At 37.1% G+C, this 72,089-nt stretch overlaps 1 protein-coding gene across 1 annotated transcript; it reads right to left on the reverse strand.

Annotated features, from left to right (window-relative positions):
* Window positions 1-14,839: 14,839 nt before the first annotated feature.
* LOC149182435 (mitochondrial outer membrane protein porin of 36 kDa-like) lies at window positions 14,840-55,660 on the reverse strand. Its single transcript, XM_089416841.1, has 7 exons — window positions 55,602-55,660; window positions 55,292-55,370; window positions 19,007-19,074; window positions 18,737-18,847; window positions 18,336-18,422; window positions 15,592-15,800; window positions 14,840-15,476 (listed from the first exon to the last, which is right to left on the reverse strand). The coding sequence occupies exons 2-7, from the start codon at window positions 55,338-55,340 to the stop codon at window positions 15,176-15,178; spliced, it is 825 nt and encodes a 274-aa protein (XP_089272967.1). The 5' UTR covers window positions 55,341-55,370; window positions 55,602-55,660; the 3' UTR covers window positions 14,840-15,175.
* Between the last annotated feature and the right edge of the window lie 16,429 nt (window positions 55,661-72,089).

Here is a 72,089-nt window from a genome sequence, read left to right on the forward strand (position 1 = left end):
TAAAAAAGATCTAAAAGGTTTAGAATCGCAAAACTTTTTAATCTATTTTAATATTTTAAAGACGTTTTATATAAAGACAAATTATAAGTGGTAAGGTTTAAAATGGCAAAACTTTTTAATCCGTTTCAATATTTTAAAAACAAAGACCAACTATTTTAAGTGGTAAGGTTTTTTTTAATAATAATTATAAATTATCATGTATTTACTAACAATAATAAATAATAACCATATCAACAATAATAAATGAGAATTATCTTTACTAATAACTGAAAATTGAATTGTAATAAAATTTACCACCACTTATTTTATTTATATTTATATTATTTATATATATATATATATATGAAAATATGATTATATAAAATATTTTTATTTTCAAATATTTAAAAAAAATCTCATAAAACATTTTTATTTTCTACTCTCATCAAATCAAGTAAATGGCATGAGATTTGTTTGATGTAGTTGGAAGCCATGTTTGCTTGTAAAATTTGAGGTATTCCCTACATTAACACAAGTTGTTTTTTTTTAAGGTAAGATTTGCACTAACATGACCTTTTTCATAAATTAAACTAATGTTTACATTAACATAAGCTTTTCGAGACTAGAATTAAAACTTGCAAGAACATGAAATTTTTCAATCTTAAATTAAAACTTTTTTGAGTGTTTGAATTAGTGCCTATATTAATTTGAGTTTTTCCTGGGACTTTAAAGATGTGCATTAAACTCCCATTGAGGGTGCCCTGGAGCGGGACCCCTTGCCTTGATTTAATGACAGCCTTCATGAAGACATAAAGGTAACCTAGCACCCTGCATATTTGCAAATCATCTCATCACATTACACAGGTTTTTGACGCAAGCATAAATGTTGGTGGATGAAAAAGGAAAATACCATGTCACACAAGCAGTGTTCATTACCAAGGGTGGCGGTTGGTAAATCTCTTCAAGACCTGATAGTTCTTGTGAACTCCTTGGTTCTCCCTACTTGCAATTCATGGGAAATAGTCATAATGGGGACTCCTCCCCTCACGCGTGGTAGTACTCGATGTAATTATTAGACTGAGTTGGGGTGGGACTCTTATATCTCTTATATTGGCAGGCTCCTAATTTCAATTAATATGAATCTCTTCAAATTTGGAAAATTTGAACATTTCAAGGAAAGCAATTCTCGTTATGACGTGCTTCACTGGTTTTATTTGGTTCTTTGCCAGCAAATTCCCATCATCTTTTCTCAATTTCCATGGATCCGACCTAGATAGATGTTTCACCTCACTCAAGGTAAGCCCTTTTGTCATCTACCTCTTCATTTTCCTATTTTTTATGTGTATCGACCGATAAAATTGCTTCATGTTTGGATATTGGACTCGCCTTTCTTTTCTGAGTACCACAATCAAAATCAGTCTCATGTGCCCTGTGTATCCCTAACTCTCTTTCCATCTTTATTCAATCTTCTCTTTGGATTTGATTTTTCATCCCACATCTCTAATTCATTCTAGCCTTTTTGTGTTTCATCCATTCTCAACCCCTCCCAACCCTTTGTTATTCACTCTACTTTGTGTCGCTCCCGCATCTTGTTGTTGTGTCAACCTTTGTCAGGTCTTTGTGGATCGTCCCCTGGTTAACTATGCCGCGTGGTCGTTCTATTGGTGTTCTATTGCCACTTGTCGTGGGCGAGGTAAGGGGCACTCCTCTGCCTCAAATCTTATTGTTAGCAACATTGATGCCACCTCGCAGTTGTGTGCCCAAGCAGAAGCACGAGAATTCTTGGCTCACTATGAGGAAATTATTCCTGAATTGGTTCATTGAGAAATCAAGAGTTGAAGATGAGGCTCGTCATGAGAGGCATTGTACTCCTAAGCATTATGTCAATGTAGACACCAAGGATTGGATTCCCAACATTGGCACTTCCACCCACTCATGTTTCTCAGAGCTATATGTACACTATCAATATTTACTAGCATATTAAGTACTTATGGGTTGTGTCCTCGCCAATAGCCACACGACACAAAAAACAACATTACATTTGAAGAATTGGAGGAGAAACTTGAAGGAATTGATCATAAGTTAGACATCCTTATCAGTAGAACAATCAACCACCCTCACTCCTTCAAGGGGAATGGCTCTCAGCACACTTTGAAACCAGCTAACTTAGATTAGTAATCTTTATGCATCACTAGCTTTTGGATAGTATATTTTATAATGATCTCTACTCATCCAGACTATGGCATGCTAGTTCTTGTTACTTTCACTTTATGTATAATTTTTTTTGTCTATCAAATGGCTCTAATTAGAAGGGGTTTCCATAACCTCAAGAGTCTAAATCTTAGCTTCTAGTCTATCTTCCCACTAGGCAGACCATAAGCAAACTTTTTTTAGACAATGTAACTCTTTGACATGATAATGTCCAAAGGCAAAGAGTTGTGCATTAAACTCAATTCACAACATTGAGCCATGAGGCTCATTCTACAGCCTAGTATGAGAGAGATGTGTAAGTATGTTTGTGTTCAATTTAGAGTTAACATGTGTCACTTTTAAAATTTTAAATATATATATATAATAATAATAAACGCCAGATATAATAAAAAACAAAAATGAATATGTGTTTAGTTCGTTTAATTAAAAGTAATATAAAACATTACTAATCTCACTACCACACTCTAGAGAAGTTAAAAAAATTATTTCTCACTCTCAACCATAAAATGAAGTAGTTAAAGTTTCAAAAAAAAAAAACTATATATACATTATATAAAGCAATTGGAAAAAAAATGATTTTACAATTAAAACATTTTAAGCGTTATATTATGCCCAAGTAAATTTTGATCCATTTTATCCATTCAGAAATGTAACATAAACAATGAAAAATTATATTTATATATATATATATATATATATATATATATATATATATATATATATGGAGTCGTCCAGGGAGGAATTGCCAATTGCCCAAACGGCCAAGAATTTGGGCAAAAAAATTTCAAAAAATCTTGTAGAGGCAGTGTTTGAATAATGTTTTTGATGGTGGAAATAGATTCAGCACCATCAAAAACTTCTAAAGCACCTAAAATTATAAATTTTGACAGCGTTTACTTGGATTTACAAAAATCCCTACCATATTTTTTCAAAATATAATCGGAATTTCCATAACTTTCCAGGCAAAAAAGCATAATTGCTAGACTACAGCTATATATATATATATATATATATATATATATATATATATATATTCACTTAATTAAATATATCGAGGTGTAAACATTTTATTCAAATTTTACACTTTAAAAGAATTTTTCACCTCAAACCATTTAATCTCTCTCAAGTGTGTAGTTAAGATGGATTTATACTAGTATATAAAATTTTAAAAATTAACCAAACACATTTATTTAAAAATTTAAAAAAAAATATTAACAAAACTAAAAATATATTTCTTATTCATTTATTTTGAAATTATAATAAATAAATATATTCCTTTTATATATTTTCAAATTTTAGTTATATAATTAAATTTAAATTTTGTATTTACATTGAAAAAAAAAATCAAAAGATTATCCATCAAAGTTTTGTATTTTAAAAATATATTAACAAAACTAAAAATATTTTTCTTATTCATTTATTTTGAAATTATAATTGTTCTTAAATCTCTTAAACTATAATTAAAATAAAATAAATATATTTCTTTTAAATATTTTCAAATTTTAATTATATAATTAAATTTAGATTTTGTATTTACACATAAAAAATCAAAAGATTTTCGTCAAAATTTTGTTTTTTTATATTTTTAAATTAATTTTATTTTAATGTAAATTCATTTTTTTAATAAATACAACCATTATTGTTACCCGTATACCATATATGGGACTTGTAATAATCAGCTACATAATACTTTAGTTATCTAATTTGTTAAAAAAAAGGGTGAAGAAAAAAGGTGTAGGTATGTATTTAAATAAACCTAAATTATATTATAGGAAGAAAGTAATATGAATATAAATTGTATTATGAGGTAATAGGTTAAGAGAGAAATTAGAAAAATAAGAGTTACATGGTGGCAATGTCACTGTCTTTATCTTTATTGGACATTACAACCACCTGATTTTTGAACGATTTATACTCTCTTTTAAAAACACATAAAATTCAAACTATAACTTCAATGATTTAAAATATTTCTTTTTTATTTGAAATAATTAAAACCATCATTTTTAGAGGACCAGATAAACCAATTCATAATATATCTACATTAAATAACCAGCCGCCATAAATATCCATCAATAATTTTAAAAATATAATTAAAAATTGTTCTCATTGATCAGTAAAACTAAAAAAAAAATGAAGTTTGTATTCATCAAAGTCATACCTCTTCAATTCAAAAGAAAGATTATAAATAATATGTTTCTCATTCTTTATTTAGATAGTAAGAATATTAAATAAAATATCATAGCACATCATTTATATTTTCCACATTATCTTTATTATCCTTGTCATCAGGTCTAGAATTTAACCTCTCACAGGACATATTTTGGATTTCAGAACGTGACGTTTTATAGGACATATTTTGCAATTTCACAACGTGAGACATATTTTGGATTTTAGAACGTGACGTCTCACATGACGTATTTTGGATTTCAGAACGTATTTGACAGTTTGGATTTTAGAACGTGACGTCTCACATGACGTATTTTGGATTTCAGAACGTATTTGACAGTTGCTCAAAATTTTTCACCGTCAAATTTGGCGTGTGCTATAATAGGTCAACTGTTAAAATGACTTTCAATTTCAAAGTTAAACCGATTTTGGATTTCAGAACGTGACGTCTCACAGGACGTATTTTGGATTTCAGAACATATTTGACAGTTGCTCAAACCGTCAAATTTGACATGCGCTATATTAGGTAAACTTTCAAAATGACTTTCAATTTCAAAGTTAAACCATCAAAATCTATAATACCTTAAGTGACAGTGAAGGTAGCCTACAGTAAAATATTATGATACCTCATTCTGAACTTTTGGGGTCCAAGAGCTTGTTTAGTTATCATCAACCAATATTGGGTTTCAATTTGATCTGGAATGTGCACAGAAATAGTAAGTTCACAGTTCCATCCTTCTATGCATCCTTGCCACCTTGCTCAGGAAATGTGCTGTTGAAGAAAGCTTATGAGCTCTCTGTGCTCTACAATGCTAAAGTGGGACTTCTAATTTTCTCCTCAATAGGAAAGTTATACGAATTCAATAATCCCAGGTTTGTGCTCGATGAGTATTTTCCCTAACTATTAGATTTTCATCATGCATAATTCTTTGGAATGTTTGACTTTTATTCGCTAAACTATTCATGTGTATTTCCTTAGACTGAATGTTTGATTTCTCTTTATTATTTCTCAGCCTCTATTTACATAAAGTAATGAAAGCGTTTTAGGGATAACTGTAAAGGGATATACTCTTAGAAAGTCTCGGCCATTATTTTGGATATAACATGAATGCGCAGTTAGATACATGTTTGATTATCGTTAGATATATTTTTTATTATCGTTTCACAGTTCCGCATAAACGATTCATTGTTCTTTCACGTTCAACTGGAGAGAAAATTTTGGGCTTACATAAATGATTCATTGTTCTTTCACGTTCAACTGGAGAGAAAATTTTGGGCTTAATTGTTTAGTGTTGACAGGTTAAAGGTCAAAGGCATTAGCTTTAATTATGGACTTGTAAAGCTTTAAATTGATGATACTTCAAAACTGAAATAAACATTTGGCAATTTATAATTATGTAGTCATTGGGCCAAGTTCCAATGGTTTCTATGCCGATGAAGGCTTTCCTTGCCCTATAACTCGAATAGATTTACACTCGGGTTTCAAAGCAATAGAAATTGATAACTCCTTTGTATCCATTTATTTAATTTCTTGATTAACAATGTGTGTAGGGAAAATATTCAATGCGCTCAACATTTGTGAAAACGAGGAGGCCGCAGGTTTTAGTTGGCATCTTTCACTTTATGAAAGAGTGTGGAAAGTGGTTGCCTAATTAAGGAGGTTAACATTTCCAAATTTACTTAAAACGTAAAATGAAGGGCATAGAAAATGTAAAAACGTGAACATAGAAAATGTAAAAACGTCATAAAATTTGTATTCTACAAGCAAAAAGGTTTTGAAATTCTAGGCCTGCTTGTCATGGGTATTTTTCTTCAATTTGATTGGTTATTAAATTAAACATGTTATTGGTTGGAGATCTGTATTATGTATTTAAAACTTTTATGTTGAGTTGTCAGCCTATTATGTTACTCATTACATGTCGTCGTCAATTCTTTATTTTTGTGGCATGGACGTTTCAATTCATGTGCTTTATTTACATCTTGAAATGTTATATTGCAAGTTACATAAATGAGGAGCCATCAATAGTTAAGCGAGGTTGTCTAAAGTCAAATGCAGCGTGCACTGAAGATTGTATAATGAATTAATTAAAAAAGTCTGCCAACTCTTTGCGAAAGGCCGAACGAATTTAATGTTAACATTTAATGCTAAATCATCATCTCATCTTCTCTCCCCTTCACATTTAATGGGAGACGCTAATCGTCGTTTTATGCCCCTTCACATTTAATGGGAGACGCTAATCGTCGTTTTATGATTTGTTACCATAGCGTTAAAAGAGCGAATTCGGTCTATAGTCAAATATTTTATTTTATTTTCCCTTTGACTTGTGACGTGCGCGCACCTTGATTCGTCAGTGTGTTCTTTCCCCGTGGTAAAAAGAAATGCAATGTTTAAACTTTGCATCGGCTTTAAATCTACTAAAAAAAATATTTATATATAATTAGTGTTTATATTATAATTTCTTTTACAGAGATGTATTTCTGAGATTCAAATTTTATATTATTCTATAAAAGTATCAATTAATTTTTTATTTAAATTACATATTAAAATTTATAAAATAATTATGTTTAATTATATAAAAACTAATTATTTATTATTTTATAATTAGAATATTTGCATATGGATGGCATTTAATAATGAGTTAAAGTAGCCATTAACTGGTTTCTTATAATAGTGATGGAAATAAATCTGGTTTTACAACTTTCTTTTGTTTTAATTAATAAAAACTTTATGAAAAGTTATTCATATTTTTTAATGGTAAAAATATTTGAACATGAATGCTTTAAAAAAGAAATTAAGATTTATTTTTTATTTTTTATTAAATATAATATTATTTTAATTTTTATAAAGGTTATCTATTATTTTTTTTAAATATTTATTTGGTTTTGAAGCTTTTTTTTAATTTAACAATTTTTTTTAAATGTAACTTTTTCATATTGACAATAAATTAGAATTTTATGGATTACATTAAATAATAAGTTAAAGTAAGAGTTATTTGTCACGTTTAAAAATATATATTTATATGTAATTTTAACTTTTAAATTTAACAATTATATTAAAGTAAAATTAAAATAGTCTTTTCATTTATTTTTAAACATTGTTACTTTTTAATTATTTTTGGCTCAATGTACTTTAATTTGATTGGCCATTTATATTTATTATTATTAAATTAATAATTTTTGTATAATAATAATAATAAAATCTTAACATCAACCAAAAATTAATGATTATGAATTTTCTTTATCGGTAAAATAAAAAACCTAATTTATTAACTATATATTTCGCTTCTTTAAATTTAAACTTAACCTTTAAAAAAACCACCTATCCCTATATTTTATTATATTATATAAATTATTAAAAAACACCTGCATATCATAATGGAGCTATTATTGTTCCATAAACAGTAATACTTTACTACCTGAGTTCAAATGCTCAAGTCAAAATGAGAACTTTATCATTTTGTGCTATGCAATGAAAAAAAAGGTCAAAATAGGAAGTCTCTAGGTTAATGGGCCTTTTCCGTTCCGTAGAAAGATTCGGTGTTATTCGTTTTCAGGATCAATAGTGGACGAACGGAGAGAGAGGCATTTGAACCCTCGGTACGGATGATCCGTACTATGGATTAGCAATCCGCCACTTTGGTCCGCTCAGCGATCTCTCCAAGATGGAAGAGTTCATGTGTAACAAAATGAATGGTGGAGTAAAGGTGTATATCATAGTATGTACAGATTGTATCGGCAATATTCATTAAATATATTTCCAAACAACATTTTACATAAATTTAAACCCATGCTCAAAATTCAATTTTTGTCATATTTAATAAGATAACATTCATTTTTGGGCAATACTTTACTTAATCACATAACAGTGGCCACAAGGTACAACCCATGCTCAAAGCTCATTTTTTGTCATATTTAATAAGATAACATTTGTTTTTCGGTCAATGACAATACATCTCAATTTTTGTCATATTTAATAAGATAACATTCGTTTTTCGATCAGTGACAATACATCAATACACGTCTATGATATTCTCTAAGACACCATGTAGAGCTTTTAAGGCATTGATCTTGAGAATTATATATATTAATATTTTTCTTTAATATAATCTCATTGGGTAGAAGATAAAAAGGGCCAATTTCACACTACAATAGTCAATCTACTTGGTTTACTCTTACTCAATAAATTCAATGGTATAGTGGGTCAATTTCACAGTACCCTAGTCAATCTACTTGGTTTAAATCAATAAATTCAATGGTATAGTGGACTACATGACAGATTCTTTGGGTAAAATAATCCAATTTTGCACACAATAGTTAATCACTTTGTTCCGATATAACATTATTTAGCTATATTTAAATTAAGTGGCAAGCATTAACTACTATATAACATTGGTTTATTTCAGTCATGAACACATCAACCTCACAAAAATAACCCTCCAATAGTACTATTTTGCCACTATTTTGTAAACTGCCATATTTACGCCAAAAAGCATTTTCTATATAGAGTTGGTTGGGCCAACACTGTTCAACCCAGCCAATCTCCTCGCTTCATTTTCGTTGTTCTATCCAGCCAATCTCCTCGCTTCATTTTCGTTGTTCTATCTAATCAAAAATCAACACGTGGAACCTTTTTATCAACGTTTTTGTTTGTCGTCTTTGTTCCTCGTTCTATGTAATTTCGAAACGTCGCATAAAAAGAAACTCCTGAGCTCTTCGGATAAAAGGAAACTCGGATTTTCTAAGCTCCTATGCTGAATAGAAACCCCTGCAGGCCGAAGAGCTTCAAAAATTAATGTTCTGATAGCCTATCACTGGAACCCCAAAAACTCTGACATTCAAGGCAATTTTCTGCTCCCTCTGAAATCCCCGTTTTCAAACCTCCCGAATTGCTCCCCTACAACAACTAGCAGTGTGAAATCCGTTCCAAGTGTGAAATTCGTGGAACGCCAGTGTAACATGTCTGTGAGTTTTTCCAATTGTATGCAGAAGTCAATAACAATGAACATACAAGATTTTTTGGTGACTTTAGTTTCGGGTTAGGTTTAAAGAAAAATGGGGGATTATAGGGATATAGAACAAAAAAAGCACTTGCAATGTTTTGAATTGCATAGAGATATTGTCATGGTTCGACTCTAAACCTTGTGCAGATTTCGCAGTGTTTGCCAGAAATGGGATGCCCTAATTTCCTCAACCAAATTCATAACAAGCAAATGGGCAAAGAAACATCCCAATAGAAAACCATGGTTGGTTGTGCAGTCGTGGGTTTTGCAAGAAAGAAGAGGACTGAGATTGGGAGGTTTTGCAAGTGAATCTAAAATTCCCAGTTCTCTGGTTCACTGCTTCTTCACACAGACCTGGAAGAAAGCCTCCTAAGAAAACCTCCTCTATCTCCCTTTCATTTTTCTTACAGTGAGAATTAAAGGGAATTTCATTTTTCTTACAGTGAGAATTAAAGGGAATTTTTCCCATTCATTGTAATGGATCAAGCACAGGGATCTTCTTGGTGGGGACTACTTTGCATTTGGTGTTTCCAATCCTCTCACAAGAGTCCTTGCAACTTCCCCCATTGTCATCCATTCGGCACATATTTGCCATAGGCATAGTTGGTGGGGATGGTGACAATGGAGATACATACAAAGTCGTGGCGGTAGGAAAGTCAAGTTCTGGGAATGCACATGTAGTCGAAATCTACAACTCCACTGAGAAATCATGGAGAATTGCAGGACACCTGCCAGAAGATGTGCAGGCATTGGGAACGGGGATGGGGAAGGAGATGCGTGTGGTTTTCTGTCTAGGGTCCTTATAGTATTTGACAATCATTAATGAGCAATGGGACATCATATATAGGAAGAACCTTTTGCAGGATGTCATTATATGGGAGTTTGAAAAGGCGAAGGTGGAATCCTCTAGAATGTCTCCATCCCTGTGAGCGTGTTAATAGGTGTTTGGATGGTAAGGGTTGTCCATTTATTTGCTGCGTAGGAATAGGGGATTGCACATGTTTTATAATCAATGGAAGCATGCGTACGATAGAAGTGGTTGTTTACAGTGAAAGTGAAAATACATTGAGTTGGCTTCCTGGTTGTTCTTTAGATGATGACATTACTAACGATATATGGATGAGTTATTTCATGACATTTGAACCAATGCCTGACATGAAGTTTGGGTGAAGATGTGGTATGCACACAGCATGCCTTTGCCTTTTACATTGCTATGTTAAACATTTTAAACATTCTGAGTATCGTTTTCAAATTTATGTTTTTTTTTTTTCTCTCCGGCAGTTCCTTTATCTTGTAATGTCCTTTGATTCTAATTGGAAATCTATCTTTAGTACAAACTACATGTGATCATAGTTTTGAATAAACATAGTAATCGACCTTGTAAGCTCAGTTTATAGTTTTCCACATTAAAAAAAAAAGATAAGAATTTAGCACTTGCCCATTTTTGGTAACAAGTTATTGATAAGCTTTTCAAAAGTGATTAAAACTAGCAACGCCCGAAAAAAAAAAACAAAGCAAAAAATTATCTCTTTGTGCATTTTTTTTAATATATTTTGTTCATAATTTCATAGAAATTAATCAAATTAAGGAAATTTTTAAGAATTTCAATACTCTGCATCATACTAGCCTGTACAGAGGCCTTGTAAATTTATTACGCCATTTATTGCCTCGGTTTGGGGTTATGTGGTTTATGACCAATATAAATTTTCCCTGTACAATTTTACTTTCAAAATAGTATATAAATTATTAAAAACAATTAAAATATTAAATATTAAAAAAATACCAAATATTTTATAATTTGTACATTAAAAAATAAATAATTTTACGACACCTATCAACTATTACTTCTACAACACTATAGTGTGCTAGAGAAAGATATCTCAAGTCACAGTCATCCTTAATACATGGTATCCTTGCCAAGGATAGCACTTCCAATTTGTGCATTTTCTTTAATGCAGACAAAATTTTGAAGGTCAAAACGCAATTCCTTAATCAATGGAGCCAAAGTGTCAGCTAGAGTACTAATGCTAGCTAGAGATAGTTTCTTTCCACATTCCAGGTTCGGAAATAGTTTCTTTCCACATTCCTTTTTCGCCGTTCCTTTGCACCTCTTTTGATATTTGAAATCGATTTGCAAGTGAAATCGATTCTCTTTTGATAAGTGAAATCGATTTGTAAGTGAAATCGATTGGTAAGTGGTACCACTCATGTTCTCTCGATGCAATTGCTAGTTTATTGTTTACACATGTCCCTGGAAAAAGATTCCTCGGTGTGCTTATGAGAATCAGATGCATTGTGGTTGGTATTTGGCTTTGGAATTAAATTAACAATGGTTTATAATATAAATAAACAGGAATTTGGGGTCAATCCCACTAGCTTCCAGCAAGATTGGCATGAGTTCGGAACCCTCGCGGCTCTTTGGAAGGCACAGAATTCCCATTATCTAAGGATGATCCAACAACTTCCCCAAGGTTTCGAAGCATAGAAACATCGAATCTCAAGGCCTCACTACGATCGATGTCGACCGACAGGGATATCTCGACCGCGGATTTAATGGCAGATGCCTGTGCTTAGGCCAAGAAATTATCTCTATAGCATTTCGAGCCATATTCATGATGGCTGAGCTGCCAAAGAACCCACACTTCGTGTTACATAGAACCGGGCCGTCCGGGCTTTTCGACTTTACAAACAAAAATGAAACAAATATAGCATTTCTAAACTTTGACACAAAACCGCTTTATAGTAAATCCATACCTCGAGTTGGCGGAGACTTTCTGACATCGGCTACCCAAAAATAAAATCAGCTCCCAGCCATCTTTGGAACACTGCGTGTATCGAACTTGGAACCTGCAGGAGACCATTTCTGCAAAATTTGCAGCCCCTTCAACGCTAATAATGTCGGAGGGATTGATTTAATTACAATGGTTATGCCACTAATTCGAAGAAATCTTGATCAACAGAGTTTTTATATCATCTAGTGCATTGATCAGAGCTTCCTTTCATTCTGAGTCGTCAAAACACAAGGGAAATTGCAATCTGAACAATCGTTTGGGGTATCCCCGCTTCCCAATGCGCTCTCAAATTCAAAGCGAACTACCACTCTGGAACGTGTGAAGATTGAGCTACTCGACTCTCACCTTTTCTGGGCGCCATCTGTATTTGCTATGTCTTGAGTGTTTCATCTGATTGCTTTAATGTGGCTGGCAATTGTGCAGAGATCTCTGGTGAGACCGGAACGTGTGAAGATTGAGCCACTGGACTCTCACCTTTTCTGGGCACCATCTGTATCCGCTAGTGCGCAGTCTAATGCAGTCTAATGAGGCGGAGGAATTGCCCGGAAAGTTATGGAAATTCCAGTAATATTTAGAGAAAATCCAGCAAGGATTTTTGTAAATCCAAGTTATAGTTGTTAAACTTCGAAATTTTAGGTGTACTGGACGTTTTTGATGGTGCTGAATCCATTTCCACCATCAACAACACGATTCAAATACTGCCTCTACAAGATTTTTTGAAATTTTTTTGCCCGGATTCCAGCCACTTTTGGCCGTCCAGGCAATTCCTCTGCCTTGTTAGACAACTCCATTTGCTAGCCGTAGTCTAACGATCATGCTTTTTTGCCCCAAAAGTTATGGGAAAAAAAAAATGTCTTCAAAGTTATGGAAATTCCGGCTATATTTTGAAAAAATCCAGCAGGGAATTTTGTGGAATTTTGTAAATCCAGGTAAAAGTTGTCAAACTTCATAATTTTAAGTGCCCGAGAAATTTTTGATAGTGCGGAATCCATTTACACCATCAAAAACAGATTCAAACACCTTTGAAGTTTTTAACCCAACCACTTCTAGCCGTCCAGTCAATTCCTCGGGGCAATTCCTCCTCCGCCTCTGTAAAGGACTCCTATTTGCTATGTCTCAAGGGTTTTATCTGATTGCTCTCCTGTCAAGGGTTTTATCGGATTGCTCTAATGTGGCTGGCAATCGTGCAGAGATCTCTGGTGAGACCGTGACACCTTTCGCAGCCTGAAAACATGTTTGACGAACCTTGGACATATATTTTCACCGTCAGCAAACTTTAATTGAGCAGAGTGCACAATCGGCCAGCATGTGGGTGCAGATACACATTGAAGACAGAACAGTACACAGGTAAACCTCATACCTTCCGGAATAATACGATTGAACAGTGCTGACGATAGGATTTGGGAAACAGAGCCCTGGTGGCGGCGTGCCAACGTCACCATTTTGGGAAAACCAAAACCCAATGTTAAACTATGAGGAAAAAAAAAATTTGAAAATTTTGTTTGATTAATACCAAAATGCGATCACTAAATGTCACTAGCAGTGACATAACAATTCTGAACAAAATCTCAAAATTGGACAAAACTAATTCTCGGTACTAGTCCCCACACAGAAGCTTCTGAGCTGCACTGCTTCATGCAGCGACCTTGAAGACGCAAAGGATATCTTAAAAAAAATTACAAAGAATTACAGTTAGCGATAAATCCACTAGGTTCCAAATCTACTGATTGCGTTCTGAAAATGATTCCGAACGTAAACGATGAACTTAATCAGTGGGGGGTGGGGGACAGACCGTCCTAAAACGCCTCCATTTTACTCCAATACTCAACAGGAATTCAGCGATAGCAACTTTCTGACTTCTCGCATTCAGCTTCAATATTTCCGGGATTTAATTGAAATCAGAGGGTTCATTATACTAAAAATGCTGTTTTGTTTATGACGAAACTTTTTTCATCTCTAACATCCAAGATAAGAAACCCTAAGGTAACGCTTCTAGCTGCTAAGCATCAACGTGGGAATAAAACTTCAAACATTCCTTTTAGACGTTCACACACTCAAGGATATAGTGCTATCTGTAAAATCCTACAACTGAGGGTCCAATACCAACGAAAGCTTTACCTCAATCAACAGCGGGATATAAAACGCAGGGTGGATTTGTGCAAGGGGTTTCGATTGGATTTTCCACTTAGTTGTACAGAGTACCCATCGAAAATAAATTCTGGGATGAGAAATTGCACACAGTACACAACCCAGTGTTCAGGATCCTTCACAATGTCCGCCTATAATTCAATCGCATAGTTTATTAGCCAAAGCACTCATAAGACAAAAAACTCCAGGTACCACTGAACATGCTGGGAGCAGAATCTTGAACTATGGGATAGTCATTGTATCCTCCAAATGCATAATATGGAAAAAAAATCTAACCTTATCAAAGAAGGCTGGCCAAAATATCTATATAAAATGGGATAGTGTCATTGTACCCTCCAAATGCATAATATGACAAACATCTAGTATCAGATTGAAGCCTTCTTAAGACATGGAAAACACCCCATATCCTACTATTCTTGATCAGTCAAAGGAGTACACTAGTGCATGAAACATAATTATAACATTTACACAGTCCGAGCTTTTCAAGAAAATAAAACTTCAATCATGTCAAAACAACGTTCAACAATAAGCAGGACAAAAAAATTAGGAAATTGCCCCTTCTCTTTCTTTTGGTAGTTGAAACATCAGATTTTTTTACTTCTGCTGACTTCACTGCACATAGCAGTCATATGTTATTAACCTGCCATAATATTCTCCAACGGACATCTTCAAACCTCACCAGTCTCAAACTTGTAAGATAATTACGGGAATCTATAAGTGCAAACTACCAAGCACTGAACAATGTCGCTACAGTGCCAGCCTACAACACAAAATGTGGGCACTAAATAGGATGCAGTCTCAAATGGACCACAGAGCATAGTAAAGTCCGTAGTCCATGGTTTATGAAAAACAATTATGAAGTAATTTTCAAGACTCCTTTCATGGTTTCAAAACCAGAGATAGACCCATCTTAGAACTGTTATCAAGAGCCTTGCTGTCTACTTCCCCGGAAAGAGTTATCAAAGACTTTGGCCTCCATTCATGCTGGACAAGGGCAGCAATTTTTCCGTGGTTATTCAAGCGTGCCTTTACAGTTGTAAAGGGATCCAAAGCATGTTGAGTACCCATGGTGAAAATATTCTCATTCCTTGAAATACTGTGGGCAATCTCGGCTCCAACTGCAGTCTTTGTGCTCACAATGTGCAAGTAAGATGCCTTCAATGTATCACCTCTGTCCGTTCTGCATAGTTTATACAAGATTCAGTATATAGTAATTACATATTGTATATGAAACTCTAGTTGAACTCCCTATCTAAAGAAAAAGAGGGAGTCAAAGACTAGAGAAGTGCACATACAAATTCAAAGAAGAAATGAAATCTGGCTGCACAAAGTTTAAGCCTGCATTGTATTTCGTAAAGTTGCTTGATGCAGTATCAAAAGCAAACTCGCCCCCAAGAGCAACACTTTCATTCCCGATGACTACAGAAGTCTCCACAACAGGAGTTGCTGTTAAGCCTATACTTGTACTGATCCCGGCATAATCATGAAAGTATTGAAGCTCAACCTGACACATAGCAACAGAAACAAGAATGAGGCTCAACTTTCATATCAATCAGGTGCAATCAAGGTCCTTTAGGTTATTCTCCCAAAGGATGTATTCTTATGCAACAAAAGAGCAATAATGTTGTGATCCAAGTAAGTCATTACCAAATTTGGTTTATTTTTTCTGGATTATTCTTTCTAATGAACTACTTAATGGCACTCGTCTTTGAACATTTAGCAGTAAAAGTAGAAAAATAGAGAGTAGTCTATCTCTATCAGTGAAGCACGGAAGACATTTGGGTGTGGGATTCTTCTGTCTTATTGTTATAATTTTTTCTGGAGTAAGCTAAACTCATAGCAATCAGACTCCATTTTCAGTGATAAATTTAAGATGAATCCAGCCAAATTTGTGGGAACAGGCAGAGTTCCACAAAGATCCAGGTTTAATGCATGTTGGAATTTTGCCCCAAGGGGTTATTCCCCATTCTAAACCAACTCAGATGCTCAAAAAATCAATCAGAATTCCGGATTAATCAGAATAGTAACTTCGCAGGGGATCACCAGATTACAGCAGGGGGAGGGAAGATTACTCCATGATTAAACTGCTCCATTTTTTCTTACAAAACCCCTTCATCGTGTACTACACAATAGAGCCACGGAAAAACAACATAGCCATTACACTAAATAAATAATCACCAACTACACTGCAAAAAAATTATAATATCTGGGTTGAGACTGTCTCTTTATATTTGAAACAAACAACTGCAATTATGCTGACGAGAGTGCACCAATGCTTGGGTGTAGGATTATTTTATGTTTACCCTATTATTTTTATAAAGCTCTCCTCATAAACCCCTTCATTCTGTGTACTACACAAGATAGCAACGAAAAAACAGCATACCTATTAATCCTAAGATCTAGTTAGCAATTATACTGCAAGCATTTTCCTAAGATTTCTGTTGAAACAAGGTGTCCTTGTGTTTGAAACAAACAGCTGCAATTATAAAAGAATGCATCAAAGCTCATATAACATTCAACTTGTGCTTAAAAAATGTCCCTCAATGGAAAACAAGAAGCACAATTAGCCAGGATACAAAAAGAGTGCATCGATGTACATATGACAATAAGATTGTGCTTAAACCAGAAGAGACCCAAATGCCTTTTCATTTGAAACTAACTCCAACTGTACCAATACAAAAGAGTACAGCAAAACACATGTAACTATTGGATCATACTCGGAAAATTTTAGGGGCTAATATTTGCTGGTGGGCTAAATTTCCATGCCTTTTCCAAAAAAAGATTCGCCGATTTCTATTTTTTTCTAAATTGATTCGCCCAAATTTTATAGTGCACCATTACTTTACATTAAAAATCGCCAAAATATTATATCAACTAATATAAAATCATAGGAAATCTAAATATTTCTACAAAAATATCACCAAAATTTTACAATTTGCATATTAGGGACTAGTAAGATTCGCCAAGGTTTCTAAACTTTAAGATAAACTCCCATCCTCAAAATTTTCCTTAAAATTCATACTTAAACACAAGGAGCATCTTCAATTAAGTATTCTCTCTGAGTTCCATCTATGTGAAATCACTATTTATTAAGCTGACCGATAAACCCACCACCAACACTACCAGTAATCCTTGGACCTAAACAATTAGTCAGCATCAATATAATATTGATTCGCTCAAGAGAAACTATCAAAATAATTTAGGTTAAACCAAGCAACCTTTACAGTGCTGTGAAACAAATGTGGAATCAAGAATACTTCCAGGGGAATCATCCAAGATCCACAATCCCAGAAACCTAAGGCCATCACCCAAAGGTAGGACGCCATTCGTGGGTTTTACCCTAAAGGGCTGTGAGACCACTTGACCCATGATGGTTCTACTGCCTTTGGTGACCCTTGTGGGGGTCAAGCAGCAACTTTTGTGAACCCTGGTGGAGGATAAGATATTCCCTCCTTTCACCCAACCAGTTAACCTCTCATTGGCTACAGTCAAACAAATATAATCAAGCTTACGTCAAATAAGATGTCATGCACAACTAAAACCAAACGTTGTGTCTAATGCATGTTTTCTATCCACAATGAACCAAAACCACATGGTAAGGACCTGCCCCCTCCTCAAACCCCACCGAGGTGTGATAATAAGCTGTTACTGTAGTCCGTTTCACCCTCTCCTGACGAAGCTCAGATACAATCTTAAAGAGTGCATTTGAACTTTGAAGCATGTCCTAGATCACCTGGACCATATACAGATTCCTGGCCCAAGCTGCAGTGAGAACATGGATTCCCAAAGAGCATATTTACACTTACATTCGAGCCCTCAGCTGCAACATCTCCCAAATAAAGTTTTTAAACCAACAAAAACAAAGCAAAAAAACATCCAAACAAACAGCAGAATATCACCATATATAGGAATAAAATAAATATAATCGCAGTACCCCTGCCACTCGTACACTATATCACAGATAAAATTTGAAGAACAAATTAAAATTCCCAAATAATTTCAGAGGTTGAGAGTTAGTTGGGAAGCGGGGGACTCGTACCTTGCCAGATCTCTGATCTGGGACAGTGAAGCTAAGAATAGCTTTCAATCCTGGTGTGGGTTCATCGATTGTCACAGTTGCAAATAACTATTCAGAAAAAGATTAATCATGTTAACACATATCATTTTCTTCCCAATTGAGTAAAGAAAACAAATAAAGTTACTTAAGACTCCAAAATGAACTGTAAATTAGCTACTTCAAGTTCAAATCCATGCAATGACATATAGGATAAAAGATTGAATAGCACCCTATCAGCAACCACGTATGTTTCATCAAGCACAACATCATAATAGAAATGTAAGACCGAAAAAAACAAAGTTAATGGCACTCTGACTTAAAAAGACATTCAAAAGCAATTTTGCATAAATCTTAGTGAATCAATTACTGTAGCAATTCCATACATTGGAGCTTGTGTCCACTTTAATATCAGTTGTAACATTTTTATTCTTCAACTGTGTCGTGAGATCCCCAAGAAAAAGCTCCCCTTTCTTGGTACCAGTGGATGTAAAGACCTGCTTGTCACAGCCATGCAAGCAACCAACTCTCAGTACTATGTGGCAAAAAAAATGGAATTGTGCACTAGGGCACTGGCACTCACTACTGCAAAGTTGGATCTTTGTTCAATCAACAGATTAATCAAAATTCAAATAAGAAAATAGAAAACAGCTTACCAATCCGGTGGGAGTGTAGGTGGTTAGACTAAACTTTTGGTCAACCAGGAAATCCTTATAAAGGAGATCTGCATATCACAAAATCTTTACTTTTAAAAATAGTAAATATAGACGTTATCAAAAAATGCTTAAAAATACTGAGACTGACTGAAATAATTATAAAGCCATTTCATATCATTTTAACTTCTGCAATACAGCATTATCTTTTCTTACACATGATGAATTAAAATCAGAAAAGCATTGATTGACATTTTTACATTGTTAAACTTGGGCTGTCACCCAAAGGAAGAAACTGATTGAATTGATTATAAATCCTGGGGGAAGAATTGCCACTAGAACATTAGGAGCTTAGGGTATAAGTTACCAATTTAACATGCCTATCCTTGAAAAAGGAGATTAGAGAAAATCCACAGGCATTTTTCCTTAGTAATAAAGAATCAAGATATAATCATCACAAGTAAGACCTCCTTGGTAAGGAAGTTGATGTCTGCTGCTGTTGGGACCAGGACCAATGGCTTACTGAATTTAGAATATTAGAGGCATGGTGGGAAGGTTATTTCCTGTGTTCCACCGGGACTCCTCCCCCCAAAAACCCAGCATACCCACCATTTCCACATTTTGTGGTCACCCAAAGACATTAATAAATTATAAAATTATCTTATCTTACGGACCCTTACAAAATGTCCCCAGACTGCTAGGGACTTAATAGAGACTTGGGGGCTTGCTGGGCATCCCCAAGATATTCCAAGCAGGTTTCAGGAACGTTCCAAACAAATTTCAGAGATATTTTTGGCAGATTACACGGATTTTTTGGGCAGATTTTAAGAATATCCTAGGCAATATCTTCAGTTTTCACAATCATGGACATTGATGATTGGACAATATGACCATTTTTCTTATTTTTGCATTGCACTGAATCTAAATCTATTGTACAAACTGCAACCCAAAACATTGGTTTCGTATGATGGGTTTCGATTTGTACTTCTGGTAACTTTAATATTATATATTCAACAACAATTTACAAGGAAGGTCTCCATGTCCATAAAAAAGGAAATGCAAAATTCCAAAGGGCTAATTTTTTTTGTTATTGCCCTTGTTCTTCTCATTTTTTGGGTCATCACAGCTTTTACATATTGTACATAGGTTTAAAAGATGTTGATTTTTCATGATCTTCTAATCTGATAATTACTTCCAATGATTTCTTCATGAATTCATCTAATGTCACGTACATCATTAAGAAATTATACATAGAAAATCTCAACAATAACAACAATAATGACGTAGGATCATGAAGAGAGCCAAACACAAGACACAAATTTTTACCCTGGGAAATCCTTAACTAGGAAAAAACCCAGCAACCTTTTCTTAGAGAAATTTTGTCCAATACAAGATATACAATCTGATTTTTCCAATCAAAATATGTCAGACTGACCACAAAACTTAATAGGTCAAACCTGGTCAAACAGACCACTTTTTCCGCCTCCTGCAACTCTTCTGAAATTCAGTCAACTCTGGTCAACAGGGCCAAATTTCAGCCTCTTGCAACTGTCCCAGAAATTCGGTCAACTCTGGTCAACAGGGCCAAATTTCAGCCTCCTGCAACTGCCTCAGAAATTCGGTCAACTCTGGTGGAAACAGACTTGGTCAAATGGCCTCAGAATCTCCTCCTTAAATCACACGTGTGAACAGATAATCAGAATATGGCGTGTGAACAGATAATCAGAAGATGTTGTGATGGTCGAATTGGTCTCCGAGTGATGAGGTCGAGTGCCTTCATATAGTGATTGAGGGTGCCCGAATAGGTGTCTTTATGGCTGAGCCAAACTGAACTTTTGGGGCCGACTTGAGCATTTTGGAGGTAAATTAATTCCAAATTTAAATTATAAATTTCTTCCTTTTAATTCGTCTTGAGGACCGACTTGAATACCAACCGTAGCCACCAAAAATCAACACTACCTCTTGGCTAGGGAGGTATTCAACTTTGACTTTCTCAAATGTCTTCTTTGTTGAACAATTTCTCCATCCAAAGAAAAGATCGAATGAGATTACTATGTTAATGTATCCATCCACTTCACGTGGAAAGCATCCTACATCAACATCATGCAAAGGGATCTCATTACCTACCAGTCAACTCTCCTTTGCAAATGGATCTAGTAACCCATTGGCCAAAGGCCTTCTAGTGTCCCACTGCCCTTTTGGCCTTTTGGGGTTTATAAGACTAGTCCTAGGTCACCAATTATCCAAATCATCACCTGGAACTTGGTCAACACCTACGACGTATGGTGAAACCCTAGGCAATTATCATACCTGCATGCCAATTGAATGGTAATATGTTTGCTCAATGCTAAAGGCGCTCACTCTACCCATTAACCAAGTACTTCTTGGCAAATCTAGGGGAGCATTCTGGACCTTGATGCTCTCGAGGCCATTCTCCCTAGCCACATTACATTGCCCCTAGTCAATAACTTTGACCTATCAATATCCTGACCTAGGGAGAATGTTTGCCCCTTGATGCTACAACATCAACACTCCCTCTAACTGAGGGAAGCATTCTCAACTACTCTAAGCTTGTCCCTGAAGTATACAAACTTCACCCTAGGACAGAGGCTTTGTGAGAATGTTAGCATCCTACTCATCTGTAGAAATGCATTGGAGCCTTACTGCTCCCTTCTATACCATATCTCGAATATACTGGTACTAGATCTCAATGTGCTTCGATTTATCATCATGGTCGTCTCCTACACCTATTCCAAGAAATCCTGGGAGTAGCTTTTGATGCTACACTGCTTCACAACTCGCTAAACTAGTTGCAATATGCTTGGTTTCTGCAGCGTTGAGTGCAACATATGTCTACTTCTTGCTCATCTAGAATATCATAACAGAACCCAAAACTGAAGCATCATCTTGATGTACTCTTCCTGTCTCCTGCACTCTCTACCCAAACTGAAATTGTTTATCCCTGCAGTCGTACTTCATTATTTCAATTCATATCCAATTGTATCCTGTTAGTACCTCAACACACGTGTTGCATGCCTCAACTCAACCATAAATTGACTGGCTTCTTTCACTAGATCCATCACCACAGCTGCTTTTAGGTCACCTTGACAGATCTTGTTGTGGCAATCCTGGCTTCTCCCTCTGCCACTTAACTTCTTCAGATTGGTAACCATGGGAATGGACATGGACTTGTTGTTCATCATCCCAAATCTCTGAAGAATCAGAACAATGTACTTCCTTTTGACAAAGGAAGATCTTACCCGGCTTTTGCTATACTTCTAGTCCAAGAAATAATGTATCTAACCAAGATCCTTCATCTTGAACTCAAAGGTTAACTCCCTCTGACACTAAAGCAGTCCATGATTGCTCCCTCTATCACACAGGCAAATCTTCCTTCCATTGTTGCTTTCTTTGTCACGTGAGTCCTTCTACTTCCATCAGAAATAAGTCAAATAACAAGATCCACCAAGACTCATCAGATAATCATCAATATGAGAAATGCTCAAGGTTCATACAAAGCCTTCTTTAGTCTGCAAACATGAGATTCCCTCTCATGTACCTCAAAGCCTTGAAGTACCTCTATGTACACTTCCTCCTCAATTACTCCATTGAGGAAAGGGGTCTTCACATCCACCCATAATAGAAGCAACAGAAATAATAGTTCTAACACAAATGTGCCTAACAACTAAAGCAAATGTATCCTCATAGTCCTCTCCCTCTTTCTGGGAGAATCCTTGTGAATCTTGCTTTGTACTTCTCTTTGTTGCCATCTACTGCGTACTTCATCTTGTAGATCCACTTGGAAGTCACCATTGACTTCTTTTCGACACAAGTTTCTCCATCATGGCATTCTTCAAACTTGTTGGCCCGCCTACTCTCTCTGAACTAGGAGCTCTTCCAATCATCAATACAATTTCTCCCTCTTGAACACGAGTCACTCAATCCTAGGAAAATCCTCTTGTCACAAATGTTTCTCCGTTCTTCCCGATGCTTCCATCTGTTGCAAGAGCTTTCGTTGTCTTCACGATGCACCTGCAACCCTCATTAGGAGGTCATGGAAGAAACGATTATAACCAAGCAAAAGATACAAAGACAAGAGGTTGACCAAAAAAAAATAAGAACAATAATCATGAAAGAAAGATAAAAGTGCTTATCATTTGATCTAAGGATAGTGGGGAATTTTGTCAACTCCCTCTCGATCCTTACCTTCTTGCAGAAATCATTGGAATCCATTTGCAAACTCATCATCCTTATTCTCTTCATCAACTACTAATGCATGTTGCTTTCCTTTTCTTCCTTGCATGAGCTAGGGTTCTTCATCCACAAATCAGCTACAAGCTAATGACATTAGCATACTTGGCCATGTTCTAGGATTTTGCAAACCGTTATCATAACCTTCAGACCTTCTAGAGTTTACAAACCCTAAGCCCAAAAATTTATTAAACCTGACATGCACAAATTATCCTATTGTAGTCAATGTAGAACATAACCAATTTGTCCAAAGCCATAAGTGAAAAGAATGTGCCATAGAGTCCTCATGTCTCTACATATAAGATGAAAGTGTGATTGCCCTATTCCATCATATTATCAATCAATCAAGGATGTTCCATCTTGGTCAAACCACCAATATCAATCCAAGCAAATATAGTTTGTATTCTGCTTCTTTACCAACTTCTATGTCAACAAAAACAAATATTCAATAAAGAATGCTCCATGAAAGTAAGATGTCCCTTTCAAAAGGGAATATGGCATTCCAATGTCTAAACCCTGATCAATAAGAGCAGACGCTCAGCATTCTCTTCTCATTGCATATAAGACTATCCTCCAATGCTTATGCAAGGGCTCCTTTCAACTATTCATTGTGGGATAACTTTACACTATCATGACTCTTGTTGTTGAGCTTTTCTTCCTCTAACAGATTTCACAAACAAGTCATTTTAGCGAATATTTGTTTACCCAATCTAAATTGGTCCTTCCTTTGTTTCATAAACTTTTGAGGCCTCTCAACTTCTTTTGTTCACCCTTCTGAGTTCTCTCGGCCTCCTTCTGCCTACGACCTTCCTCAAATAAGTTGCGGCCTTGTCCTGAAGCTTTTCGGCCTTGTTGAATTAGCCCTAAGGCCCTTGACTTACTTAATCATCTTGCAACCCTAAACTTAGGGCAAGGGCAGCCTACAGCCCACCCTAATCTTCACTCTTGATCACAAATAGCCATGAACAGGCCTGATACCAACCTCCGCATGTCCTATTCTTTAACTTGTTTTACTCAGAACTCCGTGCTTAGGGATTCAGTGTTCTTAATAACAAAACTCGGATGAGGAGTTTCATCCGTAATTATAAACAATTTTCAGACTCTCAAAAATAGAATAACAAGACTTCAAATGAGAGCCTCCTTTTAGTCACAACCAGAGTTAGGACTAGGGCTTCAGCCCTCCATCCCTGGTCCACACACAACTACAAGTAGAGCTTGACCCTCATAGGATAGAGATACTTATTAGACATAGATACAAACATGGCAGCTTCTCCTTCTCATTTAGCCTCTTTCAAGCAAGTCACTTGCCTTTCTTCAAGTCTCTTTAGTGGTTGCTCTTTAACCTCGCTCTGAAACCATGTTGATTTTTCACGATCTTCTAATCTGATAATTACTTCCAATGACTTCTTCACTAATTACATCATTAAGCAATTACACATAAAAAATCTCAACAATGATTAAAATAATGACAGTAGGGTCATGAAGAGACAAACAAACACAAGACACAAATTTTAACCCTGGGAAAACCCTAACTAGGGAAAAACCAAGCAACCTTTTCTTAAAGAAATATTGTCCAATTCAACAAGAGATACAATATGATTTTTCCAATCAAAATATGTCAGATTGACCACAAAACTTAATACGTCAAACCTGGTCAAACAAACCACTTTTTTCGGCCTCCTGCAACTCCTCTGAAATTCGATCAACTCTGGTCAACAAGACCGAATTTCAGCCTCTTGCAACTACCTCAGAAATTCGCTCGACTCTGGTGAAAACAGACTTGGTCAAACTGCCTCAAAATCTTCTCCTAAACTTGCACGTGTGAACAGAAAATTAGGTGTTGTGATGGTCGAATTGGTCTCCAAGTGATGAGGTCAAGTGCCTTTATATAGTGATTGAGGGTGCTCGAATAGACGTGTCTTTATGGTTGAGTCGACCTGAACTTTTGGGGCTGACTTGAGCATTTTAGAGGTAAATTAAATCCAAATTTAAATTATAAATTTCTTCCTTTTAATTCCTTTTGAGAGTCAACTTGAATACCGACTGTAGCCACCAAAATTCAACACGAGTCATTCAGATCCAATGCTTCCACCATCCCAATCTCAAGCATTGTGAAAACAGGCAGATAGTAGTCACTTAGATCAGGTACTAAATGTTTGAATAAATTCCTATTCTCAGTCATAGGACACATCCCTTAGGGTCTCATGTCATGTATTCCACGTGTCAGACATGACACGATGTATAAAACCTGTCGAATACAATTTTTATTGTGTCCTAAAATCATGACACGTATTTGCATCGTGGCGAAAACGTGTCGTAGCGTATTTCAATTTTAGGACATGTCCCACGGAAATCCCTTCTTTAAAGCACACAACTTGATTTTTTTTCAGTTTTTTCATCTTTGTTCGTGAGGTATTCCACCAGAGTTGAATTTGCTTTGTGTTTTCACTGTTCAATGTTCACATCTTGCTGGAGTTGCCTTGTGTTTTCAGTGTTTGGACATCAACAAAGTTGGACCATGTTGAGCGTGCAACTAAGGGATTCGTAGGGCTAAGCATGCGACTAAGAGATTTTAGACAGGGCTGAGCGTGCGACTAAGGGATTCATAAGCAGACTAGAGGTACCTTTTGGCTTGCATACCTCACCAAGTAAGCACCAATCTGAAAACTTATTATTCAAACCTCATCTATGCGTCTTCGCATCATTCCTCTTGACTCATAATTAAAGAGCTCCCACTCAAGTTTTGAAATAAGACAATGATTTTGGTGCATCTCTCTAAAGTGCAATTAACATCCAAGGTCCACCTTTGCCATGGTATGGTAGTTTCTTCATCCCCGCCAATAGTAAAGGCATAACATGGTTAGAAAACTCCAACCAGTCAAACATATTTAAATTTGCCAGTAAACCGGGGCTTGTTTAAACCAACTGCATTGCAGTCACTAGGTTTTAATTATTGATATGATATGTGTCATGTTTCCAGGTTTGTTGTGTCTTATGTCGAATACTCGTATTTACATGTCCTGTGTCCTCGTGTCATGTGACTTAGTTCCTATTCAATCACCTTCTTAATCTGAAATATGAATCTAATATGTTTACAGAACCAAAGTGTTTTATATTGGTTTTCAACACAGTTATTAAAATAAGCTATTGCGAAGGGAACGCCTTCTATGTTTTAACATAATCATCATTAACAAGAAAAGCTGCCATAGAGACAGTTCTGTCTAATAGACCCTTTGTGGACCTTATTGCAAATTGCAAACAGTTACACTTGAGTTTCCTAAAGCTAAACTACATGTTACTCATGTCTAGCAGTGCCAATAATGGAATGTCATGCAGGCCTTTTTTAACTTGCTCGATCTTTTTCAGAATTGGCAACTGTAGGGGCTGTGCATAACTCTATATAATATAGCTTGTTATTGCTTACAAGCTTGAAGCAACTATAAATGTTTAAACTTTACAGTGAAGTATAAATTATTATTATTATTATAGTTCCTGTCCCCAACCTCCCCTGAAAAATTTGGGGGTGCGCTCTAGCCATCCTAGGGATCTGTTCCCGCCATCCCGAAAACCAGTGCAACATAGGTTATTTCCATCTTTACTGAGTTCCACATTCAAGTCCTCCTCTGTACCTTAGACCAGCTTAATATAGGCACAAGACAGTTTACCTTCCACTTCATTTCACCTTCTTTTGGCACCACATGGGTTAAAACTTGGTCCTGCCATTGCAACCAAGTGTTGATCCTCCTCACTCTTGTCACAGCATCTTCTAAGCTTGCATAATGACCAATCATTTGCCAACCTCCTACCTTCAATCTGATATACTAAAACTGCCAAATCTGAAATTCAACTAATAGACTCTTACCGTGTCCACATTCTGATAAGATAAGATAATTGAATTAATGTCTAAAAAATTACATTGTTTCAATGAGACTCAAAGTTACATCCAGTATCAGTAATAGTGGGAGTGTGAGAGCAGCTCCTCATGCTTCTCTATGAAAAGCAGAAAAAGATCTAGGTACAAAGCTAACAGAGGAAATTTTAGCTTTGTACAAAGTTCTGAGTTGTCACGGCCAGGTGTGTTGCCTTGGTATCCTCTGTGCCACTAGCTTTTTGGTCAGCAGGAGTTTTTCTTCCTGCTCCACAAATTCATTCCGCAATACAAAACCCTGTCAAATCTTTTATATTTCTTGTTCTTTTGTTCATAAGCCTAATTGGAGTTATCCAAGGTTCCAATTTCTTTCTCAAATCTGGCCTCGTACTCCATGTTTAAGTTTTTTATCTCTTCTTCCCTTCAAGAAAATATCTCTTTTCACAGTTGGGCAGACCCTTACAAAAATTAACTTGACAAGAGAATGTAGTGTGCTCTAGCAGCAAGGCAATCAAGCTTGTATTACAACCCCCTAAGTGGGTGCAGATGAGGACAGATGCAAGTGCTGGGTGACTTTGATGGAATAGATATGCCCTTCATACTGCTGTGGTCTAGCAAAAGAGACTCTACAACATGTATTTCTCAAAACAATAAACTAACAAAAAGAAAAACTTGATAAAATTCGCCAAGTCATTTAAGATCCTTGACTTTGACAAATACTTGAAAACTTCATGTACATCTTGCAAAGCAAACTACATCTGCACTTCATTTTCTCCACGTCCTTTAAGGCCTCCTATGTTCTCTTAATGACATGCTAAAGCTCCAACCTATTAGACATCTTTGCGCTAAGGGTATCACACCAACCACAAAACTTGGAGTTGAGTTGCTCCCAAGTCCCTTGTACACCTTTGTGCCCAATGTCCTGGGCAGAACCTGGAAATTTGGGAATTTGGTGATAGTTACACAATCAAGTGTGTTCAAGAACTCAGAGGGCAAGAATTTTTCTACTAGGACTATCCATCTGATTGTTCCAACTCTTACTAGTCAACCAGTTATGCGTTTGTTTCCCCCACTCTGACTTTTGCTTGAAGTCATTACTGGTGGAGCTGATATTTTGCTTTCAATGGGGTTGCATCCTCTCTGACTTTTGCTTGAAGTCATTACTGGTGGAGCTGATATTTTGCTTTCAATGGGGTTGCATCCTCTCTGACTTTTGCTTGAAGTCATTACTGGTGGAGCTGATATTTTGCTTTCAATGGGGTTGCATCCACTCCCTTGGCATCGGTCCCTTTTTTCTTATCTTCTTGTTTCTATTAAGATTCAGTTAAGGCTGCCACCTGACCTTTAGATGACATAAAGTCTTGTCTTTATCTTGTTCAAGGTTATCTCCACCAACCTCACACTAACTAGTCAACTTCTGGTCATTGTCAGCCCTCCAGTTACATCCACCCAAGACACTATCAAACTTATCTCTAATTGGATAGGTTTAGGGCTTGCCTCTATTGCTTAAGGTTGTCGGTTGGTTGTGATTGTTGGAGAGGTATAGGGTGTTAAAACCCTAGTTTTAAAAACTAGTCAAACCGGCCAGTTAGCTTCCTAAGATATCAAACCGGCCTAACAAATCTGATTGGTTGGCTGGTTGGTCAGGACCAATTGGGTAACTGACCGGCCGAATTTTGTAAAAAAACGGTCGGTTAGGAAGCCACATGGTTGGGCATTTTGATGGGACTCCCAGGTGGTTTTTGGAGGTGGTTTTTAGCAAACCATGGTAGGTTCTCTTCTAAATATGGCCCCCTGAGCTTATAAAAGAATGCCTAAGCTCCTATTTGCCTCACACATTTGATTTCTAGTGTTTGTATGCATATGAGAGCTTGGACAGTTCTGCACCAACATTGACTTTTGGAGCAACAACAAGAAGGTTGGAGGTTCTTTGTCATCTTGGAGCTAGTTTGGAGTTGTCTAGTGGAGTTGGGGTCGTTGATCCCAATGCAAATCTGGTAGTTGAACAAAGAGCTAAAGAAAGTGAACCAACGAGACCAAGCATGGCACATGGTGACTCGTGAGGGAAGCTATAGTCATGCAACTCAGTGAACTCGTGCTTTTAATTTTGTTTGGCCTAGTGTTGTTGCTCATGCTACTACTAGCACTGCTATTGAGGGTGGAGAGGAGTTTGAAGAGTCCTCAAACTCGAGCTAGATGATGTTTATATAGCTCCTGGTGATGATCCCATGTGTAGTAGTAGTGATGAGTTTGATGAGTGATCATGTCAATTAGTGATTTGTAGTAGGCTAGTGGCCTAATAGCTTGAGTTGTAGCATTGTTTTTCGACTCAAGAGGCCATTTATAGCCTCGTTGTAGCATTGTTTTTTCACTATAAAGGCCATTTAGAGCCTCATTGGTTATATATTTACTATTTTGTCAATGATATCATTGATATGTATTGCACTCGATGCCATTTTGATATATGCACCCTTACATGGTACATAGATGAGAATACTTTTCATATTTTGTCTCTAATGGTTTGGAATCATGGTTTGTAATCTTAAAAATATTTTTTTTTCATTAAAATTTAATTAATTTGTGCATTTTTTCCAATTCCAGTTTATTGAATCCGATTCGATCTAATTCTGATTCAATCACGGTTAGGTAGGTAGCTAATTCGTAACCCGGTTCCAGTTTAAAAACCTCTGGTTAAAAGTTAAAACCTTTTAACGAGCTTTTGCCCATTGTATTTTGTTATATTAGATTTTTAGTTTCTAAATAGTTTATGACATCACAACTTTGGGTGTTATGGCCTAAGCCATCCCATATTATTTTGTTGGCTTTTAGTTCATGGGTGCTTTGGATTAAGCCAACCTATTTAATTTGTTTTTTGAGATATGATTGTGGAGATTATATATGCAGGCCACCTATTTTGTGTTAAAGCCTTGAACAAAGAATATTTTTTTAACAAACGTTTTTTGTATTAAAGCTTTTTGAGCTATGCTTATAAAGGCTGCATAAGCGAGCCACATTTTTTTGAACTAAAGGAAGCTTTGTTCAAAAAGATCATTCTTTTTGCATAATTTGACAAGCAAAAAGATTTATGATGTGTTTCCAGTTTCCACATACATGTAAAATGGCAAAGCTTTCCTATCTTTGTTTGATGTTTTTGGAGAACATGGGGTCTTTTTGCTTTGAAGTTAATTCAACATGTCATACAAGCAAAACTTCCTAATCAACCACCTTCTAAGAGCTTTATAATGAAAAGTGTTGAATAATAATTAGAAAGGTAACTAAAATGGTTCCCTTCAAAGATACCAAGAGCATCCATATGGGTGACACAACCACTCCAAATCTGCACTCCCAATCAAAGCACCGAGGGAGCATGCTAATAATCCCCAATACAACACCGCAAGTGCAAATAAGCACCACATACAGTCTGCCAAGAAACCATGCAAGTCCAAAATTCACTCTAGTGTACCAGAACCAGCTCACCAATGCTTACACAACAAATGAGCTCTGTCGGAAGATTACCCATCGCAACCATTTTAGAAGATAGAGCACACGTGACATACCCTGACCAAGGGGGGAAAAATACATCCACCACCCTTCAGAGCATAACAAAGGAGGATGCAACATGAACCATTTGCTCCCCCACCTTTTTTATTCATTCCCCACATGTCAAGCCCTCCACTTTAGTGCCATTTGGCAATTGCACATTATTTGAGTTTTGTATATAGTTTTAATTGCCATAAGATTATGGGATGGGGCAATGCTTCTCAATGTTACTAACTTTGACCACTCATAATTATAAAGAGCAAACACTATTAGCCAATAGTCAGAATATTTATTATACTACCTCAAAATATGATGTGTCTAAAGGAAGTAAAAAATTTTAGAGTCCCCCATATTTTTGTTAATATGGCTTTTAGATTCATGTCTTTAGGAAGATTCTTCTTGACCAAATTTTGAATTATAAATCTGGAGTCTCCAAGAACTGAAACGCTAGTGATATTTCATTCCTGAGTGAGCAATAAGCCTGGAAGGAGAGCATATACTTCTGCATGGTTGTTTGATCAAGTTCCTGAGCCCTAGGCAAAGGTTAAATCTATTGTTTTATTGGGGCAAAGAATGACCAACCCTCCACCCGGTCCTACCACCCCTCAATGAGTTCAAGGTTTGCTCAAACTTCTTGTGCAACATAAACACTAATCCAAAACTAAATAATGTTTATTGAGATAAGAATACATTTCCTATTTTTTTATTTGAATATAGGAGTATATGATGATCCCAAAATTGTCGAGTACTATTAGAATGGCCTACTCACATATCATTTGTTTGAAAACTTTTATGGGAGAAAAAACTTTTTCATTAATCATTCTTCTCATATTGCTTCTCTTCTTCATTAAATTAAAACGAATCACAAACCATCCTTAGAATTGAAGAAAGCTTCTAGGGAAACTCAAGCATGTATAAGTTGTTGCATAGATGCTCAATCACCTTTGACCTACAACAACCTTTTTAAGTACACACTCACTTAGGCATCATTCTTAAGTAGGAAGGACATCAAGTTGCATAACATTGTAATACATTTTTCAAGTTAATTTTATATACAACATGTGAAATGGAATTTTTGCCTTTCTAATTAAATTGATTAATTTAAAAAAACATCATATGAAGTGAGTTATGGTTTTTTGGGCAAGTGGTATTAATAAGCCACGATATTGGTCCACGGCGTTGTAACAAATCCTATTGTGAGATGTATTATGAATAAGTGTTTAGTTAGTTTTTATGATTTTTTTTAATTTTATTTTAGCATCGTGAGATGTATAATGGACTAAGTGTTTTGATGCTTATTATGGATTGATGCCTATCAACATTTATGATTTTAATTATATGGTTGTGCTAGTATATAGCTTTCTTGTCTTTAGTGTATGCTACACAAGTCACTTCTCTCGACTTCACAACAACCTAGAATGGGTGACCAATGGCCTTTCTTGGATTATCATCTCACATGGATTGTTATTTACGCGAAAACAATTATGTGTTCCAACATGCGCTACACATAATCAACTTCTTCAAGAGGCACACCATTGCCTACTATGAGGGATATTGTCATATTTATAAAAAAAAACTTTAGCATTTTAGATTATATTTTATTAAATAGTCATGAGAAGAAAAAAAGTTGAAGACTATATTTAACATTGTGCACTTTGTACCCAGTTGAAGCCTTCTCACCAAATGTTTGAGTCGTATCAACGTCTTCTAATGCCTTTGATACCTTCAATGGATTACTTTTGATATAGACATCATTGATTCCTATGGATTCCATTAATGAATTATCTTTCATGTAGATAGCATTAATGTTAAAATTGGCAACTAGGGCCAAATTCCACCTTGGGACAACTCATTTGATGGAGATGATGATTGCATTGGATTCCTCTTTTCGAGAGGTCCAAGATTGATATAAAGATCATCTCATTCGGACAAGCAGAAGTGTGATTTTGAATTTATGCCCTCACAAGTGCAAATTGTTCAGGTCGACCTCATCATCATGTAGGCTCAAGAAGCCCAATGGATGTGTCTCTTATGTTGCCATTATGATACAAGTGTTGTCCTTGATGGAAACTCACTCACAGGTCAAATCAGATTTGATAAAAGGAAACTCACATTGTAACAGGTCAATTCAGAGGTAACTGGACATTGGTACAGAAGAACAAGAAGTTGGAACAAGGGTCTACTGATCAAAATCAAGAAGTTGAAGGAAAGAAATGTTGTAAGCTGTATACGCAGGTTCACTTTGACAAAGAAGCATATACACGCGGGTTAACAAAACAAAAAGAGCGTATACGTATGCATGCACTTTCACAAGAGGAAAAACGCATATAGGTTGGAAAATCAAGGAAATTCTACATTAAAATACCAAGGGTCAATACCATGGTATTAGCCCACAATATTGTGCGAGTAACAACTATTTAATCCCGGCCAAGAATACCACAGGTTCTAAGTGTTGTTTTGGTCTGAGGTATTGAGAAAAGCCAAAAACTATAGAATGAGGAGAAGATCAAAGGGCCAAGTGGTGCAAGTGAAAGGGTTTCTAAGGAATACTTCTATCTGAAGTATATTTTATGTTGCAGGGGCTATGATTATGATATGATCTAAAATATTTTGTGCACCTTGGATACAATGTTGGATCAGGATCATGAGACCTGAAATGACTTATCATTGTATGATCTGATATTGGTTGGGCTAGATCTGATTGCTTACGCATGTTTTATTCTTTAAATGTCATGATCTGGGTATGTTTGAAGTCTGGAATAGCAGCAAAGTTGTAAGTTAATATTTGCAGATCTATACGTTGGTTCGCCTTGGTAAAGGCACATATACACACAAGTTCGACTCTTCCAAGTAGCATATGCAAAAGAAAAGCCTATTGTTCAGAAATGACTGATCTATCTGATCAGTGCTGCTGTTTTACTGTTGTCTGTCAATGAAGTCTTCTTAGATCTGAAAGTAAAACTGAATGCATAAGGAGTTTGTGTCTGATTGATTGATTGATTAAGTGAGAAGGGTTATCTTTGCTGCTGACTGTCTGGATCTCTGTAAATTGACAGTAGATGTTCAGAATATTACTGGTTGGTACAGATTTGATTTAGAAGTTTGTATGATTCAATAGTTTGGAGGTATACACAGGTTTTGTTACAGGAAGTAGCGTATACACGCAGGTTGGGTTCATTAAAGTAGCATATACATTCTGATGTATGATTTTTGAGGTTGCAGCTGGTTCTGAATGATGATGCAGGTTTCTGGGTTCAACACAGTGTTCTGGTGACAGTGATCTGATTGTTCAGATTGATTGGTTGTTAGTTGATGTAGTTATTATTATAGAGTTTGAGCTTCAAAGTTTATGATGGGTCCAATGTGAAAATTTGATGAAACGAGGCCTTCATATTGTGTTGTTGTGTACTAGGAGTATCCAGTCTGAAAATTAATGAAACGTGGTCCCTGGAGGAAGAGAGAAGGTCGTAGCCTTCTGTAGGCCGGCGCCTACGTACTAGTAAACATATCGGCTAGTACAAGAGCTAGGGGGTTGTAGCTCCCTTCCAGTAGAAGCTGGAAAACGAGAGAAGGTTGTAGCCTTCTACAGGTGGGTGCTTGCGTACTGGTATGAGTCTACACCAGTACAAGATTGTAAACCGATTTTCTTTATATTAAGAAGACAAAGACGACAGCAGCAGGTAGTTTTTCTCCCACATTGGGTTTCCACCTTAAATCTTGGTGTTCATGTGTGTTGCTTATGTGTGATGGTTTATTACTGCATATAATCACTGTATAATAAGATACTGATGCACTGATTAAAGATCAACAGGTGATAAACTAACTAAATCATAAGTTCTCTGGGTATATGCCGGTTTCTTTAATCACAGAAGCGTACACATGCAAGTTCACTTCATTGAAGTAGCATATATAAATCTGATTGGGAAATGAAATATTATTGAATTGTAAATATTGATTCACCCCCCCTCTCAGTGTTATTTCCAACATCTTCACCCACAACGAATTGTATAAATACAAGAGACCTCACACCTCATTGGCACATTCATCACTCACACATTTTTCTCTCTCTTCATCTGATTGGTTCGTACAACATTGGGCAGCTTCTCTCTCTTATGCGTGTGGCAAGGAGGATGAGTTTCTGGGCAGAATTATAGGCCGAAATTTTAGAGTTCTAGGACAGGTTCGACCAGCGTTGACCAAGGACTTGTTGACCGAGTTTGATTATGTTTTTGGGGTCAAAGGTTCAATTTTTTCTAGGTCGCATCTCTGGGCACAAAAACTTAGTAATTCTGGGTTGTTTAAATTGCGTTGACATCAGGGTTAACTATTGTTGACCACAAAAAATTACAGCGATTTTCTCTCTCCTTTGAATGAGTTTGACCGACCTCTTTTGGGCTGAATTTATCCTCCTGATCAAGCCGAGTTTGACCAAGGAAGACCGAGTTGCTTTGAGGACGATTTTTTGTTGTTTTGACCAACATTGACTTTCTGGTTAGGGCTGAAGTTTGACTGCAGAAATTTACAGGGTTGTTTTGACTTTTTTTGGGCCAGTCAATTTGACTTTTGTACTCTCTCTCTCTCTCTATTGAACTTTTGATTTAATAATAAGAAGAATTGGTCAAAGGGTTTTCCCCACATTGGAGTTTTTCCCTGGCATCCGCAAAATTTGGTGTCCTCTTGTCTTGGCTTGTCTTCTGCACTTTGTTTCATGTTCTATCTACTTTTACTGTCAATGTGATGATTGCGATTGCTATTGGAAATTGGAAATTATTATTAGGTTGCTAAGGAACATTGAAGTAAATTGTGCTAGGCATAGAACATGCCATTGTTAACTAAAATTAACATGGTATCAGAGCTCAAACGAAGACAAAGCCCAAACAAGAGTGAGAAAAGCAATCACTAAGGAAAGTTGTTGGACAAGAATATTGGTCTAGCTTCAATGACGACTACATCATACTTCAAATCCAAGGGTAAGCTCAAGGACAAATCCAACTATCATGCATGGAAGATGGCTTTGGAAGAGAATGTGCTATGCACTATGTACAAGGAAGAGTGGTGGAGCCTCCTTCAAATGCACCTACTGCTGCAAAAACAAAGTACAATAAAGGTGAGGTCAAAGCTAAAAAAAAATATTGTAGACTCTATTCAAAAGCATTTGGTTGCCTATATCTCTGATTTGGAAACATCCAAGGAGATGTATGATAAATTGGTTAGGATGTTCAAAGTAAACAATGCAAATCAAGTAAACTTTCTCAAGAACGAGTTGAAAGACATCAAGATGGATAGAGGAGAGTCCATTCAATCCTACTTCATGAGGATTACCGAAATCAAGAATGGTCTTCTATCTATTGGAGAAGTTGTTGGTGATAGGGAGCTCACTCTTATTGCACTTGGAGGTCTTACAAGAGCATGGGATGTGTTTAACACCACCATCCTCAACAATGACAGGATTCTGGGTTTTGATGAATTATTGGCTAGATGCACTCAAGAAGAAATAAGGATGATGGAGAGAGATAAGCCCTCAAATGGAAATGATCCTACTACTTTCTCCGCTCATGCTAAAAGGAAGAACAATGTTGGTCCAAGGAGACAAAGTCAAGGATTTAAGTCGGGGATTCAAAGAAGGAAGAAAAGGCAGATGCTACAATTGTAACAGGTTTGGCCACTATGCTAGAGAGTGTCCTCACAAGAAGGATACTCCAAAGGATGATGACAACAACAACTACAAAAGCAATGGTAATCAAAGGAACAACGTGTTCAACAACAAGGGAAAGAGGAATGCTCCCGCTGCTCGATATGCAAATGGTCGTCCTCCCAAAAGATTAAGAAATTCCAATTATGAAGAAAGTAATGTTGTAGAAAAACAAAATGAATTTTATCTTATTTCCACTTTATCTACTGCCTCTCCTCCGGATACATTGGATCATTTCCTGATGGATGGTGGATCCTCAAGGCACTTCACTGGGTACAAAGAGGCCCTCTCAAATTTGGTTGAAAAGAAGACTAACTTGCAAATCATACTTAGAGATAATGCCACCTATCTCGTGAAAGGAATAGGTATCGTCACTCTTCACTTGAATCAAGGTCAAACCATTCATCGACAAGAAGTATTGTATGTGCCCGATTTGAAGAAGAACTTGGTATCTATTTCTATGATGGAAGATAAAGGCTTCAAGATAGCATTCATTGATGGAAAGGTACGTCTTTGGCAAAGAAACCCTAAAGATGCATTTACACTTATTTAAGGTTGATGGTCTTTATCAAGTTGGAGGAAGTCCTCTGGGAGCCATGTCTTGCGACACTTCTCTTCTCCGAATTATGGCACCGGAGATTTGCCCACCTTCATTACAAAGCCTTACCTAGGGTATGCCCGATTTCAACATGAATCATGAAGGTGCTTGTCAGGATTGTGCAGCGAGGAAACTTACAAGGGGGTTCCCCTCAAGCGAAAGAAAAACTTATGATATTCTTCAACTGGTCCATTTTGACCTATCTAGTATGTTGCCCGTACCATCATTAGGAGGATACTTATATCATGTTATCTTTGTGGATGACTTCTCTCGCAAAACATGGATATATTTCTTGAAGAAGAAGGATGAAGTTTTCAAATGGTTTTGTGATTTCAAAGCCTTGGTGGAGAATCAAACAGGAAAGAAGATCAAAATATTGAGGACTGATAATGGGACCAAATATGAATCAAATGAATTCAATGACTATTGTAAAGATGGGATTAAGAGGGAGACAATAGTTGCATACACCCCTGAACAAAATGGAGGTGTTGAATGAAAGAATCGAACGATCATGGAAGCCACCCATGCCATGCTTCATGATCTAGGTCTACCAAAATTCTTACGGGGAGAAGCCACAAATATTGTCGTATATGTTCAAAACAAGTGTCCACATCAAGCATTGAACTTCAAGCCACCCGAAGAAGTTTTTACTGGTAAGAAACCTAATGTTTCTCATTTTAGAATATTTGATTGTCCCGTATATTTTCATGTGCCTAAAGAGAAGAGAAACAAGTTGGAAGCATGCGGGAAGAAAAGAACTTTTGTGGCCTATAGTGAAAATTCAAAGGAATATAGAATCTGTGTCTGGTCAACGAGATGTAGAAGTAAACCATGATGTTACATTTGATGAAGATACTGCTCTCGGGAAAGCCAAAGATCTCCCCATTCCAGGAAATGAAAATGATGATGCTACAGGAAAGCGGGATGAACCTTCGTCCGATGAGCCTATGCCCGATGTTGAAGGCCTGATGGATCCCATTGATCCACCTCCTAGTGATCCCTCTACCTCAAAGAGAAGATCATTGTGGCTCAAAGACACTCTCAAATATGTTGAAAAGCATATTGCTCCAAGAGGGCCATTTCGTAAAAGTAAGAAGCCCACTAGGTATCAAGGGTACCTTGCTGCTGTGAGTACCATTGTTCAATCTGAGCCTTGTACATTCGAAGAAGTCGTAAAACACCAAGTGTGGAAGGATGCAATGAATGAGGAAGATGAATCCATCATGAAGAATGATGTCTGGGATGTGGTTCCTAAACCCAAGGACAAGTCTATGGTCACGTCTAAATGGCTTTACAAAATCAAACATGAAGCTAATGGGAGTGTTGAAAAATAAAAGGCTAGGTTCGTTGCTCAAGGCTTCTCTCAAAAGGAAGGGGTGGACTATGATGGGATATTTGCACCAATTGCTCGATATACCACTATCTATTCGATTATTGCTCTTACTATCTCTCAAGGATGGAACCTACACCAAATGGATGTGAATATTGTTTTCTTGCATGGCTCGCTTAAGGAGGAAGTCTACTTGGAACAACCTGAGGGGTTCGAAGTACAGAATCGAAGGACATACGTATGCAGATTGAAGAAATCCCTTTATGGGTTGAAGCAAGCCCCTAGGGCTTGGTATGAGAGGATTGATAGCTATCTTATGAAGTTGGGATTCACAAGGAGCGAAGCTAACCCTAACCTATATTTCAAGGTTGAGAATGACATGTCTCTCATTCTGGTCCTCTACGTGGCTGATCACTTTCTGACAGGTGCAAACCCTCTCATTTATCAATGCAAGAGGGAGTTGTCTTCCGAGTCAAGGACCTAGGACGGATGCACTACTCCCTAGGCCTGGAGGTCTAGCAAAAACCAAGTGAGATTTTCCTTTCTCAAAGAAAATACATTGTAAAGTTACTCGAGAGATGTGGGATGGTGGATTGCAAGGACGTGTCTACTTCGATGGAACTCAACTTCAAAAAGCTATGTGGAAGTGTTGTTGGGCCCGAGTTGGGAAATCCTTCGGAATCTAGACAACTTGTAGGGGGCCTGATGTTCTTGGTAAACTCCCATCCTAACATATGCTTCGTTGTGAACACGTTGAGTAAATTTATGGTCGAGCCTCATCACATACATTGGATTGCTGCTAAGAATCTCTTGAGATATCTTTGGGGCACAATCTATTATGGACTTAGATACACTGCCAGGAATTTGAAGCTGCATGGATATACAGACACTGACTGGGTTGGCAGTGTGGTGGATCATAAGAGCATGTCTAGATGTTTCTTCTCATTGGGGTCTGCTTCAATTTCTTGGATGAGCAAGAAGCAAAAATTGGTTGCACTAAGCATCGCCGAGGCCGAATACATTACAGCCAGTATGGCCTGTTTTGAGGCTGTTTGGTTGAGGAAGCTCTTCAGTAAGCTATTTGAGCACGTACTGGATACCACTGTGATCTTTTGCGATAACTAGAGTGGGATTCGCCTTTCAAAGAATCTTCTGTTCCACGACCGCTCCAAGCACATTGATATCAAGTACCACTTTATCCGGGATATGGTACAACAGGTAGCAATAAGGCTCCTGATCCAGGTGGATGTTGGTGGCCACCCACCTATCCCACTTGGACCCCCACAACTATCTCTTTCAGTTTCCTTAATTGTAGCACAATTTACTATTTTTAGCAGTTTTTTGGGTCCTAAACTTCCAGAGCCGTTTTGAGGCCATTAAAGACGTTTTTGGGAAAACTGGAAGCAACATGGGTCCATGGACCGATGTTGCTCTTCCCAAAGTTGTAGTTCTCGGATAGATCTTTCTAACGAGATATTGTGAGCGTCAAATGAAGATCATATGCCAAAGTTACGACCCCGGGAAGTTGATGTACCAATTTACCCAAACGGGGCCACAGTTTGGCGTTTCATCTTCTAGGGTTAGGTTTTTGGATGTTTAGGGCTTTCCATTGTTTCTCAACAATAAATAGGCCTTCAAGCCTCATTGTAACATAGTTGAGAGGCATGTAGCCGCCACATCTCTTCTCAGAGATAAGCTACCATCACCCTAGCTGGTTTATTTCCATTTCTGTTTGTAAGCATATTTCAGTATTTTACATTAATGAAATGAAGCATTATTTCCGTTGCATCTCTGTATTTACGGTTATCTCTGTAATTTGTTGCATCCCTGTTTAAATCTGGATCAGTGGTATCAGAGCGGTCTGCTCTTTCTCTGTTTTTCTTTGCATGTCCCCAACGAGGTCGGGATATAAGGAGTTAGGGCTTGAACTGGTCGAACCTTTGCAAGACCAGCCTCGCAAATCCCGACGGCCTCCCATGGCGGAAGACAAGAAAGACGAGGGGGCAGGAGATCCTATCAAAATCTTGCTCGAAGAAGCCCTTGAGCGTCAAAGGAACGCGATGATGGAAAACTTCGCCCAGATCCTTCAACCGCTACCCAGAGGCAACGCATCAGCTTCCAACAACTACTCTGGAAACACCACACCCTTTAAGGTAGAAGTTAATTTTGAAATCACCATATTCGAGGGTCAAATAGACGCAAATGTCGTAGATAAATGGTTAAATCTGCTAGATGGGTAGTTTTCTGTTCATGATTTTTCTAGTCGGGAAAAGATTATTTTTGCTCTTCTCAAAGCAGCCCCCCACGTCAAGGACTAGTGGGAAACCTACTGCGAGAAAAAGGATGAAAGTACGAGCTCACTATTTTCGACCGCACCCACTTGGAATTCATTCCGAGATGCCATTAAGGAGTAGTATTACCTTGTCAAAAAGCTATGAGAACAAAGACATAGAGTGGACCACACTGCGGCAAGGAAGGGACCAAGATGTGCCAGAGTTCACAAACATTTTTCATACCCTTCGCACACAGTTAAGTATCAAGGATTCTGAACTACATTTGGTACTCAAATACCGCGGCTCCCTACGCAGGTACATCCAGGAAAATATGGAGTTCCTAAACATCTCCTCACTCGGCACGGCGCACCAATAAGCTGTCAAAATTGAGCAAAAGTTTAAAAAGAAGAAGCGAGACTTTGGATCTGCAAATCCGAAGACCAAAGGACAAAGCCACGGCGGGGTGACCCAAGACAACCCGTCGAAGCCGCAAGAAAAGAACAACACCACGAAGTCGAAGGACACAGGAAAGTGGTGTGAGTTCCACAAGAGCCCCACTCACAACACAAGTGAGTGTCGGACCAAGCAGTCGCTGGTGGCCGAGTTGAAGGCTTCAGAATCAGATGCATGTTCCAACCTTGGGTCAGAATCCAACAAGGGGAATGGCAAAGGGAAGCAGATCATTAACGCGGAGCGAAGTGCCATTGTAGCCACCGCCAGATCCAGAAGAATGAGCCCGAAGATCCAGAGGAGGGAGAGCGTTTTTTCCACTCACACATGTGGGTGAAGGGTTTGCCACTGCAATTCATTGTTGACAGTGGGAGCCAAAAGAACCTCATTTCAACAGAGGTCATGAAGTGGTTCGGCCTACCGACTACACCTCACTCGTAGTCGTACAGTATTGGGTGGCTTCACCAAGGACATGATCTCCGAGTTAGCCGGCAACGTCGCCTTCCTTACAGCATCGAACCCTTCACGGACGAGGTATTGTGTGATGTTGCACCTCTGGATGTTTGTGATGTATTATTAGTGATCCGAATTGGATCCATAAAAGACTGTCAAAGAACCATGACTGTATCAGGTCAGACAAATCTCTAAGAATTCCAAAACAGCAATCAAAAACACCCTGAACCAGTAGCAATGGTAGCCAACGTGGAACGACGAGACCTCGGTCAAAGCGCGTTGACCGAGGCCCATGGACACTACGCGGGAGGTCAAAATAGCCCCTGGGAGCCCCAGAACGGGAAAAGGAGGTGATTTTTGATGCGCGATTAGCGAACAAGGCCAAATTGGAGGAAGCCTGAGCACTCGGACACATGGGGAGCCGGAGAACCGCGGGCGAAAAAGCAAAAGCGCTAAAAAGACAAAGGCAGGACCCGCACTCTGGAAACCGGCGGTATTGATTGGGGCGCCCTGGAAACTAATCCTAAAATTGGGAGAGTCTATTCTCGAAAGACAATATCAGAGGAAGGTTCTGTGGGGCCAGACCCTCAATTCATAGAGAGTTTCCTAGCTATAGAGTCTATGGTTGAAGAAATGTACAGAGACTTTAGAAAGCATAAGGTGGAGGATTCATCAGGTTCTAAACAAGATAAAGAAGAAGATGAGTCTCACTTCCATGACCACTCCAAAGGAAAGGGGAAAGAGGAAAGCTTTCTCACACCTCCTAATAGCCCTGTGCATAATAAGAAAGCATCTTTGATTAAGCTAGATGTTAAATTTGATTTTCCTATATATGATGGAGAGCTAAATGCTGAAAAGTTGGACAATTGGATTAGACAAATTGATGTGTATTGCAGGGTACAGAACATAGACTCAGACAAGAGTAAGATTCAGCTGGCAAGCCTACGCCTAGGAGGCACTGCCTTGGTTTGGTGGGAAGGCAGAACCCAAGCTGATATGAAAAGACATGGTAAGACCATCTCTGTCTGGAGTGAATTTGTTGCTGCAATCAAAAAGCAGTTCTATCCATTGGCCTACATGCAACAAGCCATGATGAGTTGGCAAACTCTTCGGCAGTTGAAAGGGCAAAGTGTGCAAGGGTATACTCAAGAATTCAGAAAGAGAGCATTGATGTTGGGTATCTCATTAGACTCACCAGAGACTCTTTTGAAGTAAATTGGTGGTCTACACAGCTACATGAGGCATACCATCCTCATGTTTAATCCCAGTAGTATAGATGAGGTATCTGTACAAGCTACTCATATACAAGCTAGAGGAAAGAATGGAAATCCAGAAGTTGGGGGACCATCCCAACCCACTGTAAGCAAGAGCAAGGAGAAAAGAAAGTAGAAATGGAAAGCAAGGAAGGCTAACACTGCATAGAAAAGCAAAGCTTCATGCACTCACAGTAAAAAAGATGGGCATGATGATGAGCATTATTAGATTCTTCATCCAAAGCTGAGACCTAAGAAGTCCGAGGGAAAGAAGAAGAAGACTACTGCAGCTATTCAAAAAGATTTGGGGTCAAACTCAGGAGATGAAACAACTATAGCAGCAACAGGTATAAAAGGTAAGATTCTGAAGCATCTACTAGTAATTCTGCTCAATCTGTTATTGATGAAGAAAATGAGAGAAAAAGACATAAGCTTTTCCATATTCGAGTTATTTCCAAAAATCAAAAGATTGATACTTTGTTTGATAGTGGCTCACAAGTAAATCTAATTTCTGAAGCAATTGTAAAGAAATTGGGATTAGCAACTACACCTCACAAAAACCATACCCATTAGTATGGTTGAATGATAAAGCACAACTACAAGTGACTATATAGTGCAAACTCAAGTTTTCTTTTGGGTCAGCATTTGTAGATGAAGTTGAGTTAGACATAATTCCTTTGGACATATGTGGAATTGTTTTAGGAAGTCCTTACTTGTATGATAGAAAGGCTATTTTCTATAGAGCCGAGAACAAGTATTTGCTTGTTAAAGATGGAATCGAATACTTTGTAAGAGCTCATAAGCTCAAGAATAATTATACTCTCATAAACTCAGGACAGATGAAAAGAATGATAAATTCATGCAAACAATTCTTACTAATGGTTGTAAAGGAAAAGAAACCTGATAAAACAAATATATTTGGGAGTTGTAATGCTGAACAACAAGCTGATATAGAAAAGGTTGTTTCAGAATATGATGTCTTGTTTCAAGAACCTAAAGGTCTGCCACCCAAAAAGGGAATAGTACATGATATTATTTTGCGGCAAGATGTTCTATTGCCTAACATTGGGATGTACAGGTTGTCTGCTTTAGAGAATGCTGAAATCAAGAAGCAGATGCAGGAGTTGCTCGAGAAGGGCTTCATCAGGCCTAGCACATCACCATGTGGGTCACCAATCGTTTTGGTGAGAAAGAAAGATGGCTCGTGGAGAATGTGCATTGATTACCGAGCACTGAATAAGATAACAATCAAAAATCGTTATCCCCTTCCTCGCATAGATGATCTTTTAGATCAATTGAAGGACGTTGTTTATTTCACCAAGCTGGATTTGCACAGTGGATACCATCAGGTCAGAGTTGCAAAGCAAGATGCATGGAAGACTGCTTTCAAAACAAAGCAGGGATTGTATGAATGGCTAGTTATGCATTTTGGCTTAACTAATGCTCCTACTACTTTCATGAGATTAATGAATGATGTACTCACACCTTTTCTTGATGATTTTGTTATGGTGTATCTGGATGACATTCTGATTTTTAGTAAAACGTGGGAAGAACATTTAAAGCATGTTAAGCAGACATTAGATGTTTTGAAAAGAGAAAAAACTTTATGTTAAACTCTCAAAATGTGAATTTGGCAAAATGTCTCTAAATTACTTGGGTCATATAGTAGGGGGAGGTGAATTGAAAATAGATCCCTCTAAAGTGGCAGTCATTGTGAACTGGCCTAAACCCAGGTCTGCTACAGAAGTGAGAAGCTTCTTAGGAGCAGCACAATATTGGAGGAAGTTCATTTCTAACTTCTCCTCGATTGCAGCTCCTTTACATGCTTTAAAAAGATTGAATAAGGTGTTTCAGTGGGGAGGCAAACATCAGAAAGCCTTCGACACCTTGAAAGAAAAGACTAGTACAACACCTGTACTAGCACTGCCAGATCTACAAAGAGCTTTTGAGATCCAAACTGATGCCAGTGACTATGCCATGGGAGCGGTGTCAACACAGCACAGTAAACCCATATGTTATCATTCTGAGACTTTTAATCCTGCAGTAGTTAACTATCCTACATATGATAAAGAATTGTATGCATTAGTTCAGAGTGTGAAAAAGTGGAAACATTATTTAACGGGCAAAGAGACAATAATACATACTGATTATCAACCACTTCAATATCTACACTCCCAAACTAAGTTGCAGCAATCAAGGCATTACAGATGGATGGGTTTTCTACAACAATTTCATTTAGTCATCAGATATAAAAAGGGCATACATAACAAGGTTGCAGACATGTTATCTAGACCTATTATAACTGCATCTACCATACTTAAGCATAATTTTGTGCTACATGAAAGCTACATATAACAATATGCTCAAGATATGGACTTTAAAGATGTACATGCAAATTTGAGTCAAGGCAAAAGAGTAGAAGAATTGGATTATCATATGAAGAACCGACTCTTATACCATTGTGGGAAACTCTGCATTCCACAAACTGAGAGAGTAAAGATAATTAGGGAAGCACACACTTCTCTGATATCAGGTCACTTTGGGGTAAGTAAAACAGTTGTACAGCTGCAAATATTTTGCTATTGGCCGAAAATGAATGAGACGGTTTCTAGATATGTAAGAGGGTGTGCCATGTGTGCTAAAAGCAAGCCCAATAATAGAAAACTAGGCTTGTACACTCCATTGCCAGTTCCTTCTCACCCTTGGGAAAGTGTGCCATGGATTTTGTTGGAGGACTGCCTAAATCTAGGAAAGGTCATGATTATCTATATGTTGTTGTGGATAGGTTCAGCAAAATGTGTATTTTGATACCTTGTAATAAACAAATTATAGCTGAACAGACTACAAAATTGTTCTTTGAACATGTATGGGTTCATTTTGGATTACCCACTTCCATTGTATCTGATCGAGACACCCGATTTGTGGGGAAGTTTTGGTCGAGTCTGTGGGAACTGATGGACACCAAACTGAAGAAAAGCACAGCTTTTCATCCACAAACAGATGGCCAGACAGAAGTAGTTAACAAGACAGTGATCCAGTTACTGAGAGGATATTGCAGCAAACATCCTAAGCTTTGGGATGAACACTTGTGTTATGTGCAGCATGCTTACAACAGAGCAAAGCATTCTTCTACACAGAGATCTCCTTTTGAGACTTGTTTTGGTTTCACACCAAGGTCTCCTTTGGATTTTGTCTTTGGTAAAGATACCATGGTTGATGGACACAGTGATGTGGACAAGGCAACTAGGTTCATTGAATAGATCCAGGAGATCCACCAGGCAGTACAGGAATAGCTGGAAAAGAGCCAAGCCAAGTACAAGGCTAGGCATGACAAGCATCGGATGGAGCATAGTTTTCAAGTTGGAGACCAAGTCTGGCTGTATATCAGCAAGGACGGGATGGAAGGTGAAGGTAAAAAGCTAAAGCCTATCAGGTATGGACCTTTTAGGATACTTGAGAAGATTGGTAAAAATGATTTTCGCCTTGATCTACCAGCTTACATGCACATTTACTCAGTCGTAAATGCAAATTGCTTGAGATTGTTTGAACCTTCAATGGTTGAGGACCCTGAAGAGCAGAGTCAATTACCTTCTATTGATAACCTGCTACCTGAATATCTTAATGAATTGCAGGAAGACACAGTGCTAGACAAGAAGGTGAGGACGACGCACAGGGGAGATGTTGAGTACCTCAGGATTGGGCTCAAAGGTTCAAAGTCGAGCAGTGCAAAGTGGATTGAGATTGGATAAGTGAGAAAACAATACCCTCACTTAGTCGATGCTTTAAAACCAACTTTTGGTGGTCCAAAAGCTTTTTCAGTGGGAAGGTCGTGATCCGAATTGGATCCATAAAAGACTGTCAAAGAACCATGACTGTATCAAGTCGGACAAATCTCTAAGAATTCCAAAACAGCGATCAAAAACACCCTGAACCAATGGCAATGGCAGCCAGCGTGGAACGACGAGGACCTCGGTCAAAGCGCGCTGACCGAGGCCCATGGAGACTGCGCGGGAGGTCAAAATAGCCCCTGGGAGCCCCGGAACGGGAAAAGGAGGTGATTTTTGATGCGCATCGTTGGGCGAACAGAGCCATAATGGAGGAAGCCTGAGCACTCGGACGCATGGGGAGCCGAAGAATCGCGGGCGAAAAAGCAAAAGCGCTAAAAGGACAAAGGCAGGACCCGCACTCTAAAAATCGGCGGTATTGATCGGGGCGCCCTCAAATGGTAAGTGGTTTTGGACAGAAGCGGAGCGATCCCACTCAACGATCAACACGTGTCAAGCAGAGGTGAGAGAAAACAGTCGTTGATCACACAATAATGGTCGAGCAATTCAACCGCGCGAAATGTGCATATGGCGTCGGATCTGGGGGGACCAAGATCAGACAACTAAGATCGCGCCCTATGGAGGAAGGGGAATCGACGAAGGAATGAGCCGCGATTTAAAAGCATTTGGAATCCGTTTAACCGCCACGGTGGAGGAAGACTTCATCCACGACGTAACTGAAGAAATGAACCGACAAAACAGGCTGGCGACGTTTAAAGGAGGACATGTGGCCACTCCTTGAGCGCTAATGATGACGCCGAACAGGGGACTCCAAGCGCAACTGCAGAAGGTGAATCGACAGAGGCGGAAGAGGAACCGAACAGTCTTGGAACGAATGGCTAAAAGCCATGAACAGAGACAGAATACACAGTTAACAGTGAATCACGAGAGGAGGACGAGAGACAGAGAGACCAGAATCCCGTGAGGAGGACAGAACACAAAGAAAGAAGCAATAAAGCAAAGCAGAAATAGAACAGAGGGTCGAGCTGACCAGAGGCAGTGTCGAGCACCAGAGGCTTGAGAGATCCGAGCCATCCCAGAGAGGATCTGTCCGGGCTGAGCACCACATTGGGCTCTCCACTGTAGACCAGAAGGTCACAAAGCTGGTAGGAAGAAGAAGTCTGTGTACTCAAGTGGCTTGGGGAATCCAAGAACCACCCTGCCAAGCAAATCTGCTTCAGGAGAACTCACTTTGAGTCCCTGCATTATAATTCTCTGCTTAAAGACACAATAAAACAAGGCCACCACTGAAAGCTGGACCGGAGATGTAGCCCTGGAGAATAGGGTGAACTCCTTATTAATTTCTTGTGTCTTTGTGTTTGCTTACTGTATTTCTCTGTTGTCTTTCCATTTAAATGTCTGTGTATTGGCAATCTGATCGATCCGTTGCTTCAATAACACAGAACACACACCAGCACATGAGTTTGTAATACCTTTGTTTAATAAATCTTTAACTGATGTCACATAGGGTAAATATCAGATCAATTAGGCCAGCCATACTTGTGGAGGAGACATGTTGTGTATAAGTCGAGGCCTCGCGCTGTCATTATTTCTTTGTGTAATTCATTATACAGGATACTGGAGGTAGCCCCACCTACCGCCACCTCTTTAATCACTACTAAGAAACACAGAAAGCTCATCTCCCAGACTGGGAAATTTATTTTTTGTTTGGTTCGCTCTCAAAGTAAGGGGAAGACTGTCGCCACATCCATGACCCCCGCGAAGGGTTCCTCCACACAGCAGCAGCAGCAGATGCATACGGTCATGAAAGCAGACAGGAACATCTTCTCCTCACCCAAAAGGACACTGTTGCATTATCAGGTCAAGCATTCATTCGATCTAACTCCTAGAGCGCCTCTACCCAACGGGTCGAGATATCGCCACTCCATTCTGGAAATTGCCAAGTACAAGCAGCGACATGATCAGCGTCAAGTACCACACAAGTTTCAAGTGGCGAGAAAGTCGGGTTGCATTTGCAGAAAGAACACCTTATAAGAGCCCATCCCAAGGCTATGGGAAACAATGCTTTGGAGCATAGCATTCCTCCATTCCTTCGCTTGCACCGAGTGTTCAATGTGGACTGCCCTCTACCATACTTCCCACCATTACTGGACACATCAGAGATTGGAAAACAGCTCACCAAGGACCAAGTTCAACAGATGGAGGAACTCAAAGCAATGGGGACCTTTGCTTCTTAAGGGGGGAGGAATGATCCAGGTGGGATGTTGATGGCCACCCACCTATCCCACTTGGACCCCCACAACTGTCTCTTTCAAGTTTTTCAGTTTCCTTAATTGTAGCACAATTTACTATTTTTAGTAGTTTTTCGGGTCCTGAACTTCCAAAACTGTTTTGAGGCCCTAAACGACGTTTTTGGGAAAGCTGGTAGCAACATGGGTCCATAGACCGATGTTGCTCTTCCCAAAGTTGTAGTTCTCGAATAGATCTTTCTAGTGAGATATTGTGCGCGTCAAACGGAGATCGTATGCCAAAGTTACGACCCTAGGAAGTTGATGTACCAATTTACCCAAACAGGGCCCACAGTTTGGCGTTTCATCTTCTAGGGTTAGGTTTTTGGATGTTTAAGGTTTTCCAATGTTTCTCAACAATAAATAGGCCTTCGAGCCTCATTGTAACACAATTCAGAGGCATGTAGCCACCACATCTCTTCTGAGAGATAAGCTACCATCACCCTATCTGGTTTATTTCCATTTTTGTTTGTAAGCATATTTCAGTATTTTATATTAATGAAATGAAGTATTATTTCCGCTACATCTCTATATTTATGGTTATCTCTGTAATTTGTTGCATTCCTATTTAAATCTGGATTAGCTCCAACACATTAGGACTAGTGAGCAGGTCGCAAATATCCTCACGAAGCCTTTGGGGAAGGTCAAATTCTTAGCCTTCCGAGAGAGACTTGGAGTCGTGGAAAGACCCTCCTATGAGGGTCCCGCTTGAGTTGGACATTGAACTCTGGGAGCTCCTAGGGGGCTTGGGGTACTTCTTGGAGCTATGAACGACCATGGGGTGAGTGGCTCACCTTCCCCTATGTGGTACGCTATGTTCAGGGTGAGTGGTCCACCTTCCCCTGTGATACCCCATGATGACATGTGTAGGCCCTAGGGTGAGTGGTTCACCTTCCCCTACTAGACACATGTATGTAGTGTGAGTGGTTCACCTTCCCCTACAAATGACATATGCATAGGATGAGTGGTTCACCTTCTCCTATGGCATATGAGCAGGATGAGTGGTTCACCTTCTCCTATTGATGCCCCAACATACATCCTACCCATGTAGTCTGGGACTCATGGGAAGTACCTCTCATCTGGCCAATGAGTTGGGAAACATGGATAGGGACCATAGCACTACCAATGGACGCATCGTGTACTGTCGTACTCCCTATGTCTAGGATGCATGGTGTTCAACAACTTGATCTAGGATCATTTGAGGTTCTACCTCTGGACTGACTTTTGTCAGTGGAGAGTGGTAAGGTCTTGTGACTCACTCTCGATCGATTCTTCTTCATTATTACTTCATGGTTCAGCAGAGCAGAGATGAGATGACAGAGATGGCATATGACGACAAGATGGCATGATGACGACAAATTGATTAGCAAGTGGAATTCTCCCTAGTTGAGAGGGAGTGTTAAAATTGGCAACTAGGGCCAAATTCCACCTTGGGACAACTCATTTGATGGAGATGATGATTGCATTGGATTCCTTTTTTTGAGAGGTCCAAGATTGATATAAAGAACATCTCATTCAGAAAAGCAGAAGTGTGATTTCGAATTTATGCCCTCACATGGGCAAATTGTTCGAGTCAACCTCATCATCATGTAGGCTCAAGAAGACCAATGGATATGTCTCTTCACCCACAACAAATTGTATAAATACAAAATACCTCACACCTCATTTGGCACATTCTTCTCTCTCTTCATCTGATTGGTTCATAGTCATACAACATTGAACAGCGTCTCTCTCTCACACGTGTGGTAAGCAGGACAAGTTTCTAGTCAGAATTACAGGTCGAAATTTCAGAGTTCTGGGACGAGTTTGACCAGCGTTCACCAAGGACTTGCTGACCGAGTTTGACTGTGTTTTTGGGGTCAAAGGTTTGATTTTTCTAGCCCGCATCTTTGGGCACAAAAACTGAGAAATTTTGGGTTGTTTGACATGTGTTGACTTCAGGGTTGACTGTTGTTTGACCGCAAAAAATTACAACAATTTTTTCTCTCCTTTGACTGAGTTTGACCGAGTTGTTTTGGGCTAGATTTATCCTCCTGATCAGGTCAAGTTTGACCAAGGAAGACCGAGTTGCTTTGAGGACAATTTTTTTTTGTTTTAACCAATGTTGACTTTCTGGTTAGGGCTGCAGTTTGACTACAGAAATTTACAAGGTTGTTTTGACTTTGTATTGGGCAAGTCAATTTGACTTTTGTACTCTCTCTCTCTATTGAACTTTTGATTTAATGATAAGAAGAATTGATCAAAGGGTTTTCCCCATAATGGGGGTTTTCCCACATTGGGGTTTTTCATTGGCATCCGCAAAATCTGGTGTCCTCTTGTCTTGGCTTGTCTTCTGCGCTTTGTTTCATATTCTATCTGCTTTTATTGTCAATGTGATTATTATGATTGCTATTGGAAATTAGAAATTGTTATTGGGTTGCTAAGGAACATTGAAGTAAATTGTGCTAAGCATAGAACATACCATTGTTAACTAAAATTAACAATTAACCTTTCATCATCAAATAGCCTTTTACATAAACAAGTGAGGTGATTTTACACATTCTCTAAAAATGGCAATCTCAATCCATGCCAAAAGCCCATTATTGTACCCAAAGTATTGGAATTGTCTTTTCAACATATGGAATCACATTTTGTATTACTCTTCCCATTATTTCTAATCAAGTCTCTCATTTCCTCAACTTTTTCTAGCAAGCCTTGTAGAAAATATTGGGTTATCTGCGAAAACTCTTTACATCCATTCATCCTACAAACATATGGGCAAACAAAATTGTTAAGTAAACCCTTACAAGTTCCCTTCATATCAATGGGACATAGATCATCATGTGATCCAACATTATTATGACTAGGCCCTAACCCCTTACCCTTTGAGAATTGTTCTGGTTTTCAAGAAATTACATGTAAATGCAATTTTGGATACCAATTCACAAATCAAACTTGAGTTTCAAAGCCAAAGTTTAGTTATGTTTAAACAAACAAATGCCCAATAAACAACATTACCATAACCTAAACCTATCCAATATTGACCATACACAATCAATCAAACTATCAGATCAACAACTTTTTATTTTGATTTGCTAGCTTATTTACGCACAATAATGTTGTTATAAGTGGCAATCTCTAATTATACAAATATACAAAAGAAAAAACTACAATGTGATTTCTCAAATTTATAGGAGAAATGCCAATAATTTCCTCTTGGTCAAGGAGGAAATGATTAAATAGGCATATTGGTATTAATGTTATATAATATGCAACGTATATTATCATCTTATGTTGGTGACAAGGGTAGTATTAAATGGCAACACTATATAGCCTAAGGTGGTGGAGGCCTCCATGTGTGTAACATTATTAACATAAACTAAGAAAAGAGTCAACATTTTATTTATTTAATTAACATGACATAGTTAATTATCTTATTTGCTATATTTAACTAACAACCATATTAGCATAAATCCATCTTAACCTTGGATCCTATTATGTCATAAGGTATCAAAAAACAAAAACAAAAATGTAAACTGCAATATCTCTTGAATATGACAAAAGTGTGCAAAATGATTGAGATTTTAACATCGAACTTTTTGATCCTAACAATACTTAATATGTTAGAGGTCGTAATAAATCTACGCTAGTTTTAGAATGATCCATTGTTAATCTTCTTTGTTAATCTTCTTGGTGCTTGATAAATCCAAAATTAAATTGGATCTATGCTAGTCCTAAATATTATTTGATAACTACCATCAAGTTATAAGAGTATCCATAAATACGGACTCTTTTTCCAATGTACATGATTCATTCATAAATACACACTCTTCTTCAAATGTACATGATACAATGGAGGATTTTGGGACAAGTTTCCTACATTTTCGCTCGCATGTTTCCCACCGTAAGAAGTATTTATTCTTCCCATTGTACCTTCGAGGAAAGAAAAACATAAAATGCCTCAGGATTAACAAGTAGGGATTATAGCCCCTTAGACGGCCATACATGGGAAAGTGAGACGCGGGGCCATTAGAAAAAACGAACAACGAGGGGGGTGGCAAGTTTACCACTGACCCCAAACGGAGAACTGAAATTAGTTTCACATGGGGAATAAGTATAACTTCAAATAATAGGTAGATGTTTATGCATTCTGGCAAAGACTCAACATTGCCATAAACAAAGGTATACAATCAACATGGTTGGAGATTCCAAGATGATCATCAATAATATAGTCAAGACGACTTACATTGCCATAAACAAAGGATACAGTCAAGGTGGTTGGAGATTCCTGGATGATCACCAATAATATGGGCAATAAGAATTTGTTTGAAGACAATTATCTTGCCTCAATCTTGGATCTTTTATTGACATATATTACCATGATATCCTTCAAGATCAGGATAAGGAAGCAAGTAGGTGGGCAAAAATGGTTCAAGCCAAAAGGAGGGGGGAATTTTGGTTAATGGAGCGTTAACCTTTAAAATTATCCCTTAATTAATGAGCCCTTTGACATGAATAGCACAGATCCATTATCAAGAGCTGAGTACCATAGGAACCACCACCCTTCACATTGATTATAAGAACTTTCAATCCTTCAAACATTTGCAAATCAATGCAATGAGATTGTCCTCCTATGCTTGCATGCCCTCAAATCCTTTATCGCATGCTTTTGTTTTGTCACTCCCAACCTCCCAAGCCACTATGGGATAATACTAAATAGTGTTAAATGAGGGCAGAGACCAAGTGATTGTGAAATATTTCAGCCAAGCAAGTATTTATGTTGCTCTGTATTTGATCTTTGGCTCAAACCCACCAAGGGAACCGCCTCGCTGGAACTGGAAGGCCATACGTCTGTCATAGCGCATTGTAACATAGGGAAACTTTGGGCAATTTCAATTTGTGGTTTCAGGAACCCAACATCCATCGAATTGTACTTTGAAGCAGCAAGCACTGAACAAAACTCAAGCATTGAGAAGCTTGCAAAGTTTTTGGGAGGAACATAATTTAGTGGGTTTTATAGTCCAGGCACGTAAAATCTTCAAAGGAGGGCAACCTTTTTACCAGTTAACAGATGGATTCGAGAGACTTGCAAGAAATTCATAGTGTTGCAAAGGCATGAAGAGCCTAATCATTGTGCTAGGGCCTCTCTCCTCAACCTGGCTGCCGAAATTCGTGAGATAGAGCATCAATTTGTAGCACAAGCAGCGGAAATCAAAGGAGCTCTGGTGGCATTAACGCAACAGTTGGCAGTGGTAGATGCTGAATGCAATCTTCTTCGTAACAAGATTTTCAATCTTCCAAAAGGAGACCATGTAATGGCATCAAAACAAAAAACCTTCGTGAATTCACTCAGAGAAAATATTAAAGAGGATGAATCCGACGAAATGGAATCTGTGAGTCAGGAAGGTGAAGCAGCCAATACAGGTTTGGAAGTTGCTGCTAGCTGCTATGCAAGAGGGTTGATTTCGAGTTTTTTTTTGGAGGTTAAAGCATGTGTTTCATCATAAGAGGTCATAAGTTCAAATCCAGAAGGCAAAGAATATGTATGCCTCTGTAGACCTTAGCAGTCAAATTGCTGCACAGAGATGGATCCCTGGTCCCACAAACAAAGGTGCCTCATACACCAATTTGGTGTCTGATTGGCAACCTTAAAATTATTATTGTTATTAATAAAAGAAACACCAAGTTATTTTTGGCAGGAATAAGGGTATTCTCTGTTTTGGGCCTGTGGTAAGTTTTTGTATAGACTGTGTACCTGCTTTTATTATTACTGAACTTTACTATGATGTAATCTCTGCTGTAGCATTTGCTGCAGCCTTTTTCTAATATTTACCCAGTTACTGTTAATAAAAAAACAAGTTGGGAATAGTTCATATGGCTGTGATTTAGTTATTGAGAGAGGGTGCCATGGCCCAGGTTGACCCTGTGAACAGATGCATGTTGGTCGATTGTAATGGCTCCCCCCGTTAGAACGGGCCATAATAATGCAGAAATGTGGTCCATGGCTCCCCACGTTGAAGTGGCCCGTGATAATGCAGTAATGGGGTTCATAAGTCCCATTGCTCAAAACAAAGAGAGCCCTTAATAAAGCACATATATATTGGGATTGAACCCCGCTACTTGAAGGTGCCCGAGAGATTTGAACCCCCGACAACCCAATATGCCTAAAAGATATGAACTCTCAACAACCCAATATGCCTAAAAGATATGAACTCTCAACAACCCAATATGCCTAAGAGATATGAACTCTCGCCAACCCACTGAAACTCATTTTGTATACTCTTTGAAAAAACCCAATATACCTAAGAGATATAAACTCTCAACAACCCACTGAAATTCATTTTGCAAGCTCTTGAAACATAATAGCACATCAATGAAAACTACTACTACCAGTTCATAGAAAAGTTCCAACGTCCACCATCAATAAAATGGGCACGCAATCCCCACATGTTGGAAAAATAATAACTGTATTCGCTCAAAACAAAACCAGCATGCTAAAAAAAGCAGTACACTCCAATAGCATCTAACCTCGGCTTTTCTTGCCAATGTCAGAGAACAAACCAGGTCCCTTCACCATTGTTGCGAGTCCACAACCCGTTAACAAAACCTGCATTAAAATGTTTTACACGGCAGAAAAGCCCAAGATAAAGATTCTACTAACGACGACACAATAGAAGAATAAGAAAACATATGGTTATCAAACAGGGATTTCCCTTCACCGTTGAAAAATCTCCAAGACTCATAACCAAAGCAATTTCACTGAACCTAAAATATCCATGAAATTGCACCAGAAAAAGGTCTGCAACATTGGCGATTGATAGAAGAAAGGCGTTGTTACCTGATCGTTAGGTCCTCGAGACGAGACAGTGGGCGGAGAATGGCAGAAGACGGAATGAAGAGCATAAACCCCCAAAACCCGAGCATATGCTTTCAAGAATATTCTGACTCAAAGCTGAAATCTTGACAGTTGATTTTATGGAGATGCTGCTGTCCAGCTATCGTGGCCGTTGGTTCTTATATGGTCTGTATGCCTTGATTGGGTGACGATGATAGAGAGCACATTACAATATTGACCATATTTATAATTGATAGTTTAATGTATATTAAACTAATGTATAGTATTATGTATATTGAATGTATGATGTATATCTTACAATTTGCGACATAGTTACCAACCTTGGTCGTTGAGCCTCATGGTTTGGTAGGGTTTTTTTTGGCTAGTTATTTGGTTTAATTTTTATACCGAATCTAAACAGCGTTCCAGTTGGGTAGGGTTTTAAAATTTGGATATGTGGTTGTATATTTGTATTAAGTTATTTGAAATAATTGAAAGTGTAGATTTATTTAGGAAATGTAGATTTTTTTTCCGAAGGTGGCAAAACCTATCAAACTCAGGTGTCAAACCAACAGTGAGGACAACCATCTCTGGTTGCTATCCGCGAATGTCGATTTGACTCATCACCGTTATCAAGGAAAACCACGCCACCTGTAATAACCCGCTGGTGGTCCGTAAGGGAGCAGGCTTTCACTCCTGCCAGATGCCTCTGGGTCTTGGGCCGTTAACCTGTTTCCTTACGTCCGAGGAAGACGAGCTCTTAGCCAAGCAGAAGCAGTTTTACGGCATACTCCAGGCCGATTTAGGAAATGTAGATTAGTTGGCTTATGTAATATTTAGTTTTTATTGAATTATTTATTTATATTCTAGGTGAGGGATTGAAAATGGAAGGAATTTATAAAACATAAAAATTGTTGCACTCAATTTTATATGGTTTTAAATTAATATAATTTTTTATTAGGTTAAATTAATATTTTAACAATTTTTATTTGTTAAATTAGCAAAACTAAACTATAGTGATTAAGGAATACTTCTTTTCTTTTTTATTATAAAAATAAAATATTAAAGAGTTTCAATTAATCTTTTATTTTCTTAAGGTCGGATAACATTTAATTAATAAGCACATAAAATTTTAATATTTACTATAAAACAAGATTCAATGTTTAACATTATACCATGGCTTTCTTACAATACCATGGGTCAATACCATGGCTTATCAATACCACGTACCCAAAATCCATAACTCATATCAAAATAAAAATAAAAAATTATAAATATTTTACTTTAATTTAATTTTATAACATTTTTTAAATTAAAACTTTAATTAGAGTAAACCTACAATATAACAAAGTTCTTAACCATGGATATTCACCCTCGGTTTACCATAGATATTATTAACTTGTAAAGAGGCTTTGGTATAATACCATGGGCCAATACCATGGCTTATCAACCCCTTGCCCAAAAACCATAACTCGTTTCAAAATCAAAATATTTTATTTTATAACATTTTTTAAATTAAATTTAAAAGCAAAAGGCTATGGAAGAGATGTTGTAGTGGTGTAAATGTTTGTAAGCATTTACACCAGTATGTAGAGATGTTGTAATGCTCTACAAACATTTTGATTAGGTCAAAATAAAATAAAACATTTTGACTTGGTCAAATTACATAAAACTAAAAATTATAATTATAATTATAATTAAAAATTATAATTATAATTATAATTAAAAAATATAATTACAATTATAATTACAATTATAATTAAAAATTATAATTATAATTAATAATAAAATCAGCCTGGATGCATCTTAACTTTGGATCTACCAAGTGCTAAGAGGGATCAAATCAAAACTCTTAAGATGCAAACCTCTTTTAGAGTGAAAGGAGATTTGACCCATATGGGGCTTGGTAAATCCAGAGTTAAGATGGATCTAGGTTTAGTTTTTATAATTTTAACTTTGTAAATAATAATATATCTTAAGGATTTTTGTTCTACCATACACTGACAAAACAAAAGTTATGATTATCAAATCCAAGAAGGACAAGTGTATTCTTACAAGTACCTAGGAATTGATATTCATCACAAGCTCAACTGGAATTATAGCATTGAGAAAAGGATTAATGAGGGGTGGAAAGCTTATTTTTGTCTTGAAAATAATTGTAAGACCACAAACCTCGTAATGTGGGATAGAAAGAAGTTCCTCTTTGAAACTTTAGTCACTTATGTTATCTTATATGGATGTGAGGTTTGGGGTTGCAGCATCTCTAGAGAATCTTGGAGAAAGATTGAGCAAATCCAAAAGCGTTTTATAACGTATAACCTCAAAATTAAAAGCAATACACTCTATCATATTCTCCTTATAGAAGTGAGTATTTCCCTTGTCGAGAGCCTAGCTATGACTAGGCTTCTGTTGTACAAGCACGAACTCAATAACATAGGAGACCATAGACTTCTTAAGCTAGCTTTAAATTCCATCCAAAACCACCTAAGGCTCAAACAAGGTTGGTATAAAGACACCAGAAATTCCAGCCAAAACCACCTAAGGCTCAAATAGGTTGGTATAAAGACACCAGGGCCTAGTTAAACCATTGGGAAATTGACACGAATGTTGCATTGCAAAACATTAATAACATTAAAAATATTGTTACTTATAAGTTCAAAGAAAAAATATGGTGTGCGAAAGATTTAGTAGCTAAAAAAAAATTAAGATATCATAAGGAGGTCATCAACCCCAACTTAGAAGATCAAAAGTATCTCTCTGTTTTAGCTAGCTCAAAGAAGAAATTAATATAGCCAAGATTAGAACAAACTCTCATGAGCTCCAAGTGAAACCGGTCGTTGGCCAGTTCCTAAAACACCATGGATGGAAAGGATCTGCCATCTCTGTGAGAATATGAACATCGAGGATGAAAATCACTTTCTCTTAGAGTGCCTCGCGTACAACCGCATTAGATCTCAATTTCATAATCTTTGTTGCAATGCTGACCTTCTTAGCCTCTTACGATGTCAAAATTATAGTGAGCTTTGGAAGCTTCTCTCTAAGCTTTTTGAGCATAGGAATAAAATCTTAAATCAAACTGTCTTTGTTGCAATACTGACCTTCCTAGACTCTTACGATGTCAAAACTATAGTGAGCTCGGGAGGCTTCTCTCTAAGCTTTTTGAGCATAGGAATAAAATCTCAAGTCAAAGTAAATAATTCGTCCGATGGACCAAAGTTTGGTCTCAGTGGACGCTAACCATCATCATCACACACACACACACATATATATATATATATATATATATATAGGCATAGTGTAACTTATAGACCAAATATACTTTTTCACCTGAATCAAGCAAAATAATTATTTCAAGAAAGAATGTGATTATTTGTTATTTAAATTGCTTTTTTTGAATGCAGAAATAAATTCAGCACCCTGAAAAAATGTTGGGGCACTAGATTCTTACAAATTAAACAACTTAAACTCAAATTTTAAAAAATGACCGAGAGATTTTAGTGAAAATTAACAAGGAAAAATGTCATGAAAAAAGTTATTTCATCAATAAATTAGAATATATATAACTTTTCCAATAAATTAGAATATATATAACTTTTCCAATAAATACAATACCTCATATAATTTTCAATTTATAATAATAAAATAAATACTATTAAAATATCACACTTATAATAAAATAAACATTATTAAAATATCATACTTATGAAAAGAAAATTAACATAAATTTTAAATTATGTTAAAATTACAGTTTTGTATTGTTTTTAGTTTATTGTTAAATTATCTTATTATGTATAAATATATGATATTATATGTTCCTTTATTACATAGATTTGTTGATTATTATTAATTTAATATTGACAAGTGTAATTATAATGTTTAATTTTAAAAATGAATAAAGTATTTATTATTATTATTGAAAAAATTAATGATTAACATTTAATTACACAAAATTTTAGATCTCTTATTTGAGACTTAGTTGCACCTATCCCATGTCACCAATAAAATTTGTTAAGCCTCAGCACTCAGCATCATGCTTTTGGCAACAGCTTTTTCAAAATGATCTTGTAACTCTAGTTCCAAATAGATATAGATACAATTGAATGTCATCAAACCTGTAAGAATTATTAGATGGATATAGATACAATTGAATGTCATCAAACCTGTAAGAATTATTAGATGGTTAATTTATAGTTTTGTTTTAACTTTCGTTCCAGCAAAGCTTGACAGTTCTAGAAACCCAAAAGGTCTTATACATTTCCTTATATTGTGAGGTTTTGTTGTTTGCTTTAAAGATATGCATATTTTTCCAACTTAAAAGGTAGTTTGAGAAGAGTGAATAAGCTTAAAATTTGAATCCATTCTTAAATTAGACGAATGTTTGTTCCCATGGAAATTTCCTTTGGATCATAGTATAGTTTTGCCCATTTACACTCTAATTTCTTATCCCTCAAAACTTTGCACATTTATCACCTGGTTTAACCTATTTCCTTCTAATCATAATCATGCTTCACATTTTCGAGTGTAAAATTCTTTAAAGAACGTTACATTGTATATTTTCTTCAATCGGCTTAGCATTTTCTCTTTGTATTACTTTGAACTTTCTTCAACCAGTTTAGCGTGTTTTTTTTGTATTACATTGCACGGGGTTGAAATTTTTCATATATTTAAATGGGAGGGGCTAGCTCCCTTTAGAAGCATTATGGGCCTTCTTTTCTTACATATATATTGGTACATATGCGTGTCAGAGCAAGTTGACAGCCGTTACATCGAAACTTAATCGTCATCACTAGGGTCTCCATGGATCAACATACGCTGCAGCATTCGCGCAGCTCCACAGGAATCGAAACCGGCCGGGGGGCGTGCAAACCAACCTGCCCGACCGTCACATCATGCACTTGCGTTATGTATATAATGTTTGTTTATATATAGATAAATAAAAACTATTAGAAATAAGAATTTATATGTATAATTTTCTAAAATATTAAGTAATTTTGTGAGAGATTAACAAATTTATTATATGTAATTAACAAATTTACATGCTTGTAAAGAGTATTTTCATTATGGATATAAAATTGAATGACTTAGTAATTTAAGTTTTAGTTTCACTTACATATTCAAAGGTCTCATTTAATTATGAACTAGAAAAGTATCTACATTTTTGTTTGATAGAGAAAATAAAATTCTATAAATTTTTAAACAATTTTAAACATCTCATGAGTTGCTATTGCAAAAGGGTTTTTCAAAAATTTATTCTAGAAATAAACAAAATTTTGAAGTATCTAATCTCTTAGTATTTAAATTTGTTAAGGTAAGAGCACACTATTATTAACAACTAGAAATGTAGTTTTTTCACTTCATATATCAATTTGCAATTTTTTTTAAAACATAATTTCCACTTGAATGGTAGGGACTATGCTATCGTGCAACGCTTTTTTTTCAAGGGAATTGAGTTAAACAAATGGATCTAAAGTATCACGAAGTTCGTATCTTTGATTTTTTCTTGTGTAGATGTTAAATTTTCAACTTGTCACTTGTAATAATTATTAAAAATCATTAATTCCATAGGGGTAGCTCAATTGGTGATCGCCTTGTTATGAAGTATTATATAAATTGTGAGATTCAAGGTTCAAAACCCCCTCTGAATATTTACCCATAAAAAAATCATTCTTTAATAATATAAAGTGGTAAGAATGTGTTGATTGGGTTAGTGTTAGTCTACTCGTGCTGCTTAGATCTATGGTGAACATGGAACTTCTTAGTGGTCAGCTTCGTGCGCATAGGGAGACAAGGGTGGTTGTGACATTGTGTAGTTTGAGAATCCTCCATTGTCCACTCACAAGTCCAAAGGGTGCATCAATAAAGAGTTTGTGGAGGAACAAGTGTCTACAGGAAAGAAGGAGAACATGGATGCTCAAAATGGCAGGGCGCGTCGTGGGTTGGAGATGTGAAGTGTTCAAAGACATCAACAACAACAACAACAATAGGAGTAGGGACAAGGAGAAACATTGGATCCTCTGTTTCCCTAACCCATCCCTTTGGTGGAAACACTCCCTCTATGGATGACCATGTGAACTCTTTTCAACAGATGCATAACTCGTTGGACCAATTCAATAGGGCGTGGCAAAATGACCATAACAATGTCTTTGACTTCATGAACCACATCCAACGGAATCTATGGGAGATGCACGACATAATGGTTAGTCTATGGCGAGGATAATGGCACATTCAGGAGCAATTGGACAGGTTGGAATCTCAGCTGGCACACATGGAGGGTCACGTCCATTATGAGATCAAACCCTCGCTATCCCCAGGTTCAACTTCAGATCATCCTGTCCCAGTAAATTCTAATGATGCTTTATGAGTGTTTGTTGTTTTTTTGTCTTGTTAGTAATTTGGAAATGGTCGTTGGTTAATGTATTTCTATTGCAGACACTTTGGCAATTCACTATGTATTTGTGTATGCACCTGTCTGCCAAAAAATCTAGTAAGAGTGAGGCCAACAAGCTTTTGAGATATGCCTTTAAACGATGTAATTTGTTACAGTAATAGAAACTTTTGATTCAAAAATATATATAAAGTGGTAAGAAGTTAAAAATAAGAAAGAAATTTGTGAGCAGCTAGAAGCACACTCTATATCACTCCTATTCCTGAAATGGGAAATACACTCTTTTAGTTATATAGATGTATTTTTTTAATAAAATGGAAAGGGGATATATATATATATATATATATATATATATATATATATATATTTCAAAAACAAGAAATAACGTAAATACCAACATAGATTTATAAATTCTTTAATTTAATTTTTTATTATGATATGCATATTATTGATTATATAGAGAGTGTGCATGCACAATTAGGAAAAAAAGTTATTGGAACTATTAAGTTTTTATATGTTTATTAATTAAATTTAAATATGAAGTTTTGAAATATGAATCATCATAATATTAATTTATACAGTGAAATGAATCTTAATTTATATCTATTATTTATATTTTATATATATTTCACATCTAATAATTTATTTTAAATTATATGTGTATTAATTGAATTTAAGTATGAAGCTTTGAAATATCATGGGAGCGATTTTGCAGTGGAGAATTATATGAGATGTTGTAATGAAAAAAAATAACAATAATAAAACATAATGTCACCTCAATTAAAAACATCGTAAAAAGTAATAAAAATAATAAGTCGATTCAAATAAATTTATTGTTGCAAGAGATCAGTAGCTATGTCCATGGAATATTGTTTGGGACAAATCCACCCAAAGGGATGACTTCTTGTTAGCTCAACCACAAAGTTTGACTCGAAGGTGTTAAGAGAATTGAATCTGTGACCTCTCAATAACAACGTTACTTAACAACGAGGACTCCAGAGAGCTACTTAACAATGAGGACTCCAGAGAATTAAACCATGACCTCCCAATAGCATTTTTACTTAACAATGGGGACTCGACCAACTAAACTAAATATACATATAAGTTAAGGATACACGTAATCTATGTAATGCATATCACATTAAAAAATTAAATGAAAATAATAATAAATCATGTCAAAGGAAAATGCCATGCACAAATGTAAGTAGCATACATTTTGAGTAATCTCTTACCTTACTAAAGAATTACAATATAATAGATTGAATTGAATCAACTTAATATTTGTATTATTACTTTTATTAATTTTTACTTTTATTTGAGTTGACGTTATGTTTTATTATTATTGTTTTTAATATAATGTTTAACACTACAACATCTCCATAGATATGTCTTATAGATCCATCACATAAATCTTTTAGAATGCCGACGCATTTCTAACCAGCTAATATGGTTCATCTTCACGACGATTAGATGAAGAGAATTTGATCCAATAGGGGGAATAAAAAAGGGGGGAGAATTCCTACAAGCTCAAATATTAGGTCAAAGGCCAAAAAAAATAGTTGTTAGGAAATAAATAAAATAAAAAATAAATGATTATAATAAATAACTAGGGTAATTAATTTTTTCCAAAAAAGAGAAGCCACCTTCATTCATTATATATGAAAAAGGAGTGCATAAGCAAAAAAGGACCAAAACCTCTCGCAAGAAAACTAGGAATGTGCCCACAGAGGAGTCCTGAAAAGAGACAGCAGACTTAAATTTTAAACAGGCTAAAAGTAAGACAAATACAAAAACACTTCTAAAAGAGAGATGATCAAAAGAAAAGAAACAACAGGTTGAGACAAACGTGAACCCCGAGATGTTATAATCTGTCTAATCCTGAAATATATTCCGAAAAAGTGAAAAGGAAGAAGTTTAGTACCCATTATCTAAATGGACCAATTGCAAATCCACAGGGATCTGCAGAGAACCTATTCTCAAGAGGAGAAGACCTTGACGTTTCTCAAAAAATATATTTCCCTCCCCCACTAGTAAGGCCTTTTTGGATAGAAAACCCACTTGTTGATTCTAGACCCTTAAAATATGTTGGAAGAAAAAAATTTGGAAGTAGCTTTTGAGATCAAGAATGTGGTCCATCAAGGACTTTAGAGATGACATTCAACTAATCCTTACTGCCATCCAGTTGACCAAACATTTTGAGTCCCTGAACACTTGAAATGAGGTTATCTTCAATGAGGATGTAAAGAACAAGAGAGCCCAAGCTGCCAATATTTCTTCTTTAGCGTTCGTGCCTTGACTTGCATTAAACCATATATAATATGAGACATTGTCTGGTAGAGAAATGGTGGCTCCCCCGCCATAAAACCCATCTTGGAAGGCTCCATCAAAGAAGCCAGTGTTTGCAGATAGGGAGCTAGGAGGAAAACGAAAAGAGCAAGTCCTAGATGGCTTCTCAGGGTTCAAATAATCTGGTTAAAAAAAACCAACAATCTAACCCAGAATTCGATTGGTATCCTTTTGTCTACCTTCAAAGATCAGCTTATTACGAACTTTCCAAATGCCCCATGCAATAAAAATGGGGAGGGATTTGTAACTGCCTCCATTGTGTTCCCACCACAACAGGCAATGATCCAAAGGTGAGATAGGCCCATTTTCTTGCAAGTTAAAAACTCCATGAACTTCTGACCAAAGAGCCTTAGTAAAATCACTGGAAAAGAATAAGTGGTTGACTGATTCTTCATCTTTAAGACAAAGAGTACAAGTATTTGGCCCCTGGAAGCCCTTTTTCAAAAGTCAATCCCAAGTTAGGATTTGATTTTCTAAAGCAAGCCAAATAAAACATTTAAGCTTAGGTGCAACCGGCCACTTCCAGAGTTTTGAAAGCCACCACTTGTTCCTTTGAATTGAGGAAAATTCTGAAATTGATAAGTAAGCATTGCGAACAATAACAATATCGGTAAGGAGTTCCCAGTCCACTCCAAAAAATCATCCTAATTCGAAAGGAAGATACACTAGTTGTGAGAGTTTTCATAAACCTCTCCGATTCCTCTGCAATAGGACCACATAAACCCAAATCGAAGAGGTTTTCCATCTCCTAACTGAAACCCCTGGCAAAGAGAAAATATAAGCATGTCGGAGACTGTATAAACCCTGCACATTGATCTGAAAAGAAAGATCAGAAGAAAAAGGATGAAAAGTAGTTACACCATTGATAGGGAAGGATCCCAGTGTAACCAAATCCCCTCTACCAACCATCCACTTAATCCATGTCTGAATCCATGGGATTGTAGCCTGCATTTCCCTCCAAACATTCGAGCCAACATGGGGAGAAGGATTAAAAGACCAAAGCCAATCCATAACCGATCGACCATGAACATATTTCCCCAAAATAATTCTACTCCGTATGTCATCTTTAGACAAAGCCCTCTAGGTGTTCTTCATGGCTAGAGCAAAGACCAAAGTAGTGAAGATTTTTAAAGCCTCGCCCACCTTCGTGCTTTGGTTGGGCAAGAGCCTCCCAACTCACCAAATGACAAATAACAGTGTTCCAATTACCAAACCACAAGAAGTTGCTCATACATTTGTTAATCTTCTGCAAAATTGACTTTGGGATCTTTGCAAGGGAGAGCCAAAACACAGTGATACTTTCCAGAACATATTTGATTAAGTTCAATCTACCTACAATTGAGAGCCACCAATAGCACCAATTGTTTACCTTACCTTCAATTCTTTTTATCAGCCATCTCCAGTCCTCAACCCTATAGCCATTAAGTTTGAGAACATATCCTAGATAGTGAAAACCATGCTCCACGTGCAACATCTTGTAAGGGAAGGTAGAGACAATAAAACTAGTAGTCTGATCAGAGACATTATTAATGTAAAAAAGCAAATTTGTGTTCACTAATTTTCATGTCGAAGGCCGAGAAATAAATAGAGAAGATTCTATGGAAGGATCTCCATTCAACTTCTGAACCTTCACCCAAAATAAGAATGTCATCAACAATGAAAAAATGTGTTAGGTTGATGTGATTTGTTACCTTGACACCTTTGAGGCGACCATCCTTCTTTGTTGCAGAGATCATTCTACTCAAGCCTTCAATTACTTAAGAGGAAAAGAAGTGGCAAAAGAGGGAATCCTTGCCTTAAGCCACGAGAGGAAGAGAAAAAGGAAGACATGAGGACCATTTATAAGCACCGCAAAATTTGTAGACGAGATACAACCCATAATCTAGTTTGTAGTCAGAGCATCAACTTCAATATGGAGGAGAAGAAGCTAAAGAGAAGACCAGTTTACCCTGTCATAGGCCTTTACAAGGTCCATCTTGAGAATGACTGCACACCGCTTTTTGACTTTGATGGAGTGTAATGCCTCTTGGGCAGAGCCAATTGAGTCATGAATCGACCTACCAGTGAGGAAATCAAATTGCTCCCCTAAGATCAATTTTGACAACATAACTTTCATCCTCAAGAACGGGGTCTTCGTAATCACTTTGTAGATAAGGTTGCACAATGAAATCAGCCTGAAATCATTGAATGTCTGGGGTTTAGACTTTTTTCATAATCAAATCCAAAAAGGTGGAATTAATGGCCCTCGTCACCTTCCCATTCACCCTTGCCTCCTCAACCACATTGAGCATATCCCTTCCAATCAGATCAAAGAACTCCAAGAAGAACCCCACCGTCCAGCTATCAGGGCCTAGACTCTTGTCCTTAGCAAAGGAGTTCATAACCTCTTTAATCTCATCGAAAGTCACCAACTTTCCCAAATTTATATTGTCCTCTTCCGGATAATTAAATTATTATAAAATGTTAATAATAGATAAATATACCCTAAGTCAAATAAATTATAAGGTCACCCGGATGCGGGTGATTTTCACACTCATTAATGGTGACAATTAAGAGTGACGACGCTCGACCCTGCCAGCTGCTGGCTAGCGCATTTATCCAAGCCCATACTTGGCTCATGTTTGCTAACATAAGGTGCGAGCAGGTCCGCCTGCAGATTGAATTTAATGTTCACATTGGTCGAGACAAGGCAGCTGTTGGTTTAATCATGAAGCATTCAGCCTTCGAACCCATTGTTCGCTCCCCGTTCTCTAACCTCTGCCCGTCCAATGTAGGAATCCTTTGCAGCAGAATGGTTTTAAGCAATCGCTGCTGGCTCCTGTTGGCTTTTGATTTTGGAATTGGATGGTCTTTCTCCCATTTTCAGCCTTGCTCTCTGAGCCCTTCTCAGGATCTTTCTGCGCAGTCTCAGCTATCCCCTAAAGTTTCCAGTGCTTCCGAGCTTTCCCCTCGCTGCTCAGCCATGGTGCGTCATCGCATGAGAAGCCGCCATGGAGGGTGTCGTGGTGGTCATGCGCGGCCTTAGACGACTCAATCAGTTGATCAACCTCTGCCCCCTGCCTCTCTGCCTTCATCCCAAGAGAATTCTCCTCCTCCCAGCCCTTCTCGCAGACCTTTCCCACACAATGCCTTCCAAACTACTCATTTCAAATTTCAGAGTAGCCTGAACAGGCCCATCATTATGGCTAATATCACCATCATTTTCTCTGAGGAAGAAGCTCAGATTCAAGCTCCTGCGCGTACTGTGGCAGAGCATCCTCAGGGCGTTCACAGAACTGTGGGCTGCCTTGCCACTGTGCAGAATCTGGCAGAAGAAGGTATGGCGGAAAGGCGTGGCGATCAGCATGGGGAGGGTGACAATCCAGGCAACGCTCGGCCACCAGGTGGCAGCTCACATGATGCCACAGTATCGATGACCATTGCGGGCAACTTCAGCGACATCCGTCCAGCGGAGGACCCTCCAGGCGGCAGCGGGGATGGTGTTGTGGTTCGGGATGGAGAAATCTAGTATGGAAATGCATGCCCTATCGTTGAGGAGCCACTGGACCCCATGTGATGCCACCTGGACTCCTTCGTGTCTTCCCAGAGTTTTCTCATTCGCTCACTGGTCAAGTTCGGACGTTTATGGTTTTGTTGTTCTGGTTCTGTTTCTGCGGCTCGGTAGTCTGGTTCTATGTCTATGTGGCTCGGAAGTATGTGGTTTTATGGCTGCCATGTACAACATCTCGGTCTTTAGGTGTTTGTCTCCACTGTTTCAAAGAGGGCTATCCCAAGTCCCCATTTTGGCTTTCTTGCAGTATTCAGGCTCCTATGTATGGATTTTTTGCTCACTGTAACTGGTTTTCCCAATTCTGGGACAGTTTTGATGACCTAAAAGCAGTCAAATGCTCTCGGCTGAGGCTTCTGCCTCTTTGTAACTTTATTCTTTTTTCCTTTTAATAGAATTAGTCTTTACAGAAATAAAAAATAAAAAAATTATAAGGTCAATAATATTAAGGGTTAAATATGCAATAATTTAAATAATAGTAATATTTAATAAATATATAAGAATCGTTCTTTTAATACAAATTATAATACTTTTCGTTAAAAATACACACACACATATATATATATGAATTGTAAGAGCAAGGAATATAAATTTAGATTATTAATATTAAGTAAAAATATTTTAAATCAATAACATGTGGTAATAATATGGATCAATAATATTAAATCGAATTACTATAATAAACCATTAATAAAATTAAATAAATATTTAGGATTAATAATAACTTAAGTCAAAGGAATAAAATTTTGTAAGTTTTTTTTTTTGAATATTTATAATACCAATTTATTATAAATAAATTATTATTAATAAATCAATATTTAGGGAAAATAAAATCCTAAACAAAGGAATATAAAAATTAGAGAAACTAATATTAAGAGATAAAAGTTAAATATTAAATATTAATTTATAATATTAATAAATAAATAAATAATAAAAATATTTGTATTAATTCTCAACAAAAGTTAAAACATTATATAATAATTAAATATTAATAATATACCTTAATAGTAATATATATTAATATAATTCAACTATTATCATTGATAATCAACCTTGCAACTATGGAAGGAGCTTTGGAAACCCTTGTAACGGCGAGGGTTTCACCCTAGCTATTCAATCTCTATTTTGTTTGCATGGATTTTTTGCAGATCTATTTTGTAGATCACTCAATGGTGAATCCTATTGATTTGGAGAAAAAAGTTGCTTCTTTTGCAGGTATGGTTGTTGGTCAAGCTAGCTCTTCTTCAGTTTCGTACAACTCTATGTTGAAATTTGGTTTTGGTCTTTCAATAGTACAAGAAATTTCTTCCCTCAATGTTCTTGTGGATGAGGAAGCTTTCTGTTGTGATTTTCTTTTTTCAGAGAATGGTTTGATTTGTAGGTTTAATGAGTATTGGTCGCGGATGAGCGATCTGCATAAATGGATCTCTGAGACATGGAAACCCCTTTTGACAGATGAGCTAAATATTTACGCTATGGATCGAGGTTTCTTCACCGTGGTTTTTTATAATATTAAGGAAAAGAAGGACATATGTGAATTTGGGCCATGGTTTTGGGGGAGTGTTGGCCTCTTCATGCAACCTTGGACTCCCACTTTTGACCTAGTAACGACATCAATCTCCACAACCCCAATTTGGGTTAGGCTTCCGACTCTTCCCTTGTATTTTTGGAACCATACATCACTTTTCTCCTTTAGGAATTCACTTGGAAAATTCTACCGTTGTTGTCCAGAAACAATTTTTTTTTTATAATATTACTTATGCTCGCATTTGTGTGGAGAGAGACTTCAACAAGTGTTTTCTCATGAAGATTAATTTGATGGCTCCAAACTATGTTTGGGTCAAAAAGCTCGACTATGAGAATATTTCATTTCGATATAGAGCATGCTCTAAAAAAGGGCATGTAATTAAAAACTTCCCCAAATGTTCTCAAATTTGTAAAGACCAGAAAAAATCTCGAAGTCCCAAATAGTGGGAAGGAGCACAAGGTGATCACCATACGACATTCAAAGAGGAAGAGCTTCAGACAAAAAAGAACCAGAAGATAAGAAGGAAGTAGATATAATCAAAGAAAATGCATCTGTAACAACATAATCTAAGCAGGAAAAATTGCTTGCCAATGTGGATCCCCTGGTCACCAGCAAGGATTCACCAAACACGATATTAGTGGAAAAGCAACAATCCCTCGTGGAAAACGGATCCCCTCCAGAAACCACAAGGAATATCATTGAAAAAGAAACTTCTTGGGTAGATTAGGTGGATGAGGAAGATTTCAAGAATATTATCGTGCACTTGTTGAAGAATGATCCACTGGAATTTGCAGAAAATGCGGGTTGGATTCAAGTTGGGAAGAAAGGAAAAAGTTTTTCACCAAGAAAAACAAGAAGTCAAACTAGATCAAAATAAAATTATAGTGAAAAATGGAATGTAAATGTGTCTATATTTTGAGGGTTTTTTGGAATTTTTTTAGTTGGAAAGGGACTGAAGTCTTTATGTCATGGGGAATTCACTTGAGGGTTTGGATTGAGCCTCCATGCTCAATCTCAAACCTGCAAGGAAGATTGGAATATGTAAAGGTTTTGGCCTTGTAATCCATATTTTTTTAATAATACAAATCTCTACCCGTTTCGTTATATATATATATCTATATATATATATATATATATATATATATATATATATATATATATATATATATATATATATATATAACAAAATCACCCTAAATATAATATATTATAGTTTTATAATATATTATATAAAACTATATATATATATATATATATATATATATATATATATATATATATATATATATATATATAATATGCCCCAAGGGTTAGCTCAGTTGGTCAAAATCAGTGCCTCGCCGTTCGGGAGGTCACAGGGTCCATTCTGCCTGAAGCCCTTGGGGTTAGGCCTTGCTAGTGGGCCGCGGGGCTAGATTCCCTTCGGGGTCGATCAACCCAGATTTTTCCGTGGACATAGCGACCACCCGTTGACCAAGGTGTCCGTGAACCATAGCATATATATATATATATATATATATATATATATATATATATATATATATATATATATATATATAAATCAAGAAAAATAAAAACAAAATTAGAAATAAAGAATAATAATAATAACCCTAAAAATAAAATGGAGGGGGAGACATGATTCAAGAGGAAACAAAACGAGAAGAAAGGGCAGAAATCTAGTTCATGTTGATCTTTCAACCATCATCTCTGTTCAAATTTCTAGAGTGTTTTTCAATTTCAATGGCTTCTCTGAACTTCCTATGATGATAATGATTTATCTCGGCTAGGATTCTGAAGTTTTCAATGCAAATATGGTGCTTGGTTTTCTCAATATGCTTTGCAAGAGCAAGGGAATATGATTTATGATGCTGAATGTCATTTATATGCTCGTGAATCATTTGATTAACAGATCGACTTGTTTTTCCAATATAGAGAGCACCACATGAACATGGAATTAAGTAGACATCTTTCATGCTAGAAGGATGAACATGATCCTTGACCAACCTCAACATTCCCCAAATGATATTTAATGGTTTGAAGGAGGCAAAAACTTATTTTTTCTTAAAATACGAGCAATCCTATCAATGGTTCCCTGAATATAGAGAAGCTAAACCTTGGGGATATGATTTATAAGGTACCTTTTTGTTCTAGGAACTTGGTTGGATTTATGGAAAGTCTTGATTCCCTCTCATTTCTTATAACCATTTTCCACGAAAACATCCAATACATGAGTTTTCTCCCCCTTGAGGTGACTCTCATCGGAAATCCTTAAAGCACGGGTGGCCAAGTTATTTAACACACTGAAATTTTACGCTAGATGATGATGGGACTTAGCATGGAGGTATTTTTCCGTGTGAGTCCTTTTATGAAACACCGATGCAATATGGAACCATAATCAATTATGGAGGAAAGGAAGGCTACCATTACTCTCACCTCCATCGTAAACTTGATAAAGTCATATTTACTATTCAGATGTTCCTTGAATAATTTCAGCGTATCACGACCATGGGGCCAAATAATGCAAGTATCATCAACAAATCATTTCCAAAGCTTTAGAAGAAAAGGTGTGGAGGCTAAGGCCTTGGTCTTGAAGTTTTCCATGAAAAGGTTGGCTACGACTAGGGAGAGAGGGGAACTCAGGGTAACTCCACAAGCCTGCTCGTAGAATTCACCTTGAAAACTGAA

This window comes from Pinus tabuliformis, chromosome 3_2 (genome assembly GCF_031772625.1).
Source record: "Pinus tabuliformis cultivar Carrire ecotype Pingquan chromosome 3_2, CPIR1, whole genome shotgun sequence".
NCBI lineage: Eukaryota > Viridiplantae > Streptophyta > Pinopsida > Pinales > Pinaceae > Pinus > Pinus tabuliformis.

Coding starts and splice junctions, on each gene's coding strand:
- LOC149182435 (XM_089416841.1), bottom strand. CDS start 55,340: ATGGTGAAGGGACCTGGTTTGTTCTCTGACATTGGCAAGAAAAGCCGA. Junction 18,423..18,736: donor AAGTGGACACAAGCTCCAAT/GTATGGAATTGC, acceptor TTTTCTGAATAG/TTATTTGCAACTGTGACAAT. Junction 15,477..15,591: donor TTCATTTCTTCTTTGAATTT/GTATGTGCACTT, acceptor TAAACTATGCAG/AACGGACAGAGGTGATACAT.